The following is a 72,089-nucleotide window of genomic DNA, read 5'->3' as shown; positions in this document are numbered from 1 at the left end:
TAGTACACCTCCTAAGCCGAAGGAAAAGCGAAAGAGGGAGATCCCTCTGTATTTTAAGGCCCGGAGAAGTGTGAGAATCAAAACAGGGAAGCCACAGCCTCCATCCAGCAGCCCAATTACTATAGAGGATGCCCCTACTTCGCCCAGGGAGAGGTCCCCCTCAAAAATATCAGTCACTTATGAGCGGGGGAGCCCGAAGACGACCACTTGGAAGGAGAGGATGGACCGGTTGGCCTCAAAAGCCCGGCTACAGGATGTTGAGGCTGCTCTACAGGAAACCTTAGCCCGGCTTAAGGAGACAGAGAGAATGGAGGGAGAGGCACCCTCATCACCTCCGAGGGAAGACGAAGTAGAGCCGCCAAGAGAAGAAGAGAAAGAGCATATTCCGGAGCCTAGTCCTCAGCCAAGTCTGAGCTCATATTATAACTTCTTAGAAGCTGGGAAAATTATCCCACAAAAATTCACTGTACCGCTTTTCTTTGCATTGGAGGAAGAAAGGGTGAGAACCCACACGTGGATGAAAATAGCCAAATCAAAAGGTGTGGCAGATATAGGCCCCTTGGAGGAACAACTCAAGGAGGCACGAAAAGAATTAGCTATGGCTAAACACGTGGCAAACTGCCAGCGGGTGTTACTACGGGAAGAAAACGAGAAACTTAGACTGCAGCTACAGGAGCTGAAGAAGGAAAAGGGCACACCCTCAGGGGACACTACAACAGAACAGCAAGGCAGGGAAGGACTGCAAGTCGGTTTTGGGGAGCCAACCTCGCATCTACAGGAAGGGGAACTGCAAGCACAAATCAAGATACAAGCTCTCAAACAGCAGTTGCAGCAAAAAGAGGCACAACTGGCTTGCATGGCCAGTTGGGCCATGGATGCTCTACAATGCAGACAACCGGCCAAATCTTATGGCCTGTACCTACGAGACCAGTGGCTGCAATATCAAATAAATGCATTAGCACAAAGGGGTATCTCCCAACTCCAAGACCCGCAACAGTTCACAGCATTATGTAATAGCAGCTCATCAGAGGATAAGGCCAAACTCTCGGAGTTCTATCTCCATAATTTGGCCCTTTCTAACGTGACTACATGGGAACCCAACACAGTTGTAGGGGATATGCAATTGATGGCATTTGCCTCATGGTTGAACCATGAAGAGAAGAGGGCAGCAGAAGTCAAGGAAATCATGGACCGAGAATTGCATGAGCCACTGCTGATCAGAGCAGAGCCAGGGGATCCCACTGCGTTGATAACGACCCACCAACACTTAGCCACCAACCCTCACACTTTATTGAAATATATGGATCAGCAGGCACAGGCCATAGCCCATTTCGAGGATATGGAGCGACTATTAGGGGACAACTGTGTTGATGCATGCACCCGCCGATGGAACTCATTGTCCCACAGCCTTAAAATCAGAGAATACCATACTCCAACTCGAATGAGGGAAGCTCTAGCACGGGTGCCCCTTTACAAGAAATCCATACGGAACCTCCAAGCCAAATGGATTGGCCTCAAGCTAAGCCCACCTCTGCTGTTAGGATTGATGGAAGGCAGCACAGAAAAAGAAGAGAAAAAGCAGTGGGAAGAGGTGGAGAGGAAGGCTGGGTTCCATGCCAGTGAGGAGGAGACCACTTCAGAGGCCTGGGATGTGAGGGTGGCAGTGAAAGCAATGAAGGACGAGGAGCTGGATTAGTTGCTCAAGGATGAGCAATCATTTTAGCTGGGGGTGATGATGAGCCCCAAATTTGGTAACATTTTGGGCTCATTTGGCCTAACTACCCTTGCTCAACCCTTCATTTTTCATAACTTATGCATCATTTTTAGTATATTTATGTCATTTGTACGAATAAGGGCAGTCACTATTCCTAGGTGGCTAACACGTGCTTATTTCAGGTTTTATTGACATTTAATGGAGCAAAACCACGCAGATGAGGGCTAGGAGACAACCAAGATGGGGTTGAGGATTCGTAGGAAGGTTGTCCACAGCATTGAATGACCCTCCTCGTGATCTTCACCCCCAACTCCGAGCTCTGACAGCCACCACCACCAAGTTAGAAGGCAGCCAAACGGATTTTGAAGAAGCAGCAGTTCACTCCTAGTTTGGTCAGCCAAATCCCACTGATTTAGGAGGCCAGCTTGGGGCGTCATAATGTATAAATGATAGGGCTTTAGCCTTCGAAAAGGACTTTTGAAACCTTGTTGCACATTCTGGATTACGAGCTGCTAGCTCTGTTTTGCTCTTTTGTAGCCATTATTGGCAGGTTATTTGACTTATGATTATCATCTTTTAATGGAAAGCAGGCAGATTTGAGTTCAGTTCTGAGTTCTTAAAGGAGCCATAGCTCTCAGGGTTGGGCCCAACCTGAGAGCCTAAGGCCTCCTTCATTTGTATTGTTATCTTTCTTTCAGCATTATGTTTTCTTTCCTTTACATGCATTCAAACACAGTTTGCTGAGTTAGATTTCTTGGTGTGGTTAAGTAGGACATTGGTATAAGACAGAGTTGCTTTAGCTGTTTAGAATAAATTGAAGAAGACTGGGGTTGATAAAAGTTCCAGAAAGGGGTTGCTTGCACACTCATTTTCACCTCTTTCTAGGGGCTGGAATTGTAGACAGTGCCACCCACCAAAAACATCGGTTTACATGTTCATGCAATCTTTGATGCAATATCTTGTTTGTAGAAGTGTCCATGCATTCAGATCTCTTGGAATGTTTCTTTGTTTCAGTACCATGCATGATTCTCCTTAGGAATAACGTTGTTGTTCATTGGTTTTGTTAAACAGTTAGAATAGGTTAATAATATTTTGGTTGTGTGCATGACGTGGATGATTTGTTTCGTTTACACTGTGCAGCGCTACTCTCTCACTCTCTTGTCTTTCTAAGTCGTGCCCAGGCCAACTACTCGTTCCCCAATTAGACCCATTGTCTCTCAATTATTCGATTGCCCTCGTTATTCTACCTTTTTCGGCCTTCCATTCCCTTTGCCCTCTTTAACACAACCTAGCTTTGCACACCCCCTCTTCATCTCATCTTTCTGTCGCTGAGTCATTACAAACTCCCCTCCTACCTCCCTATCCATCCATGTAGCCTCTTCCACTCACCCATCACCCAAAAATCCGATTGTAGAACATCCTGTAGGAATTACTGAACTTCCTGTAGAAATTCTGAACATCCTGTAGAACCCCTACAGACTTCCTGTAGAAGCTCATAAACACGGTTGCTTGGCATCCAAACTTTGTGAAACTCTCTGAAAGGATGTTAGGGACTCCTTAGACCCTCTCTGAGCCTTCCTGACCTCTTCCAAGCATTTCCCTCCTTGATCTACCCCTGCACAGTAAAGATCCAGTTAGAAGCACATGCATAATAATTCCAACAACTTGAACAAAAATACAAAAATATGTTCTCTTCAGATCAAAGTAGTCTAGACACATGCATCTCACCTTCCTAGAAGTAATGGCATCTCTTTCAGTAGCTTTCATTCTCTCCTTTGCATCAATAGGACTAGCTGGTAGAATTAGGGTTTGCTAGGGTTTGTGTTTCTTGTTGGCTTTCAGTTCCTTTCTGTAGTAGGTTAATTTCTTTTGAGTTAGCTTTCGTTCATCGGTTAAAAAGCTTCTTCTAAGAGCTCATAGAAGTTGGCTTGAGCCCTAGCGGACTTGTGCCAGCTGACCAAGTGACAGCTGCGGCAAGAGCTAGTACTTGTGCATACAGCACCGTCGCTTCCAAGTTTGTTACGAACTACCGGGTTGATAAAATTAGAGAAGGAAGCTCCAGGAGTTGTAGAATTATTGCTACAATACTGGAGCCCACCAGTCAGGTCCCTATAATACTAGTGATTCCCCCATTACTATTGTTGTTGTATCCCTTATTGTTATTGTTGTGTCCCCATTGTCCCCATATTATTATTATTGTTCCCCATAGAATCCCACTACTGTTATTTTTGTGCCTTTATATTATTATTGTTAGGTCAATTTTGGTTATACTGTGACCCCTTAGACTCCTATATATAGAAATAAGGTTTTTTCATTTGAATCATCTAAGAATTGTTCATGTGTGTAATGTAAAGGAGGTTGTCCCCTCTAAGAGGCTTATTTCTAAGGTGTTGATCTATATTTTCTATCTTTTTGTGAGCTAGTTTCATAACATTTATGGATTCACCCTCTTGAGTTTAATCCTAGTGCATGTGGGTTAAGATTATTAACCAACAAGATGTTGAAGAATGTAACTAGTGTTAGTCTTCATAATTGTATTTGAGTCATGATGTAATATATTTATCAAATCAAATAAAATAAAATTTTAATATTAAATAAATTGACTTATTAAAGCATGGGTTTCATGCTGGGGTCAATTGTTTATATGTCAAAACCTCCATTGCAGGCTTCTAGGGTTTATGTCAAGTGTCCTTGTCCACATCATAATGTAAATAACCCTTCTTGGGATTTATTTATCAAGAAAGAAATTTATTTTATTGTAAAATAGGTCTTCTAGGCCTCCTCCAACAAGTCAGCCTCAAGGAAGGACAAGTCGTCCTCAACAAGGAAATTCGACCTCACAAACTCACTATACATTGGAGCAACTTGCGTCATTTGGAAACACATCTCACACAAGTTTGAATTGCAGTAGCTAGGAGAAAAATAGCATAAAGTTCAAGAAGGAAGTTGGGATCAAAGTTTTTAGGTCTCTCTCTCTCTCTCCCCCTCTCTCACACACACACACAAACACACATGTGCAATGAAATTATGAAGCTGCATCAAAGTTGGGAAACTGCATTGAAGTTGTGAAGCTGCATTGAAGTTGTAAAGTTTCATTAGGGTCGAAGCTATTGAGATGCATCGAAGCTATGAAGTTGCATCAAGGTCGAAGATGTGAAGCTTATAGGTTGAAGCTACTGAATTTGCTAAGATTGAAACTACAGTCCTGAAGATGGGTCGAAATTTGAAGTTGGGAGTCGAAATTCTGGGTTGAAGCTACATTTGAGAAGCTATCACTTGGTAACCTTGGAAGAGAACATATATAAAAAGGGAGAGCTGACTTGGTGGAGGAGGAAGGTATTTTGGCCTAGGGTCTTGGTCTATCTCAATTTGAATCTACTAAAGGAAGAGTTTGACTGGATTTTCCCCTATAAAGGGGTTTTATCCCTAGCTAAGTCCCTACATCTGGTGTCCATTGATCTTGAGTTTTACTTTCGGTAATTTCTTGATGAAACAAAGAAAAAGGAAGAACATAAAGAATCTAATAATAACATAATACTATCAAAAATAATTATCAACATAAGAAAATATTTCTGCCTTTCCAATTTCCTAACATGGTATTAACATGGTATTAGAGCTAAGGTGAAGAAGAAGGAAAAAGGTAGTTTGAAGTTCTATTGAAGAAAAGGATATTGAAAGAAGGTTGTTAAGGAAAATGACTATATAAAAGGAGAAATCTACTATCTATAGGAACTATGTCAAAATCAATGAAGGGAGAAAACAAACTAGAAGGAGCCTCCAACTATAGGGCTTGTAAATGTTGGAAATAATACTAAGAGGGGGGGTGAATCAGTATTATCAAGTCAATTATTTTCTTTTTCAAATACAGATCATATACGCTACTTCAGTTAGTGAAAACCACGTATATACACAACTATGTATAAAGAAACCTGCATATACTATGCAAACTTATAATTTACTTTATCTTACAGATGTTGATCATTAATATGTGTACCAGAATCAAATAAACAGTAACCAGAAACAATGAAACAGAGCAAAAGACAATCACACACAAGAACACAAGATATAAGGTGGAAACCCAATGTGGGTGAAAACCACCTGCAGCAATTCGTCTCTATCTTCTTTTTAATTAGAAACTTGTTTTTACAATGATTCTATACTAGTGCAGTCCTTTACCAGTACGCAGGCTGCAACCTGCAGAGAGCTACAACCCTCTCTCGTTCTCCAGCTTCTCTTGGAAGGGAGCTACAACCCCCTTAGCTCTTGCACTAGCCAAGATACCAGTACGTAGGTGCTGACCTACAGAAGGCTACAACCTTCTCTTTCTTCCAGGGACCACGTTTCATAAATTTTCAGGCTGGATCCATGAACATCAATCAAACATAAAGTCTTTCTGTATCAAACAATCTCCTTTTCACCAAATAGAACTGAATCAAGTAGACACTTCTCTGACAACAGTACCCAAAACACAGTAACAGTAACCACACACCAAATTCTGAACCCAGAACACTGCACCATTAAACAGAAGTAGCTAGAACACAACTCAAGAGATGTACGCTACTTCAATAACCAGAAACCTGCGTGCATACGCTTCTGTGTTTGGACCAACCTGCGTATACGCCATTTTTACTCACAAAACCAGCGTGTATATGCGCCTTCACTTCACTGAACCTGCGTACAGATCTATAAAGGATAATTTCAAATATTCAGACCTTAATTAACCTAGAACAGATTTATAGATCAAGCATGCGCCACATATAACGGATCAAAATCATACAAACATACTATTATTCAAGTCTTAAGATTATGACCCATCAATAGAACTTATCCTTCTCTTTGCGCTAAGGTTCCTCCTTCATTCAGATCCAGATCTGCACCATAACCCAATCAATATTTCAGATCTAGCACTTTATCAGATATTCAATAATTCAGATCATACTTTGCCAAATGATCTCCATCCTCTTTTGTAGTCTTAGGCCTTCCATAATACCACAGTCCAAAACCATAACAAAAAAATACCATGGACCCAATACTTGGGATCAACACTCTTGAAGAGATACCATCGCCCAAAACCATAGGTTCAATTACCAAGGACTAAATACCGCAGACCAAAAGTAAGTTCTCCAACATGTACGCGCTTTTCCTTGCGTGAAAGTGCGTGTATATGCATACACGCCTTTATATACGCGGGTTAGACGTTATATATCTTTTCCTTCATTCTGAGAGCCTAAACTAAGATATGTCACCAAAGTGAGTTGCCATCAAGGACAACACTTGTGCCATAATGCCAACAATCTCCCCCTTTGGACTTGATGGCAACCCCAATATCCTCAAAGTCATTCTCCCCCTTTTTCATCAAGGGAAAAGGGTTGTGCTCCCCCTGAGTACATGCTGAAATCTCTGCTCTGTTGTGCTAACCATGCTCCCCTGACTGTAGGCAAGATCTGCAAAAAGATGTTCTTCAAGGAGAACCATCACTTATACATCATAAAAGACCTTCCTATCACCAAAAGACTCTATACATACATCCATCCCCCAACCTAAGTGGGGATCATCAGAAATTTACATATGACAACCAAGTACATTACATCATTCATCCCAGGCATAGTGGGGAAACCAAAATAGGTTGTTACATGACCTTGATAAAAATAAGATATACATGACATAGAGACGAAATATCTCAAGAAAGACTATGAAAGTCATCAATAACTACTATTAGCAGCATCTGTCAATCACTATTCAGATCAGCAACCATGTTCTCCTTATTTTCTCCTTCTGAAATCAACAACAGCTGTGAACTTGAAACAAAACCTTCTAAGATAATGCCAACAATGCATTATTAGAAGATTATCTGCTCCCCCTGAACCTATGCTAGATGGTCTCTGTCAGACCCATATCTGACTCTCTTCAACCAGAGTCTGTCCCCACTGATTTCTTTCAAACTACCATATACGCGACTATCTCTGCATAAACCAGCGTATGTACGTGGATCCTCCTCAGGCAACACGCGTACACCCACTTTTCTCTGAAACAGACAAGTTTCAACAGCAAGATGATGCATCAACTACTCCCAGCTTCTGTCTGAGTTATTCAAAAGTTTCTCTTGGCAGTGGTTTGGTGATAATATCAGCAACTTGTTCCTTAGAGGGAACATACTCCAATTTGACCTTTTGTTCCAACACTTGTTCCCGAAGAAAGTGATACTTGATCGGTATGCGTTTAGTCTTTGAGTGCATGACAAGATTCTTTGAGATACTGATAGCACTTGTATTATCACAAAAGATGGAGATAGGTGGAGTACAAGTGATTTGAAAATCCTGCAAAGTTTGCATCATCCAAAGGAGTTGTGTGCAACAAGATGCAGCAGCCACATATTCTGCTTCAGCTGTAGATAAAGCAATCGAACTCTGTTTCTTGCTTAAGCAAGATACTAATCTGGAACCCATAAAGAATGCACCACCACTAGTGCTTTTCTTGTCATCCATGCTTCCGGCCCAATCTGCATCTGTATAAGCATGAAGAGTGAGATTTGTATCTCTAGGATACCATAGGCCATAGTTTTGAGTTCCTTGAAGATACTTGAAAATTATCTTTACTGCCTGAAGATGAGTTTCCTTAGGATTTGCCTAAAATCTTCCAACCATTCCCACTACATGCATGATGTCTGGTTGGGTACCTGTTAAATAGAGAAGACTTCCAATCATGGATCTATAAGTTGGCTGATGCACTGCTGCTAATTCATCATTTGCACTGAGGCTGCATCTTGTAACCATAGGGGTACATACTGGTTTTGAATCTTCCATGCCATACTTCTTCAAAATCTGCTTGAGGTACTTGGTTTGAGATAAAAAGATACCGCCTTCATTTTTTTGGATTTGTAATCCAAGAAAATATGTCAGTTCTCCAATCAAGGACATTTCGAATTCTTTCTGCATTACCAAGGCAAAGTTTTGACTCATAGCTTCTTCATTGCTGCCAAAGTTGATATCATCAACATACACAACAAGTATTAGCAATTTGTTATTTTCAATTTTTATATAAATATTGCTATCTGCTGATCCTTTTGAGAAACCTTGTTGATGAATATATTTGTCCAGATGATAATACCAAGCCCTTAGAGCTTGTTTAAGACCATAGAGAGCCTTCTTAAGTCTGCATACAAGTTTCGGATCATTTCCAAGGATGAATCCATCCGGTTGTTCAATATACACTTCTTCTTCTAAGTCTCCATTCAAAAAAGCTAATTTCACATCCATTTGAAATACTTTGAACTTCTGAAAGCTTGAGAGAGCAAGGAACATTCGGATGGCCTCAAGTCTAGCAACGGGAGAAAAAGTTTCTTCAAAGTCTATTCCTTCTTGTTGATCATACTCTTTACAAACAAGTCTGGCCTTATTTCTAATAACTTCCCCATTTTCATTCAACTTGTTTTTGAATATCCATTTTTTCCTTATGATATTCTTATCTTTTGGTCTAGGAACCAACTCCCAAGTGTTATTCTTCTCAATCTTCTCAAGTTCTTCATCCATTGCCTTGACCCAACATTCATCTTTGCATGCCTCTTTTACATTTTGTGGTTCAGTGGAGGAGAGCAATGCCAAATAGCTTGAAGCTTCTGCAATTGTTCTTCTTGTTTGTATACCTACCTCTTTCTACCCCAAAATTTGAGATTCTGGATGATTCTTCTGAACGTACCTGGATGGAGTCTTATCTTCTATCCTTGTCTGTTCTTCTGGTGCCTCTTGAGCTTCTTCTTCATCATAAGTCTGATTTGATGTTGAAGGATAGTCTTCATCATCTTCGAAATCTTCGGAATTCACTTGCCTAGGAATGTTTCCTTCTTCATCAACCACTACATCAATGCTTTCAACAATTTTTCTAAGCCTTTTATTGTAACACTTGTAAGCTTTGCTGTGGGGAGAGTAACCAAGGAGAATGCCTTCATCTGCTCTAGGTTCAAACTTGCCAAGATTTTCATCAGTATTTTTGATATAGCATTTGCTTCCAAAAATTTTGAAATATTTTATCGAAGGAGTCTCACCATACCAGAGCTCATTAGGAGTTTGAGTGTTGTTCACCCAGACATTTGTCTTGTTGAGAATAACAACTGTGGCAAATGTGGCTTCACCCCAGAAGGTTGCGGGAGTTCCAGACTCATCAAGCATAGCACGAGCCATTTGTTGAACCGTTCTTTTCATCCTTTCCACTACTCCATTTTGCTGAGGAGTCCTAGCTGTAGAGAATTCCCTTCTTATTCCATGTTCTTCACAAAAATAAAAAAATTCATTCGAGGTACATTCTCCTCCTCGATCAAACTTGAGGCATTTGATTCTGTGATCTGATTCGTTCTCCACCAAGGCTTTGAATGATTTGAACTTTTCAAAGGCTTCGTCTTTGTGCTTCATAAGTCCTATCCAACACATCCTGGAATAGTCATCAATGAATAATATAAAGTATTCTTCTCCTCGAGGTGACCTTTTCCTAGATGGACCACATACATCAGTATGGACAAGTTCAAGTGGCCTACTGGCTGATCCTTCCTTCTCAGGGAAGTTAGTTCTGGTTTTCTTACCAAACTGACATGATTTGCATATTGTATTGTCTGGGATTCTGATGTCTGGAAGACCATGAATTGCCTGGTATTTGCATGCTTTCCTTATCTGTGAGAAGCTAAGATGCCCCAATCTTCTGTGTCATAGCCAGTGTTCATCATTCTTGCTTAGATAGCATTGATGTTGTCCCTATTTGAATATGTATAAATTATTTGGAGTTCTTTCGCCTTTGATCACTATTTTTCCTGTATCAAGATCACGAACACTACATCCATTTGATCAAAATATTACCTCAGTTCCTTGATCACACATCTGACTGACACTTAATAAATTATGCTTCAAGCCATCAACATACATGACATTTCCATATTTGACCCTTTCTTTCAACTGAACCGAACCTTTACCTTTTATGAGAGTGGGGGTGTCATTTCCAAAAGAGACCTTCTTATCCTTCTTTAAGGCACTATATGACTGAAGTTTTTCTTTATCACCTGTCATATTTTTCGAACATCCACTATCGATGTACCATTGATTTTCCTGCCCTTCCAGATATAAGGCTATACCACATCTTTCTGGTTGTGGTTCTTTTATTCTCCATGATTTGGAACTTGAGGCTTGCTCCTTCTAAGTTGTCTGCCGAAACCTGCTCCTGCATTCAGAATCTTCATGACCGAAATTGTTACAAATAGAACATTCAATTTCATTTTCAAGAGCAGAGAAGTTATTGTAGGTCCTTTTCATGATCCCAGTCATACTCCTCTGTTTATGAGCTTCTCTAGTCATGATTGTCTTATAGGCAACACATTGAGCTGCTTTGTGACCAAAGTTATGACAAGAAAAACATTGGCCAGTGAAGAAACTCCTGTGATTATCAAATCTCCCAGCCAAATGATTGTAGTTCCTATTGACATCCATTCTTGAGGTAAATTGAGAAGGTTTTACCTGTGGCTGGTTGTAGCTTCTGTTTTCCCTTAAAGTAGATTTCCCCTGATTTACCTGGTAATTTCCATTGGGTCTTTGTTCACTTCTCCTTGCTGCATCAAGATAACTCTTGGAGGTAGATGGTTTCTGCGCTTGAGTTGTTTCTTCATTATATCCTAGACCTGCCTTGATTAGTGGAGAGTGTTGTACTTTGATAATCTCATCTAAAGTGTCAGATCTTTTAACAAATCTAAGATTAAGAGCTTTTGTTTTCTCAATCTCTTTTCTCAATCCCACAATTTCACATTCTAACTTTTCATGATGTTTTTCTTTTTCAGCAAGTTGAAATTGCAGAGTATCTATGATCACATTCTTCTCTTCTAAACAAATTTTGAGTCTAAAAATTTCTTCATAAAGACCTTCTTCATCTATAGCATCCACAAAATCATCATCTTCAAAAGCCATTAAAAGTTTATAATTATAGCCTTGTTCATCTTCATCACTATTTGAAAGTCCATCACTATCTTCATGAGTGTAATAGCTTTTCTTATTTACATTTTGTTTCTTGTTCCATCTAACAGGTTCCTTACCTTTGTCAAGCTTATCTTAATGAGGACACTTGGCAGCATAGTGACCGACTCTTCCACAAGTAAAGCATTTGAAAGGTAACTTACCTCTGAATCTTCCAACACCCCGTTAAAGATTCTTGACAAAATTTGATTCTTCCTCTTCTTCTGACATATGTCCTGAAGCCTTGAAAGCAACTTCTCTCCTGTCTGATGGTCCTCCTTTCCTCATTTCGTAAGCAGTTAGAATTTCGTGCAGCTGTGACATGGTAAGGTTCCGTAGATTCTCCTTTTCTTCTATTGCAGAAACTTTTGATTCAAACTTAGAAGACAAAGATCTTAGAACCTTCTCGACCAAAACAACCTCTTTTATTTCTTCACCCAAGTTTTTCATACAATTAACAATCTCATCTACACGAAGGAAACAATTAGCCACACTTTCATCATTATGCATTCTGAGATTTTCATACTGAATTCTGAGGGTTTGAAGTTTTGCTCTGTTTACCTGTTCATCTCTTTCATAGCTCAGAACAATCTTGTCCCATATTTCTTTTGCGGATTTATACTGCATAACCTTGATGAATTCTAATTGAGATAGACATCCTAATAGAGTATTGACAGCTTTTGCATTTGTTTCATATTGCTTCTTACCAGCCGAATCTGTAGGAGTTGTGGATGGAAAAGTGTACCTTGTATCTATGATATCCCAGACTTTTGTACCAAGAGATTGAAGATAGGTTGTGACTCTTACCTTCCAATAGACGAAGTTGGTCCCATAAAAAATTGGTGGCCTGATAGATGCTTCTCTCTCGTAGTTGCTCATGATGATGGATCTTCCTTCAAGCGATCAAGCTTCTTCAGAAGAACCTGCTCTGATACCAATTGTTGGAAATAATACTGAGAGGAGGGGTGAATCAGTATTATCAAGTCAATTATTTTCTTTTTCAAATCCATATCATATACGCTACTTTAGTTAGTGAAAACCACGTATATACGCAACTATGTATAAGGAAACCCGCGTATACTATGCAAACTTATAATTTACTTTATCTTACAGATGTTGATCATTAATCTGTGTACCAGAATCAAATAAACAGTAACCAAAAACAATGAAACAGAGCAGAAGACAATCACACACAAGAACACAAGATATAAGGTGGAAACCCAATGTGGGTGAAAACCACCTGCTGCAATTCGTCTCTATCTTCTTTTTAATTAGAAACTTCTTTTTACAATGATTTTGTACTGGTGCAGTCCTTTACCAGTACATAGGCTGCAACCTGCAAAGAGCTACAACCCTCTCTCGTTCTCCAGCTTCTCTTGGAAGGGAGCTACAACCCCCTCAGCTCTTGCACTAGCCAAGATACTAGTACGTAGGTGCTAACCTACAGAAGGCTACAACCTTCTCTTTCTTCCAGGGACCACGTTTCATAAATTTTCAGACTGGATCCATGAACATCAATCAAACATCAAGTATTTTTGTATCAAACAATCTCCTTTTCACCAAATAGAACTGAATCAAGTAGACACTTCTCTAACAGCAGTACCCAGAACACAGTAACAGTAACCACACACCAAATTCTGAACCCAGAACACTGCACCATTAAACAGAAGCAGCTAGAACACAACTCAAGAGATGTACGCTACTTCAATAACCAGAAACCTGCGTGCATATGCTTCTGTGTTTGGACCAACCTGCGTATACGCCATTTTTACTCAGAGAACCAGCATGTATACATGCCTTCACTTCACTGAACCTGCGTACAGATCTATAAAGGATAATTTCAAATATTCAGACCTTAATTAACCCAGATTACCAGATTTATAGATCAAGAATGCGCCACATATAACGGATCAAAATCATACAAAGATACTATTATTCAAGCCTTAAGATTATGACCCATCAATAGAACTTATCCTTCTCTTTGTGCTAAGGTGCCTCCTTCATTCAGATCCAGATCTGCACCATAACCCAATCAATATTTCAGATCTAGCACTTTATCAGATATTCAATAATTCAGATCATACTTTGCCAAATGATCTCCTTCCTCTTTAGTAGTCTTAGGCCTTCCACAATACCACGGTCCAAAACCATAACAAAACAATACCATGGACCCAATACTTGGGATCAACACTCTTGACGAGATACCATGGCCCAAAACCATAGGTTCAATTACCAAGGACTAAATACCACGGACCAAAAGTAAGTTCTCCAACATGTACGTACTTTTCCTTGCGTGAAAGTGCGTGTATACACATATGTGCCTTTGTAACGTCTAACCTGCGTGTATACGCGCCTTTGTCTAGGTGAACCTGCGTATATATCTTTTCCTTCATTCTGAGAGCCTGAACTGAGATCTGTCACCAAAGTGAGTTGTCATCAAGGACAACACCTGTGCCATAGCTCCACACCTATGCCATAATGCCAACAGGAAAAACAGGATAGACTTTGTCCTTGAAAAAAGCAAAGTTTTGGATATGGTTCTAGGAAAAATAAAGAAGCCTACAGATGAAGCAAAGAAACCAAAGTATAAGGCTCTATATAAATTATTCACTATCAATAATATTGGTCAAATAGCAAGTCTCAAGAATGAATTAAGAACTATCAAGATGACAAAAGATTCTGGCATCCTACTTTATAAGGATATCTAGAATCAGAGATGAACTCCAAGCAATAAATGAAGTTGTGCCAGAAAAGGAGCTTGTAATTACTACTCTTCTAGGACTACCAAAATATTGGAGTACCTTTGCATTAGGACTTAACAGTTGGAAGGATACACCAACGTTTGAGAAGATGTGGAATGCATGCAGTCAAGAAGAAGTTCAAGTATTGTTAACTAACAACAAGAAAGAGGATGAAGAAGAAAACATCTCAAATGCATATTCTACTCATCACAAGAAGAAGGGAACCTTCAATAAGTTCAAAGGACCATGTTGTCACTCATTGCTTTATCAGTCATCACTTGCCTCAAATTCCAAATAGAAGTGAATTTTGATCTACTTTTTGAGCCACAGAAGCTATAAGAGCTTAATCAGACCCTCTCCATTGCCTAGTGCTTAGAAAGAGCTTTCTAATGGTATATGGAAGTCTAGAAATGGACTCCTGGAGAAGAAGTTAGAGCATGTTGAGGTTACCCATGGAAATCCCAGCAATCAAAGGAAAAACATTGAACGACAAAGGTAAATCGCAATCATGGTCTGGAAGCTAATCTCATCGCATATCAGCCATCTCGCATCCCTCATACTTGAGATCTCGCATTCCTCATAGCAGCGATCCACATCCCGCCTATCATCCACCCTGCGATCTTGCAGTACCGCATCCTGCATGACCACTGCAGTTCCTTATGGACCATCCTTAAATAATTGAGGGAGGGAAGCACACCGATAGTGTTAAAGCGTCGGGGAGGATAGAGGCTGATTTACACTGAAAATCAATGAAAAACAAAGGTCATGCTACCCCATCCTCTCTCCTCCATATGGCAAACTACGTGCAAGTCCTGTATCTCGCAAGCCCCACAAGTCTTGCATCCTACAGGCCCCGCAGTCTTGCACACTCCAAAACCATGTGGGAGGTTGATCTTGAGATATATTGGTAAATCATTGGGGAGGCTGAAAAATCGTTAACAAAGAAAATGCTCAAAAAAACAAAGGTCAGGTCACCCCCTTCTCTCTCCTCCATGTGGCGGTACAGAGGTACAGCATATCAGTGATGGGAAATCCCGCATCCCGCAATCCCACATTATCGATGATCTGTGGGGTTTTCACTATAAAGAATGTGCAGGGGCCGATTCTGCGATATAGTGTAAAAGTTGTGGGGAGTGTTGAAATTCATTAACAAAGGAAATGCACACGAAAATAGGGTCAGGAAGTACTTTTCCCCTCTCTTGCTGGGGGCCAAGTGGTAACATATGATTGGTCCTCAGAGCTGACATGGTAGTTGGCGTCATCAATAACAGGGCAGTATGGAGGACACATGGTAGTATGGATTTTGATGTGGCAGATGACACATGTCACTTAGTTTCAGTGTTTTCAGGGGTGATATGGGGCCATTTATGGGTGATACGTGTCACCACTCAGAGGGTGACACATGGCAACGATGATGTCATCCCACATATCAGTGATCACAGCTTCTTAGGGAAAATCTTAAATAAAAGTGCATCTATCACTAGGATGCGGGATTCTGAGTAACAAAGAAACCCTCCTCGGATGCAATAATTTATTGAGGTGTATTATATAATGGTTTTGTGTCCGGGTTATCGATCAGTGCAATGTAAGGGGCAATCAAAGGGCTTTCCGTGTTATAAAGGAGAAGGCTCCTGGACACTGGTCTAAAGGTCTTAGCACTTGAAGGTTAAGCCCATGGTATTAGCCCTTAGTTACATGAAAAGAATAGCATAAGCAGGATTATCCTAAAGGGGGCTTAAGGGGAGGTCGGAACTCACCTGTTTCACATTATTCTTAAAGGATAAGGTCCCGTGGCCATGGTGCTCAGGTAGTGTTTTACAAATATTTAAATGCAGGAATGGGTCAGTAGCTATGATAGTTAATAGAGCATGGAGCAGTTGTAGAGTAGTATGGGGGACTCAGAAAGATCAATAGACCAGCATGAAACCACACTCCACACAAAAAAGACCTCAGCAACAAGCATTTACAGTAACTTCACTCTGTATTCCATAGAATGAGTCCTCTAGTAATTTAAGAGAGAGGGGACAATAAACAGGCGAAGTAGCATGGGAAGCACACTGTGACAGAGATAGGGCCTGATATGAAGCTTTCACAGGGATAGCAAAGAGACCCCTTCCTCCTTTCTTCCTCCTATTTCTTTTGAATTTCTATATTTTTATATTTCCAAGAAGGGATTCGATCCCAATTGTAATCTTTAGGTAGCAGAGCCTTAAACTAGCCTAGACAGCTAGTCTAGTAGACAACTAGTGCTCTGACTCAGATATTTTTTATTGTAACTCAACCTCTCCCCCTCTTCTTATAAATAGGGGGATAAAATTCATAATAAGGGGTTGTCTGGTTCCAGAATTTGTCACCCAGGGGGTCTGAGTTTTGTGATGCCATTTGGTTCTAATATGTGTATTCATGGGGGCTTCACTAATATCGTGTTGAATGTATGGACTCGTTATTTGGACCCTTTGAGATAAATGATGTTTCCCTATTGATTCCAAGCATGATTAATGTGCAGCAAGTTCCTCTCGGTAAACTCATTTCATTTGTGTTTTTCTTCCTTGGAAATAGTATAATGAATGCAGTTGATTCCTCTTCAATCTGTTAGGGTCCTATAATAATAGAATTCATAATTTTGAATTATCTACGATTATTTTTTTGATATTGTACATACTTTTGCTTTCTATAAAATGTTTTCCCATATTAAAAATAAAAAATGTAAAGAGGGTAAGTCCTAAAAGAAAAATCAAAGGACTAAAAGAAAAGGATCAAAAAAGAAAATAAAATATGAACTCCACCAAAAAGAAATAAAAAATAGTTTCTAAAAGTGATGCAAATTCAAATGCTACTACTTTTTACTTTGCCTTGCAAAATAAGATTGTGTGCATCTTGTCAAAAATGCCACAATCCATGATGGTCAAATCGTTTAATCTTGATTCATTCAAGCTTTAAATTTCATGCTGATAGATAGAGAATAAAAGATCTAGCCAAACTGCTTAATCTTGGCAGATTAGTAGTTAGGTAGAGAATAATAATGAGCTCAACAGTTTAATCTGAGCCATTAGAAGTTATAAGATTAGAATTATAAGTTTTCTTATCAAAGAAAAAGAAATAAAGGGTCAACAAACTCAAATGCACCCAATAAATGAAGAGAAAATGCTAGGGTAAATAAAGAGTAGGTAAAAGAGGTTTTGGAATGCACAAGGTTGCAAGCTCAAATGCACCTTCATTATGATTAATCCTATGTTTCATGTGCAAGAGGAATTATCAAAGAAAAATGACATTCAAAAAAGTCATATATTACTTTGGGTATTTACCCTAAAAGTTCTATATAATTTTGGGCATGAATACTAAAGCTTATTCACTAATTTCCCCTCATTTCACTAAACCCCTACATGTCTAGTTTATTAATTTCCCTTCATTAGTACCCCTTCATTTACTTTTCATTCCCTAATATTTTTCCCCTTGTTAATTCCAAAGGACCCTTCCCTTTTCATTTCCCTTGTAAAAATATCCCTTCCCCTTCATTTTACCTTTTCCCTTATTTTATGTCATTTTCCCTTGTAAACCCACTAAAACCCCCTTATCCTAAGTTAAAAAAAAAAGTTGAAATGTATCGGGCCCCATTGAAAAACCCCCCTAATACCATTTTAACTCAACCCTTATATTATTCTAACCTATAGTCCCGCTTTATATATTTCAAGCCCCCCACTTCATAACTCCTCGACCCTCACAAAACCTTTGTATATATTTAACTCGATGCACCACTTATCCCCAAGACCCGCCAATCAATCCCCAACTCATCCCTCACAACTCTGCCACACAATAACCCTCCGATCACCCACCTCTAGAACTGATGGCCCACATCCCATATCACGTGCTCCAAAATTTGATCTTTAATATCTCAAAATCACGCGAGATTCACGGTTTTGCCTGATCACCTTTTTGCTATGTGGCAACCCCATGTTATAACACGTCCTCTGAAAAAATACCACCCTACACTCAAAAGTGGTGTGATAAGCCATAACACCACCTCCCCGCGTAAGAGGAAACCTCCAACTATTCAAACATTAACCCGCACCCAAAGGTTAACCATTGTTGGTTAAAAAGAAAAAAGTCGGCCTTTCTATCCTTTTCATTGTTATTCTATTGCCAAGAACCTCTGCCGACCATTTCTAAACCCCAGAAACTCTGCTCAACTATTTTAGCCCCTTTTATGACCAGAAGACGCTGCAGAATCTGATTAGAAGCAACATAAAGACCATTCAAGCATCAGAAAGCCTCCGCTACCCCCAGAGAACCTGTCTGCATACCAAATCTGTGATTTTCCAGGTATTCCTGAAAGTACTAGAAATTCCCTCTCCTTAAGCTCTGCACAATATTTATAAAATGTTAATCGACTGAACTAATTAAAAGCCTTTCCAAACTAAAGAAAGCCACTGTGCATCCAAAAAACCCTTTTTTGTAGACTGTATTCACCTTTCGCACTATTCTAGAGGTCCTAACCCTACTCCTTAAGCTAGATAGCAATTAATTCAATAAAATAAACAAAACTATGGCTTCCTAAAGAATTTTGAATGAAAAACCCCTGCAAACTCCTTTCCTGGATATTGACCACCTCCCATTGGCCGACAGAGATTTCCAGATCAAAGACACAGCCTCCCCTAGCCATCTATTGAAACTCCACTACTGGAGTAAAGACAAATTCCTCAACCAGAATGATGACATTCATCTATGGGAATCAAATTTACCCAAATACTTGTTCCCACAAGTATACCAGTTCCCTAAAATCATCCACCTATGCCAACTCTACTATATCCCAAGTCAAAGAGCCATAGTCTCTCCTAACCAACAAATTTTATTCACAATAACTACAGAGTCAATAAATGAAATGTTGCAGATTCATCCAAAGCTTAATGAAACCACATTTTCTATTCAAAACCTACTTGATATGTACTTAAAGTTGGACCTTCCCAAGAGATATCAAATTTTCCAGACTTTCATCCTAGAAGAGGCTCATATTCCTATAGATAGTCCTCCATACTCTGCCACCATTTTCTCTAAGAGGGCCAGACAGATTGTAACCATGATGTCTTGTATTCTAGGATATACCACTGACGAGCATGTAGATGAGCCTATACTTGCTTTCCTTTCTAATTTTGTCCTAGGCAAGCCTCCAACAACAATTTTCAATTTTTCCCAATTCTTAGCAGACAGAATCCATGATCAATTGATCAGATTGCTAGATGAAATAGTATTCAAATACTCTTCAGTATTTTTCCATATGTTCCTATATTTCCAATCAGATAGGTTTCCAGTCAACATCCAAAAGTTAGACACTAAGGGCAATCCTAGATCTATTATCTTTTGGACACCCTTAATCCAAAAATATTCCACTATTTTCAGCTACAAGGAGTTCATTGATTCATTTGTTCACCCAGTGGTTAACATGCTAAGCAGTAGCAATCAACTCAGGATCAGTGATGAGATAAAAAAAGTTTTAGAGTTGTCCAAACATAGTAGAATAGGAGATTGGTATTTATACCAGAACCACACTGAAATAAGGGTGTATGGATGCCATCTCACTCCCTATAAGGTACCCAAATATCTCCCCATGACGATATTTTCATTAGAGTATATCAGTTAGATCATAAATTCAGATGATGTGAATTTTCTATCAGCCAAGAAGAAAGCATAGTTCAAAATAAAAAACCGGCTTGGTCCTTTTATCTGCAGTAATAGGGAAGCTGGAGAAGAAGCACAAAAATGTTTACAGGAAATGAAGTTTAGTAATAGTTTCAAATGGAAGTATGGTCCTTTAGGTGTCATAAACAAACTAAGACTCAAATTTAAATTAAGCCCTTTTATGCATGAGTCCAAGCTAGAGATTGAAAAATACGCCAACCAGTCAGAGTGGTTTGAAAACACCTTAATAGATATGGAGAAACAGATGGATACTAGTTCCATTCTACATACTCCAGCCTTATAGGACATAAATTCAAAAAGGACTAGAGAAGAAGGTTCTTACTCAAACAAGGATACAACAGATGACAAATTTGAAATCATGTACAAAAAGAACCCTAAGCTAAATCCTATAAATGAGCAAGAAGATACATTTGATACAATTGAGATCATTGGTACAGATACAGTGGTCAAAGAGAATACAGCTCCAACAGTTTCAAAGGAAACTCATCATCCTTCAACCTCTAATAATCAGATTATTCAGAAGCAACTTAGCATTGAAATCTCTTCATCCAACAAACCAATGGATAAAGAAAAAGGCATAAATGAGAAATATAAAGAAATCAAGTTGATAAATGAAGCATTGAAAGTTGAAACCTATGCCCAATATTTAAAACAGACTCCTAGTAATCAGAATAGGTTATTTTCAGGTTTTGACATTAAAATAGGGAAAATGCAAATGACCTTTTTGTAGCCCATAGTACAACAGCCTAAGTCATCAGTAGATTACAAAAAGATAGAATTTGAAGTTTTGGCCAAGAATGTTCATCCTATAGATCAAATTGAGTTTCATAAGAAAGCAAGAGAAATCATATACTCAACAATGATCAACAAAGCTATGACTGTCCCCGGATGCGGGTGCTCTGCATAGTCATTAATTTGATGGGATGGAGGACGGCGAGGTGTGAAGGGCACATGTCCAGCATGCGCGCCGGAGGAATACCGGGTGGGAAGATGGGACATTAAGCGAGGCAAGCGTTAAGGCAGATAGAATGAAGGGTCTCGGCATTAAACAGAAGTTTGGCTCCACATGCACTGAGGATTACCCGCCTGCAACCACCCTGATAGCCACAGTAATGGCGGGTGAAGATCGAGGGAGAGGGGCCCATTTATTTAAGAGTTCTGGCAGCAGCGAAATGCTACTATGCCTCATGATATTCAGAATCATTCTGGGTTTTGGTTCTACAAAGGTCTTGGGTGGGTCTGGCTCTGTCTACTGTTTTCGGATTATGGTTGGGGAGAAGGACTCTTTTGCAGTTGAAGGAGGCTGCCGCGGTGGTGTATGCAGATTTAATCTGGCTGATAGTAAAGGTTACCCGGGTTCGCAGGCTGTTAATCAGGGCGGTAGCAGACAGCTCTTTGATGGTAGCGGAATCCCCACTGTTGCGCCTAATCTTCCTTCGGCTGCAAGTAATACTCTCAATGTAACTTGTGGATTTCCACCTGCGGTTGATTATTTTCATCTTGCTGTCTACAATTTCTAGATAGTTATGACGAGACCCTGCCAGCGTTTGTTAAGTCGTAGGGGCTCCGGCCATGGAAACCCCTCTCGCCCTTCTATTGGGATGGGTTCCAAGGAGCAGGTTCCAGACCCTCTGAGATCTGAAAACGTCATGAGACTGGGTCAATTTATCAATCCAAGTTCTCCAGGTTCTATCGGCTTGCCGTCCTTTGGCTTTGCTACTTTCACTTTTAATTGTGCTCTCAGTTGACCCCGAATTACTGCTCATGTCTCTGTGCTTTTCCTGGAAGATACCTAAGATGAAGGTGAGCCTGGTATCACTCTGCCTCACTCCCTGGGCCTTCTCCTGCAATGCACTACGGGATATCACAGCCTGCCAGCGCTGTCAATACTATTTCAACTGATCCAGCTCAAACGGAAGGGATGGAAATTGACGAAGGTGGCTACAGGATTGTTGAAGAGCCCCCTGATGTTTAATCCCATGTCTCAAATCCTCTTCAGTTTTTTGGTCATCTAGACAAGATTCAGTTTTGGCTCTGTTTGTCTGATTAGATGTGTTTGTTCTTGTGTCGGATCAATTGTCATGTTTCATGTTCCAGTGATATGTGTATGTATCAGTGGTATGCTCATGTGTCGATTCTATAGTCAAGTCCCACATGTTTCTTCCTGATTCCCCTACGCGGGATATCTTCTCTCATCTTACAGTTTTGGACTAGACATGCTCATTCGGCCTATCTCTCAGGCACGATGATTATCAGGACCCAAATGATGTAACAGTATTCTCTTTTTGTAAATAATAGATTAATCTTACTTAGCAAAAAAAAACAAAGCTATGACTGTATAAAAACTTCAAAATTCTCTAGAGAACATCACAGCACAGTTTTAAGTAGAGAAGGCATCCTCACAAGCAAAGGATAATAGAATTAAATCACTAGAAGAATTGATTATTGAGATTGGATATAATCCAAATGACATCAAGGCAGCAGAAAAGCTCACAAAAAGGAAGAATGAAGACATTGTTGCATTGAAGAAGCAACTAAAATTTCCTCCTTCTAAACATCCACAGACCAAGGAATTTTTGGAGAATCAAAGCCAAAAATATGAAATGATGGACCTCCTTCTTCAGTTAAATGCTCAATTAAAAGAAATGGAGAATGAGATGGATAAGTTAGTGCAGGAGAAACAAGCTAGTATGGAAGTAGCTACTGTAACTGCTATTCCTACACTTACGACAATAGTTCCTTCTACTTTGGCAGCTTGAGTGGCCACAGCAGCTCCAGTAGCTACAACACTTCCCACTGCATCAGCAACAGGTTCAACAACAGCAGCAACTCATCCTAGTGATGAAGAAAGTAAAATGATCAAAGCCATGGAAGATATGTCCATCCAAACAAATGAAATAAATAGACTTAGAAAGCAAATAAAAATTCTAGAGGATGAAAAGCAACTGGCTCAAATCATGCATAAGAATGAGACACAAAAGTCAAACAGATTGAATGAAAGAATACAAAAGTTAGAGAAAGAATTGACACTGAAAGAGCCACTAGCCCAAGCAAAACAATTTTTATGGCCCAATATCATTGACTCAATCAATGATATTTGGCCATCTATATAGGTGATATTTGAGCAGAACAATTTGGTCAAAGAGGTTGGTGAGGCATTTCAAAGGGTAAGAGCCGAACTTGGGAATAAGCCAGAAGAAGCGTCAAGAATAATCTAGTTCTTTAACTCAAAGAACAAGTATGAATTGCAGGAGCTTGGAATAGCTAACAGAATTGAGACCATACTAGAGGTAAAGAAGGTAATCACCAAGAGGAACCTGATGATACAACTTGAGGAGAAATGCCAAACAATGGAGCTAGAAATATCCAAGTTTATGGTGAAATTTGATGCTTTGAGGCAGAAAGGTCTACCTAATCCATTGGTGATTAATGACAGGTTGATGCCACATGAAGACTGTGATAAGAAAATCAAAGAAGTGGCAAAGGAACAATCCAACAATTCCTCCATGAAAGGGATTCTATAGGAAAAGTGCTTTATCAAACTTTTGAGAACCTCTTTTAACTCCAACATGAGGTAAAACATCTCTTCATAAACAAGCCTACTGTTGCAAAATACATATAAACTGATGAAATCTATAGAATAATGGTAAATATTAAATTACTATATGTAGAGTCTTGGAAAAAGTTGAATGATTTACTATGAAGATTAAAACTAAAACAGGTAAAAGAGAAATCAAGGTTAAACCGGAAATAGAGTAGTAATAGATTTTAAAGATGAAAGAGTATCAGTAAGAGGCAGTGTAAGAGATAGTCAACGAGAAATAAAACAACACGAGAGAAAAAGAGGCATAATATCAAAGAAAATCCAACAACAAACAATAAAAGAGGGACAACTTGCATCAGTTACATATTTGTCTCTATCTTCTTGCATGAAGATATTTCTTTTTTCCTTGAATAATGCCTAAAACGCTTTAGGATATTTTGTAATAGTTTCCTGTATAAATAATTCACAACTCGAAGTATTGAGTGTGGATTACTGAACATTTCTATAGTTACATTGATCTAAAGCATAAGGGTTTATTGTAACATTTTCAAGTCAGCAAACTGGACTAAGTAATAAATGCATTGCATTATAGGATTTATGTGTTGGGCCACTTTAGTGAAGTATCTTTCATTTGTTAAATTTTTATTTTCTTACGTATTTCACATACATACATGTTTTCCAATTTGAATGAAATAACGGGATTGTTACTTTAGAATTTGTTTAAGTACACTTTGTCTTGAACAATTATTCATTTTGATGTTTTCTTCTGATATCCAGAGTAGGGAATTCTTCATTGCTCCCTAGTTTCGATTGACCTCTTTCATTTCCCTCATTATCCAGTTTGAGGAATCCTTAATTTCTCCTTGACCTTGATTGAAAAACCACTTCACCATCTAGCCTAAAAGATTTGAATTTATCAGCTACCTTGCCATGTGAACACTATCTTTAGAACTTGATTCAGTCCTGTTTTCTGGGCATTTGGACTCCATGGCCCAATGGTAAAAATACACTTATCTATCCATATAAATCAGTGATTTCACTACCAAATCAAATCAAAAACCAACCAAGCTTAAATAACTAGCCTAAAATCAATTAACTCTATAAAGTTAAATCATAAAGAGAGAGTCCTCTCTAAGCATTCGGAAGGCCAGATCCTGATCTCAAAAGTAGGTTTGTGGTTACCTCTATTATTTCTTTATACAAAAAATGACAACCCTATGGAAATTTTAGAGTGATAGCACAATCTATAGATCTATCCTAGCTTCTCATAAAAGATAGTACCTATGCTTATCACAGACCTATATGTGTTATTCATTAGCATTGTAGTACCTGTAAAATTACAAAATTACTTGTGTATTTGATTAACCTGTAGGACATGTATTAGTCCATATCTATGTTAGCTCTTGGAAAAGAATGATACCCATGTCATGTTTGATCTGAAACCCTCTTTTGCACTCCTCTATTTCTATCATTTCACTGGAAAACCATGGTTTAGGATTTTGTGTTGTTTACAGCCCTATCCATCGAATTCCACTTTCTACTGGAACATTGTTGCCTAGGATTTTGTTTGTTAAAACCCTTTGCATCTATTTCCCTCCTTCCTCTCCTTCTCTCCACCATTACTACAACTTTAGTTTTAAGCTATCTCATTTTTGTGTGTCATCCACTAGAAGAAGTCATTTCTCTTTGAGATTGCCCCAATATACCACTAGAATTTGGATCCATGAGTTGGCCTGAATCTACCTCATGAAGGCTTATTGAACCAAGTCCCTCCTTTTACCTTTTTATGTGACAATTGGAGTGCTAAAAACCCCTTACGGATAATCTCTTAAGCACTCCTCTATTTAAGATGTCCTAGGCATGTGTCTACAATCAACCCAGAGGTTATCTCTAGGGGGATTTCTTTGTCTCCTACTTCACTTGTGCTGTAGGTGCAAGATTTAGCCACAACATACCATATAAGAATGTTGACCTATCCAAGATAACATGTTATAATGGGGCATTATAAAATCCATTATCTGAATAATCCAAGGAATAAAATAAGAGATAGGGATCAAGAAAATATTTTCGATGAAGCACCACTTAAGAAGAGAAAGATTGAATAATCAGAAGTCAAGGACTTATACTACTAAGTCCTCTCTCTCATATCCCTCTTAGTCTTATGTTGAAGTTTTGAATTGTTTTCCTATATGTTTTTTATTTCTAGAACTTGTAGGTCTAACATGTCTTGTTAGAACAACTTTTATTTTGATAAGTTGTGGGTTTCCCTAAAGATTGGATTAAGAGGGAGCCTTCGCCATTTTACCAAAAGTATAAGTATTTCGTTCTTTCTTGTTCATAGTTTCATGTTTGGTTTCCTTCTCACAATTTGTTTGTATTGTATGCTAATAACCTTTCTCTTTATACTTTCCTTGGTTAGGAAAAACTTGTTGAATTCTCAAAGGATATGGAGGAAACTTCAAAGGATAGAATTGAAGGTGAGAGAAGATCTATTACAAAGGAATTCCTTCAAAATTGATGTCCTACAAAGTTTTTTAAAGAACAACTCAAAGGTATATCTTAAACTATAAACTTTGCTATAAGGTTCTCTTCATAAAATATATGTTCATTCTATTTTAAATTTTCTTTACATTATTAACATCGTTATGTCTATGGTTTTGAATCACAAAGATTATTGTTATGGTGATTAATTATTATATTGAATATGCCCTCATTATATTATCATTCTTGTAGAACCCTAAAAAGGTTCCCTAACCTAAGGGTATGTCAATGCTAATATTGAAACCCTAGTCTACTTAGGGTTGTTGATGAATTCTAGAATTCCTATTCTTTTGATGTTTTGGAATTGTTATAGAAACCTTGACCTTCTAGGGTTTGTTGTTAATATCTAAGCCATGTATTGAAACCATAGATATTTAGGTTTTGTTAATTTAGGGTTAATGAACTAAACTTGTATTATATCTATAGCAAGGTCTTATGAATGAATCCCTAGGTATTTGTTCGGCTATCTAATCAAAACCCTAGCCTGATCAAAATTGTTATATGTCTAACTCTGATGTATTGATTTTTGTAGATATTGGTGTGTATTTCTACTGCATGAACTACTAAATATAGATATGTATTTGCAAGTATGTTGACCTAATTATTGATGCTCATAAATTGTGAATTCTAGGGTTTGTAACAAATCTCTAGTAATTGATATTCTAGGATATGATAATATTATTTTTCGATATGATCTAGTTTTGACGATAAAATATAGGGTTTGCGAAAAAACCCTAGTAGTGTCTAACATTTTTGAAATCTTAGATGCATGGTAGGATTGTTATTAACTACTAATATCTAAGGCTTTGTGTCTCAAAGTTGGAATCTAGGGTTTGTTGTAAATCATAGTAGATCTTGACATATCTCTTAAAGTAATATTGATGTCCTAGATAGAATGAGACTGATTTATTGATTGATTTGCTTTATATTGTAGTCAAATGGTTTATGACAATAACCCTAGAAATAAGTATGTGTTTCTTGTTTATCATGAACCTAACTAGGTGTTTTATGTCTAAAGTATAATTGCTTCCATTATAGTGACATGATTCTAATATAGTTAACTTCATGCTTTTGCATTTGGTTGTACTTGATGTTTAAGTTGTGTAGGTACATAATCTTCAAGATGTTGGAGATGTTCGTAAGAAAAATTGACTTGATAATATTGGTGAGCATGATAAAGGAAGTTATGATGATAACCATCATATTGTAAGAAGGAATGAATCCATGATAGGTTCTCCAATGTTATAGAAGAAGTGGTTGATCTTCCCAATTTAAGAGGGAGCATGGTTAAAAGAAAAGAGTACATATCCCCAATTTAGAGGGAGGCATATTATGATGATCATGATTGATACCTTGAAGAAGAAATTAGAAAATAAATGAACGTACTACTACAATGTATTAAGGATGTCTTGATGCTACTTAAGAAACGAAAGAAGAAAAGCTTCTGACTGGTTGCATATGAATAAGTGGCATCTAGATGATTGAGGACCCCGAAGATTTGTGTTTACTTGTATATGTATATTTGAAGGTTTATTGTTGATTACAGTTTTTGTTTGAATAGGTAAATCTCTCCATGAAGAAGGATGAACACTTGGAAGGATGCTTGGAAAAATGGATATATCTAGTTTATTAGGGAGAGATGAAGCATCTAAAGGTAGATGCTTGGGAGGACATATGGCCGAACTATGTGTGTTTTATGTCTAGATATCAAAGTGGGAGGGTGGTGTTGGTATTGGAGCTCTAACCTTGGATATGCACCTAGATCCATGGGTTGATCATTAGTTAGTAAGACTGATGGTACCTAGACAAGCTGAAATCTTTAGTTCATCTCAGCCCCACCCAGATAGATTACCCTGGTCAGGTATCTAATCTGCAACACTGAGTGTGTTATAACTCTTTGTAGTTCATTTTGGAAATCTTCCATGTACCTCTATATATTTGTAATTATGAATACCTCCCTAGTTAAGAGGAAGTGTTGAAGAATGTAACTAGTGTCAGTCTTCATAATTGTATTTGAGTCATGATGTAATATATTTATCAAAAGAAAGAAAACAAATTTTATTATTAAAGAAAGTAACTTATTAAATCATGGGTTTCATGCTTGGGTCAATTGTTTATAGGAAAAAACCTCCATTGTAGGCTTCTAGGGTTTATGTCAAGTGTCCTTGTCCATGTCATAATGTAAATAACCCTTCTTGGGATTTATTTGTAAAGAAATAAATTTATTTTATTGTAAAATAGGTCTTCTAGGGCTCAAGAAAGGACAAGTTAGTCTCAATAAGGGAATTCAACCTCAAAAACTCACTATATATTGGAGAAACTTGACTTATTTGGAAACACATCTCACACAAGTTTGAATTGCAGTAGATGGGAGAAGAAAAATTGTGAATTTCAAGAAGGAAGATGGAATTGAAATTTTTGGGTCTCTCTCTCTCTATCTCTCTCTCATATGCAATGAAATTTTGAAGCTACATCGAAGTTGGGAAACTACATTGAAGCTGTGAACCTGCATTGAAGTCGTGAAGCTACATCAAAGCTGGGAAACTACATTGAAGTTGTGAACCTGCATTGAAGTTGTGAAGCTACATCAAACTTGTGAGGATACATCAAGGTCAAAGTTATGAAGCTACATCGAAGTTGTGAAGCTGCATCAAGGTCAAAGCTGTGAAGTTGTTAGGACGAAGCTACTGAAGTCGCTAAGATCAAAACTGTAGTCCTAAATCTAGGTCAAATTTTTGAAGCTGGGGGTCGAAATTCTGGGTTGAAGTTGTATTTGAGAAGCTAGCACTTGGTAACTTTGGAAGATATCATCTATCATAAGAAAGAGTTGACTTAGTGGAGGAGGAAGGTATCTTGGTCTATAGTATTTCTCTATCTCAATTTGAATCTATTGAAAGAAGAGCTTTGACTAGGTTTTCCCTTATAAAGGGGATTTAGCCCTAGCTGAGTCCGTACATCTAGTGTCCATTGAGCTTCGTGTTGTTTTTAGTAATGGCTTGATGAAACAAAGAAAACAAGAAGAAAATAAAGAAGCTAATAAGAAGATAATAATATCAAAAGTAATTAGCAACATAAGAAAATATTATTGCCTTTCTAGTTTTCTAACATAAGAATGAATGTCATAGGTTGAGGGAGGTAGGGTTTCAATGACCACATCTATGGATGATATTGGTGCTTAAAAGCGACATTCAACTTACACAGGTAAGCTCAATTATCTCAGGAATATAGCTTTTCCTTTCCTTATCTTTCTTATATGTTTATTTGGTTAATTTTTTAGTGTAATGAGTATATTCTTTGTTTGGGCACTAAGGGAATAAAATGCCTCAGGTAGGAATGCCCATATTTATAGCTCATGTACTTTTCTTTATCGATGAAATTATACATTTCTTATCAACATATTATGTTTTCCAATTTCTGGAACTTGGTTGTAGGTAAGGGTTCTTCCATGGTTTAAAGAACATATATTCACTACGGTTTTTCTCTGATTTTTCTCTGTGAGAGCTAAGGTAGTCACTCATGACTCTGACCTTCCGACTTATTGCAAGTTCTTTTTAAACTTCCACATTCCATATTTTCCTTGTCGAGGGAAATTTCCATCTCTGGGACACTAATCCTATATTTTGTAGAGTTAGAATAATTCTAGGGTTCGTAGGGACCCTTAGTATCGTGGACTAATTCTTATTGAGATAGTGCTCTCAGTCACACCCCATTTTGTAAATTTTAAAAAATTTGTTGTGAATTTACCTTGGTTACAAGGGTAATATTTGATATAGGGAACACCGAGAGGGTATTTAGCGGTAACAACTCTTTCTGTGAACAATTTTTGGAAATTTTTAATATAATTTGGTTTTTAATGCAACTACCTTTCATTTGCTAAATGTTCTGATTTTGTTACTTAGTATTTTTAGAAGCATATCTTAGAAATTATGTTCATTTCTTCTCAAGAAATGGTATGGTTGTGGAGTTTGGTTCATGTATAGATATTTTTAAGTTTCACATGATTATTATGTATGATATGTTAATTTTCCGATTACCCATTGTTCCACAGGAATTTTTTTGGGTAAGGGTTTTAATTGTTACCTTGGACCAGGACTATTTAGGGGTTGTTGGGTAATCGACTGGGCCCATAGTCCAACCTGGTACTGGTGTTGATTTATTTTAGTAATAATGTTTACATTATTTGGTTCTATATTCAATAAGTTTGGACTACTACAAGACCCACCTATCCATCATGTTTTTTTCCTTTCTATTGTTTTGCCACTGTAATTTTATCGACATTTATCCTGTTTTTTTAATACCACTAAAATTTTTATTATAAACCCTCAGAACGATACTATATAGTTTTTGTTCCCTCGGGAACGTCTATTTGTGTACAATGGTTAACTACCAAATTAAATTAGTTCCCAAATATTATAGGTCATTTTGTTACATCAACCCAAAATACCTGCAAACCATATCAATTAATATCCTTCAACATTTTTTCATAATCCCTTCACAAATCCCTAAGCATCACTTCTCCAAAAGTTTGATTTTAAGGGACAAATTGCTCAAAAGCATTTTTTTTAGCCCCAACACGCATTGCATGTATGACCACATGTTTTCAATGCATGTTGTATACCTAAGCACCAGCACTACTTAGCACATGTTTCTCCTTTTTGTAGGTGCTCTGTGTTATAGACATTTTTGTGCCTTACAGCTATAAGCATGAAATGTCCATAAATCAAGGAATCCTAAGTCCCTAAAGATGTTGTTCCAGCTCCTAAAGAAACAAGGTCAACCAATGACAGCTTCTCCCAGAAGTTCTCCACCAAAAACTACTCAGAACTAGTCAAATCAAGATCAATTCAGATGCTCCACTAGCTGCCTGCGTTGCAAAGCACCCAAATACACTGTATAGGTGCATTGCAACGCACTTGAATGCACTACCCAGGTGCGTTGAGCGGGAAATGACAAGTGGTAGAGTCATTCAACGAGGTGGAGGGACAATGGAAGCTTCCAGAATCTTCTCCAATGACACTTGCCTCACTGAATTCGACCAGTGATGAGTAAGAGGCTCTCAGTCTCCAAGTGGAAGCAAGAACTGACAGAGAGAAGCCACAAGTCAAAACATAAGCTGACTCATCCTCTCTGCTTACATCTATATATGGATCCCTCATCCCAGAGATCCAGAGGCTGGAATTTTGTACTTTGCAGAGAATTGCTGTTGGTTTGAGATTGAGACTAGTGCATTGGGTGATTTATGCTTTGTTGGAGGTGAGGAAGGGATTCCTTTGCTGGGAGGTAGATGCTGGATCGGGACTCACTTGGTTGTATCTCCTCTTGGACTTTCTTATCATATCAATAAAACTATTTGAGTTTCTCCTACATGCTGTGTATCAATGATGTTTTGTTATATTTGCATGTTTAGCTTAATCTGATCCTAAGCTTTTTATGAATGTAAATCTATATCTTCGTGTAGTTTCTCTCTTTTGTGATCTTGCAGGAATTTGGTGAAGCTGGGCCAATAAGGGAGCAGGGAGCTGGGAGCTATTGAAGAGGGGATCGATTGGATCAACAAACTAGCGCAAGACACAGGTTAGTTTATCCTTCCTCTTCGTTTACATTTCATAAAGAAGAATACTCAAGTAGTTTTCCTTGTTTGTTGCTAAGGCACTGTCACACCTTAGAGTGGGATAGGGGCGTTCTGAATAGATACTTTTCCCAACAACAAAATGGCGACTCCACTGGGGATCGTATCTAGTTAGTTTATTTGTGTTTCTATTGTTGTTCTTCTCATAAACTTAGGAGTGGCGAATCGAACTGCATTTGCCATTTACAAATGCAAAGTAGAGATCTGCTACTCTAGTCCATTCACTGGGCCTGTTTATGATCTAAACAGCTGATCCACAAATGCTCTAATTGCCCTTTGTGATAGCTCTTAGTCCTCCTTTAAATCATCCCTCTAATTGTACCTTACTAATAGCTTTTATCCGGCCAAAAACCATAGATTAAACTGCAAACCGTGACCCAGAACCCAGAGAAAATTCTCGTTTCTGCTTTAGCGCAGGCTCTGTGAAGAGGTTCTGCATTTCAACGCAGGTCCCGAGAGGGCTACCTGCGCTGCAATTCAGTTTCTCTGTGCAACAGGTGCGCTGATCAGCCTTTGCCCTGTGCAGCTGTGGTTCTTTGCTTCATTTTGTTCAGTTTTATCTCTGATTTTTGCAGCCTGTTATCAGTGTGTGTACCTATCTGAAAACCCCTTTTCTTTGCCTTAATTCCGCCTCAGTTGTATAAAAGAAACTGTATACTTTTTTGTGTATTTGTTACATCATTTACAGTTTCCCATTACAAAAGTAAACTAGTCATACTGTCGCCCTTAGATCTAGACCTGTCGTAAGTGTCGTTTTGATCTTAGGAGAAAGTTTGTTTGCTGTTGACAGTTGATTGCGCTTTTACTTTTGTCTTTTGGTTTGAATTTGTGAATTTCTAGTGTCGAAACAAGTGTTTACTTCAAAATCATAAAGTGTTGTAATCGTCTTTTTTATTTCAAAAAGAAAATTGTTTGTGTTTTCACTTGAAATCAAATTCAAATTTGTACAACAACTTTCTTTTTAGGCATCAATATTAAGAAAGTGAAAACAAATACATGCACAAGTGCATTTGCATTTTGACAGTTTGTATGGTTTGATTTAGGAAAAGTGCATTTACAGTGTGCTCTTTGCTCTTTGAGAAAAGATTGTGTCTTTCTTTTCCCCTTGTAGCTAGGATTTTCATTGTTGAAAAGAGATAAAAGCTTGCTTATCATCTTTAGACTGCATTTAGGAATTATATCTACATCTCGTGGTGATCCAAAAAGGCAAACTTCTAAGAAAGATCAACCTAAAATAAATTGAATGAACTTAACAACGCTTTGTAACTTAACGCACAACATAGTGGTCTAGGCTAGAGACGTGTTCCGGCGTCGTAAAGCCTGGTAACTGTTGTCCTCACTGTTGGTTGGGTGATTCCTCCACTGTGAGACGATAAGTGCCAGTACAGATTGTGCTCCCACGTACCGTCGAGTATATATTGGGAGACCCCTATAGGCATAAAACCTTTATCCATAGGAAGCCGTGTCGGCCGCCCTACTGATCGCAATGCACTGAACACAGCATTTGGGAAGATTGACCACCCGTACCCTAAAAAGTATTCTGCGGTTTTGCGATTGGTTTGGCACACCCTCTACCTAGAACTCCGTAGCAGTCCCTTTCATTCCTTTTCAGACTCCTTAACGGAAAAGGTCCATCTGAGCACTTGTCACTTCAGGCTCATTAAAAATCGAAGGAGACTAGAGTCATCTTTTGCTTTTTCTCGACTCTTTAAAATTGAAAAAGCAAGTTGTGTCCAAGCGTCGTTAAAATTTATTTTAAACGGAATATTCATACCCTTTTTCCTGCGTTGATCTTTAGGTTGAGAAAATGGAGCCTACCAACCAAGGAATTCCCCTTGGTGGAAATCCTAGTCCCTTCTCCTCTTGGGGAGATGTTGGTGCGCCCCATATGGCCACATTGTCGCTTCCAGGACTGACAATTGGCTTGACAGTCTGGCTCTTCTCAACCAATGTCGTTCAGAACACCACTATTCCTGAACAATCAAATCAGCAATTAGACGAGTTCAGAGTTTCCCACCAACCTTCTACTTCCTCTAATTCTTCCTCTCTTCCTTCCTCTTCGCTTGACGGGACTGGTAAAGCTCAAAACCAAGTTCCTAAGGAGAAGAAGGAAAAGAAGAAGAAAGAGAAAAAGAAGAAGGAGCCAAAGGCAAATAAGGGAAAACAAGTGTCGTCTAAAGAAAATCCACACACAGCACTGACTAGGCCTAAATCGCCATGTGTCATTTGTAGAGGAGATCACTTTCACAGAGATTGTCCTTGCATCCCTCGGATACTAAGGGACTGGTCTCCTCGTTTGCACAATCCGGTGTCGTCAACCTCTGATAGCCATGTTGAAAGCACACCGTCAACTAGCGGAAGTGAAGTCCCAGGACAAACAGGGAGGGCTAGACCTCCCTGTAGACTGTGCGAAGGCAACCATGCCCTCCACCGTTGTCCCTTCTTAGACGAAGCTAAAAGAGTTTTGGATGATCGTCCGGTTTCACCGTTACGACTTCCTCCTGGATATAAAAAACTCTTGCCGAGTCCTTCGTTAGTTGAGAATCTAGCTGGCCCGCTCAAGTGGTCGGCTGAAGCATCTATCATTGAAGATAAACCAACTGAATCCATACCAGACGAAAGTCAAAAGGTCGAGGCGGCAGTTGACCCGGTTTTGCCTTCAGAGGTTTTATCTTCGAATGATACAGTCACTGAAGAGGATAAGGATGACACCGTCCAAATTCTCTTCATCAACAGAGACTCCGACGAACACGGGGGCAATCCACCCATTCCTTTATCGCAGGAAGGAAGTTCGTCAGAGCCATACCCGGCCATCTACTCGGTCCCACCACCAAGCAACCTAGTTGTATCCTTCGACTGGAACCAACTAGGCAGACCCCTTTTGCCAGCAAGCGTACCATTCCGAATTATTGTTCAAATATACAGAATGGTCATGGCTGGCACCATCATTGATGAGGGGGCATCTGTGAGTATCCTTTCCTCTATTGCTTGGAAAGCGCTTGGTTCGCCATCGCTTTTGCCTGAAATGAGAAATCTGACAGGCTTCGATAAAGGAACCAGTCGACCTTTAGGGATCCTCCCCAATGTGCCCATAACATTGAAAGGGAAGACCGTTCAAATGAACGTGATGGTCGTTCAAGGACCCTTGGATTATAACCTACTCCTTAGACGAGACTATATATATTGCATGGGAGCCATCGTCTCCTCACTCTTTAGAGTAATGTGCTTTTCGCACGAAGGAAGAGTGGTCAAGCTCGTAGACCAGCTTTCATTTCCCGGATCATGCATCGCAAATAGTCATATACCATCCCTAAATGGTCTCTTCACGCAAGAAATGTCTCAACCCACGGTCCGTCCTCCCGATGAGCGCGAGTAATTCGGAGGGATATGACTGGAACCCAGGGGGCATGCGTCCTGGTCTGCTTCGGCAGGAAAACTTTGGGTATAGGGTAGGTTTCCGCGGGAGAAAATGACTAGTCCGTACCCCGTCCGTAATTGGAAGAGGGGTTGTTCTAGAAGAAGATTCTTTTGTAAAAGTTATGTGTTTGGCACTTTTTGTCACTCACCTTTGTCTATCTCGGTAGACATCGCCGAAGAAGTGTTTTGTTTGCTGCACAAATGAGACAATCTTTGGGTAACATGAAAGAGGTAGGACTTTCCTGGTAGAACAAATGTTTTATCTGCAAATTGAGGGGTAACCTTGAAATCGTACTTTATACCTGGGGGCATGCAAACCTTTTGGAGTGCAAGCAAGGGGCGGCTATTTATTTTTTAAATTTTTAGGACCTCTAACCCTTTAAACTCGTAGGTTTAGTCGTTTCCGAACTTGCATAAAGAAAGGATGCGGGGCATAGCTTTGTAAGGCACAAGCTCCATAAAAAATGGCATCTTATATGAGACATTCTTATCATATGACTGGATTATCGAGCAGTTTTAGCACATAGTTCATGCTCGTTAAAAAATAAACATAAGATCGAGCAAGTGTTTCAATCCGCATTTAAGCTCGTTAAAAAATGAACTAGCCTCCGGTAAATAACCACCGTGAATGTAACATTATCAGCCATTAAAGCCGTGGTCGTGTTTGCACCGTCACCTCCACTTTTCCATTGGCCGATCATTCACCTCCATTTGATTGTTTACCCATTTTGAGGAACAGTTGCGAAGAGTGATTTCACTAGCCATCCTTGTGACACTGCCGTGATTGGAAAATTCCAACCCTTACCTGGAATCAGCTGCTACCCGTTTTATCACTCGTTCCTCAAAAGACGAGTCTTCTTTAAGCTCTTTTCATCTGACTCGTAAAATATGAACAGATTGCCGAGTTTTGGCCTTCCAGCTCGTTAAAGCGACCGGAAGTGCTATCCCTCCTCTAGATTTTAATCTTTTTGGACCTGAGGGATTATTGCACAAAAAGATCGAGCGGTTGTTTTGTTCGGCTCGTTAAAACTATCGAAATTTCATCCCTTCTGTATTGTTTTATACTTTTTCAGACTTAAGGGATTAGATGACGAAAAAGGACTTTCGGAGTTACCTTTCCGTTCCTTTTCAGACTCCCTAAAAAGGAAAAGGATCGAGTTATCTTTGTCGTTAGACTCGTTAAAAACATTAATAGCGACAAACTTGTCTTTAGACGAGAACGAGTTTCACTATCGCTAGGCTCGTTAAAACATAGCGATGGGTTTGCCCGAAGGGAAAATTATAGAACAAGCATATGTTATCCTCCTCAAGCTTGACAAAAATAAAGAGGTACTGGTCAGCAATGACTGGGGAAAATTTGGGAAGAAACTCAAAGAACCTTTATTGGTAGCAAGTCGCTCTTGAACATGACACTTCCACTCCGTGCCTGAGTTGGGTTGGGTTGTTTCATTCACCGGTCACATCACCATGGTCTCGCCATACCATCCACCTTTGGGGTAAATGCTACCAATCCATCATATAAGTGTCACCGATATGTTCAAGAGAAGTCATCCAGAGAAGTCACCCGTGTCCCATCCACTACCATACATTATACTTCATTCTTTCATGACCGCCACCCTGAACCATATATCATCAGATCGTTTTCACCTCCATCAAAATCATTTGCTCCGTTCCGTGTCATTGATGTGGGATACATCAAGGCCCTCCTTTGACAGATCGCTTCTTGTCGACATCAGCTCATTATCCAAGAAGTTGATCTAGGAACACCCCCTTCAGTACTTTGAAGCTTGCATGCCTCAATGGCAAGTTTCTCACTTCCAGCGACAGGTATACATCAATGACCTTCGACCAAAAGATTTTGCGTGGTGTTCGACGCCAAGTCCTTTATTCACACCACGTGAATTGTACTGCAGTACCTTGAGGGTCATTATCATTATCGGTGATTCCTCTCGCGCTTGTTAACAGTTTACATCATTGACTGGTAATCAAGCGATGTCTTTCCATGTTTGACTTCAAAACATTTCTCACATGGATCGACTTGTACTTCGAGTGAAGATCGGACGAGATTGAAGACCCCGGATCTAGTTTCATCAATCCGGGCTGCGATATATATTCAGGAAAAATAAAGACATTGACATGTACAGCACTGCAGCACAGATGATCATCCTACCAAAAGGATGATGACTTCATCAGAATCATCAGTCTACCATCAGACGATTGTCTGTCCTATGTACATAAAAATGAATTTATGAAGCTGAGCATGGGAATGCCCGCCTCCGCTAGATCATGAAAACAGTATGAAAATAATGTATTGTATTGTATCTTATTACAGGTCTCCTCCCAGCATTGAAAGAACTTCGGATCCTCCTAATAAAGCATTTCACCCGATAAACGGCCTCATACTTTAGGGGGCAACTGTTATAGACATTTTTGTGCCTTACAGCTATAAGCATGAAATGTCCATAAATCAAGGGATCCTAAGTCCCTAAATATGTTGTTCCAGCTCCTAAAGAAACAAGGTCAACCAATGACAGCTTCTCCCAGAAGTTCTCCACCAAAAACTACTCAGAACTAGTCAAATCAAGATCAATTCAGATGCTCCACTAGCTGCCTGCATTGCAAAGCACCCAAATACACTATCTAGGTGCGTTGAAACGCACTTGAATGCACTACCCAGGTGCGTTGAGCGGGAAATGACAAGTGGCATAGTCATTCAACGAGGTGGAGGGACAATGGAAGCTTCCAGAATCTTCTCCAATGACACTTGCCTCACTGAATTTGACCAGTGATGAGTAAGAGGCTCTCAGTCTCCAAGTGGAAGCAAGAACTGACAGAGAGAAGCCACAAGTCAAAACATAAGCTGACTCATCCTCTCTGCTTACATCTATATATGGATCCCTCATCCCAGAGATCCAGAGGCTGGAATTTTGTACTTTGCAGAGAATTGTTGTTGGTTTGAGATTGAGACTAGTGCATTGGGTGATTTATGCTTTGTTGGAGGTGAGGAAGGGATTCCTTTGCTGGGAGGTAGATGCTGGATCGGGACTCACTTGGTTGTATCTCCTCTTGGACTTTCTTATCATATCAATAAAACTATTTGAGTTTCTCCTACATGCTGTGTATCAATGATGTTTTGTTATATTTGCATGTTTAGCTTAATCTGATCCTAAGCTTTTTATGAATGTAAATCTATATCTTCATGTAGTTTCTCTCTTCTGTGATCTTGCAGGAATTTGGTGACGCTGGGCCGGTAAGGGAGCAGGGAGCTGGGAGCTATTGAAGAGGGGAGCGATTGGATCAACAAACTAGCGCAAGACACAGGTTAGTTTATCCTTCCTCTTCGTTTACATTTCATAAAGAAGAATACTCAAGTAGTTTTCCTTGTTTGTTACTAAGGCACTGTCACACCTTAGAGTGGGATAGGGGCGTTCTGAATAGATACTTTTCCCAACAACACTCTGATTCTAGAAATTTGAGAAAATAAAAAATATATCTGAAGCTTCCTCTTCTAGAAGATTTTAAGGTATCTTTAACTATTTACCACGGATAGAGAGCTTGAGTTCCTATCTGATCCTATATTGGAGACGTTATCTCTTATCCCTTGAGCTCATCCCCCCATCATATGTGGATCTCAAGCCTATAATAGTAAATCCTAAACTTCCACTCTTACCCTATATATTTACTGCCTTCCATAGCCTTTGAGTTGTCTTTTGTAGATTGATAGTACCTTCATGCTACTGCTTTGAGCCTAGAGAGTCATCACATTCATGCATGAATTGATGTTGAGGTGTGCTTTGTGGCAAGGAAGGACAATTCAACTTGGGGAAACATCGACAAAGTCATAATTCTATATATGGTTGCAACGCTCTCCTATATTTTTTATACAAAGAGCATCATGTTTTCCTATATTTGTTGTGTTATGTTTGCACTCATGTATTTCAATGCATGTTGTCTCATTAAATAGAAATTCTAGATTACACTACGTGGATTGTGGTTCCTATTCTTGTTTTAGTTGTGTGTGCAGGTTCTACTTATAACACTTGGAGCTAGGGTTGGAGCTTGCAAGAAAGGAGGAAGGAGGAAAGTAAGTCTTGCCATAGATTCCAGGTAGGCTTATTTCTCATTTTATAATTTCTCTAAGTAAAAATCAAATCTATTTTTCTTCTATTCTTCTAGATCATACTATTAGATCTAGGGAATTCGCCTTTGTCCACAATCATGAAAATTTTGCATAACAAATTGGCGACTCCGTTGGGGATCGAACCTAGAATCTCTGGTCCTATCTCATTATCTAGCACGAGAAGGGGCGATGAGACTCTCAAATATTACATATTTTCACACTGTATACTAAGAGTATGTGCACCAAGCTTGAAACTTTGTGCCTGAATATCCCATGCCCTGACTAGATTTTCCAATAATTCTAGTTGTGCTCTCATGCTAGGAAGCCAAAATAACTTGAGAAGTCCACAATTTCTCAAAGCCTAAATACTTGTTGGATCATTGGTAGCATCCCATTCATGGTTCTCATGTTCTCTTTCTTTCCAAATTAAAGTGATTTTTTCTCTAATAGATACCCGCAATACAACAAGAAGAATATTTAGAATAAACCCCATGCAAAACGTTGAGGAAAATTTGAGTGGAAATCATAAAATCATTTTTTAAAATGTTCCCAACGCACCTTGAATTAAGAAGAAAAAGTGTTGTATCACACCCTCTCTTCTTTCAAAGGTGCACTAAAGCACTCTTCCTAGTGATAATCCATCTAGCCCAGTGCACCTTTCGGCATTGAAAGGGTGCACTAAAGCTAGGGAGAAAATCTAAATACCAAATGCACTTAAAAACAAAATTTTTTGCATGAAATAAAAAAATGGAAACCATGAAAAGAAAGATAAAGGTAATATCTCCTACATGGAACTTACGACACTCGAAATGGTCCACCGAATTGACCGCAACCAAATATTGAAGTTTGGGGGAAAAAAAACTCAGAGTTCACTCTCAAGAGGTAAAAATGAATTTAATTTTTTCGTATTTATGGTAAATTTTATTGTATTTTAATTTATTGACCTATTTATATCATAATTTCATATATTTTTAATCTTTTGATGGCGTTCTAAACATGATAAAAGTTGAATGAAGGATTTAATGAAATTTTTGAGTTGAAAAAAGGTCATTTTGATAAAAGAGAATACTTTTATTTCTTTTTCAGTCTCTGTAAATTCACAAAAAAGGAACCCCCTGGAGTCCTCTTTCATCTCTTTTCAAACTCTTTAAATATGAAAATATTTTCAAGCACTTGTCTTTTTGAACTCATTAAAGTAAATGAAAATATGTCCACTCAGGATAAGTTTACCCCTTTTTCAAACCAAGATAAACTATTTACAAGAAAGGAATATCTTAGTTGAACATGGCTAAGATGTTCTCCTGAGGATCATTTTCTTCCTTTTTGGACTCAAGAGAAAATTCACGAAAATGAACCTTTGGAGTTTTCTTTTTTGTCTCTTTTTAAAACTCTCTAAACATGAAAAAGGAGTCGAGTTACACCTTCGTTGTACAAGTAAAAGCATCAAACAATGATGGAGTTGTCAATCATGATGGGACCAAACCACTCCTTCTCAGCATTCATTAAAAATTCTCATAGGGATTCATCCAAAGGATGAACTTATAGATCAGGCATATGTTATCCTCCTCAAGCTTGTCAAGAATAAAGAAGTACTGACCAGAAATGATTGGGGAAACTGGGAAAACAATGTACTTCACCTATTAATGGTAGCGAGTTTCTCTTGAATATGCCACTCTTTCACCTCATCTCCATGGTTTTTGGGTTTGGAAATCATATTTCCTATTTGGTTCATCACACCATATTAAAATCCTCAGTATTCAGTTTTGATTCAATGCCTTTAACTCCATAAAGTGTCACCAATATGTTCAAGAGAAGTATTTCAATTGATATATGCTACGATAATCTTAAGCCTTCATTCATGTCTATCATTTTGGAACTAGCTCTACATCAACATCATTTTATCTCAAATATTGATACCTATTTCATGTTGTTGATGGGGGATAATCAAGGCCCTCCTGTGACAGGTTACTTCCCGTAGACATCGACACATTATCTGGGAAGTTGACTTAGAAGCTCCCTTTGGTACCTTGAAGCTTTCATACATCAATGGCAATTTTCCTTGCTTTTGGTGACAAGTATTCATCATTGCATTCAACCAAAAGATTCTGTGTGGTGTTCAACTTTAGCTCGTTTATTCACACCATATGGATTGTACTATGGTTCCTTGAGAGACATTAAAATCATCAGTGGTTTCTCTCACATCTATTATTGACTTACATCATTGGCTGGTAATTAGATGTTGTTTACCATGTTCGACCCCAACTCATTTAATCACATGGTTAGACTCGTACTATCAAACAATCAAGTAGATGAGATAGAAGACCCGAGATCTAGTTTCATCCATCTAAGATATGATTTCAGGATTAATACAAGATCGCAAAAGTATGGTGTCTATGATCATATAGAAGATTATCCAAGCATGGGTCCACACTTTTGCATCAGTGGAAGAGACTTATTGATCATTGCACAAGTAATATGGAATATATGCTAAGCATGGATATGCCTCCCTCAACAATGATATCGTGATGATAATATGTATTGTAACAAATGATCATCTCAACCAATTTGTTCTTGATCTAAACTTGTCACAAGGTAAAGCACTTCATTCCGCAACCATTGCATCTGACTTTGTACTTTAGGGGGCAATCTGCTACTTTGTCACATCAACCCAAAAGGCTTGCAAACTAGATCAATCAATATCCTTGAACATTTTTTCATGATTCCTTCACAAAGCCATAATCATCACTTCTCCAAAAAGTTTTAGTTTCTGGGACGCTAAAAAACATTGTTTTTAACCCTAACGCACATTGCATGTATGTCCACCTACGTTTAGCACATGTTTCATATCTAAGCACCAGTGTTGGTTAGCACATGCTTCTCCTTTATGCAAGTGCATTGGTTCTAGAAATTCGAGAAAATAAAAAAATATCTCTGAAGCTTCCTCTTCCATAAGATTCTAAGGTAGTTTTAACTATTTACCATGAATGGGAGCTCAAATTCCTATTTGATCCTATCTTGGATAACTTAGCTCCTATACCTTGAGTTCATCCCCCCATCATATGTGGATCTCATGCCAAGAATGGAAAATCCTAAACTACCACTCTTGCCCAATATATTTATTTCCTTCCATAGCTTCAGGGTTGGATTTTGGATATTGATAGTAACCTCATGTTTTTGCTCTGATCCTAGAGATTCATCAAATTCATGCAATAGGGTTGATGTTGAGGTGTGATTTGTGGCAAGGAAGGACAAGTCAACTTGGGGAGACATCTACAAAGTCAGACTTCCATTTATGGCTATAAATCTCTCCTATTTTTGTTAATACAAAGAGCATATTTTTTTCCTATATTTGTTGTGTTATGTTTGCACTGATGTATTTCAATGCCATGCTGACTCATTGAATAGAGATTTTATATTACACTACGTGGGTTGTGGTTCCTTTTCTTATTTTATTTGTGTGTGCAGGTTCTAATTATAGCACTTGTAGCTAGAGTTGGAGCTTACAAGCAAGGAGGAAAGGAAAGCTTGCTACAGATTCTAGGTAGGCTTCTTTCTCATTTTCTAATTTCTCCAAGGAAAATTTGAATCTCTTTGTCTTTTGTTGTTCTAGATCAGACCACTAGATCTAGGGAATTAAACTTTGTCCACAATCATGAAAATTCGATAACACCAAATAACCTCAAGTCCTTGTAGGGGTTTCACTACCATGTGCGTACTCCCTTGTAGCTCACTGAAAATTTTATTCTAGGGTTCACTTCACCCTGATATCAACCAATGTGTTTTACTTACAATAGTTTGTTATAGCTCCAAATATTACTCTTGATATTTGTGATGCTGCATTTATGGCCTAGGGCAACCCCTCCTTCCAGAATTGGTCCAAATACTTAAAAAACAGTGTTTTACTCCTTGTACGTGACATTTCCCTGAGCTAAATGCGTGTATACGTGGGTTAGTGTATACCCAACCCACGTATATGTCTTAAAACACTTAAAAAAAAAAATCTCCTTAACTTCAGGCGGAGATCACAGGTTTTACCTGTTGATTACCTATTAGTGTCCATGGCCCAACTGTTCCCAACGAATTCCCAACTAAAAAACTACTTTGGGAGAAGTATAAAAAGGCTTCAATGGGAAGGCCTAAGGGAGGAGAGAAGAGAGAGAATTACTCTGCTGAGATTATCCCTGATCAAGTCTAAAGATCCCTATGCTTCCAGCACTTCCCCCACTACAGGAAATCCTTGTTTCTTTGAGTTATGATGTCATTTCACTAGTTGAGATATCCTTGTGTTAGTCATGGAAGGAGCCTTTTGAAGACTTGGGATTGGACGGACCTGGAGGACGGTTCCGCTTGGAGCCAGCAAGAGGAAGATTTAGGTGATATCATTCCTTACTTTGTTTTAGTTATCTGCAATAAAGAAACATTTTTCTTGTTCCCAAAATCAATCTTCTTTATGCATATGATGTTATTGTTATGGCTTACATATGAATAATTATTTCAATGTATAACTAACAATCTTTCAATAAGTTATGAAGTTGATTTCTATATAATGCTTTGCCCATATATTGCTATGCTTCACTGAATTGGTTGTTTTGCAGGTTCAAGAATCGAGAGGAACTCCAAGAGGTTTTGGACCCTAGCTGGATCTACCTGAACGAAGGACCCCCAGGTGCACCTCTCTTCACGTAGTTTGCTTATTTAAGTATCATGTCTACGTGGAATGCTTGTCTTTTACTATAGATAACCCCTCACTCTGCTAGGGTGTTGACCCAAATCCCTAGGGGACTTAGTCCCTCAACAGAATTGGCAACTCCACTGGGGACAACAGTATTGTTGTTCCTAGTTTGGGTTAATTTAAGCTGATTAGGGCTCGACTATTTTTTTCTTGCTGTAACTGATTTTTCTGTTCCTATGGGAACTCAGACCTTAAGTCTAAGCAGTTTCTTCAGACCTCTTTTTTGTTTTTTCTTGTAAACTATTATATACGCAATTTTGTCAGGTTATAGAGGCATATGTACGCAAGTTTCCCCATATGAACCCGCGTATACGCAGGTTTCTTTGGGCTGAATCACGTATACACGCAACTGTGTATTAACACAATCGCGTATACCCTATCTTCCAAGAATTTTTCAAGTCTTTCTGTCTGAGAAGATTTGTTTGCTAGTCTGAGTGTTTCCTGAGTAGCAAGTTTTGGTATCAGCCTTTGGTTTTGCAACAAGTTTACGGTTTCGAATTCTCTTCTGTGGTGGAAAGTTTTGGTCTTGTTTTGTTTTGTTGCAAGTGTCATCATTTGTGTTTGAGCACATGAGATTTCTTTCTGGGAATCTTGGTTGTTTTGGTCTTCCCGAGCAAAAGGATTGGTTTCAATATTTGTGACAAACTTTATCTTTGTGATCTTCTTGTGTTGTGTCAAAACTGCATCTTGTGGCCATTTGCTTTTCTCACTTTTTGATAGTTGTTGATTGACGAATTTGAAAGTTGTCCTTCTTGTCTTTTGATCATTGTCTCCAAGCTTTTTTTGCTGCTTTTTTGTCATTCAAGGCATCTTGAAACACCTATTTTGTTGAGTTCTCACCCATTTGGAGTTGATAACTTGCAAAGTGTTTTGTTGCCTATTTTTTGGTCTCAAAATCTTCAATAGTATTTGGAGCACTTTTGAAAAGTTTTTTTTGCTTTTATGAAAAATAAAACTTCTTGAAAAAAATGGTTTTTGCTTTCTTTTGCCTTATTTTGATTTTGTTTCTTTTTGCGAGTGAAAGTGAATTTTGTTTGTCTTAAGATTTGCTTTTAGTGGTTGGATGAAAATGAGCATTAGGAACTTATATTCTATCTAAACATCAAAGTGGCTAATTACAAGCAATAAACAATTTGCTCTCATTCTTTGCTTCAAAGTAATCTTAAGTTTTTTTACATTAGCATATACTCATTGCATTAGGATAGTTCGTGCATCTTTTAGGGCATCCAATAGTTTTTGTTAGTTTTTGTGAGTGTGAAGCTTGTGTAAAGAAAAGAAAGAGAAATTTATTGCTTTCTTAGAAGTTCCTTAGAACCTGGTAGAAATTTCTTTTCATCGAAGAACGAAACAAGTTCATTTGCATATAGTTTGGTTTTTATTAATTTCTTTTGTGTCCATAAACACCACAAGTTTCACTTCTATTTATCCGTTGACTTAAGAATAACCCATTTAGAAAGAAGCGCTAAATAAAATATACTATAACTTTTTTATATTGTCAATTTAGACACACTGACAAGTTTTAGGATATTTAGGGCCTTGGATTAGGTGAGTGGAGAGAAAACTCTCCAAGGCCACTTTAAACTGTCAAACATAGAAGTTTGAATAACGAGTGCAAATTCAATAGCATTAGGGAGACCAGGAAAGCTCTGGATCTGGGAGTTAAGCATGAGGGTTTTTGAAGATAAGGAAAAGAGATACCCCCTCTCCTACTTATCAGATATTACCTCAAGAATGTTCCGCTTGGCTTCTGACACAATTTGGTAACCTTAGTTGCTTATCCTAGAGATCTACAGAGGTGGCTATGGAGGGGAATCCCGTGGCACCTGAGGTCGAAATTGTATCACTCTTAGTAGTACTTTTGGATGGCACCCTTGTGAAGCTCGGGGGCTTGCACTAGCATAGGCTATTGTTTGGAGGTCAGTGTAACTTCCTCTAATACCTTCGTTGGTAGGTCTAGGCCGTCATTATCCAAGACTATCTTCGAAAGGCCCCTACTTCACTTCCTTGTATTTTGGTATCTGATCCTCATCACTCGAAGAGGAAATACTTGAAAGTTGTTTGAATGGTTGATATCTTTTAGGGACATTTTTTAGTGTGTTCTTTGTGCTCTTAGTTGGCCTAGATTTCATTTTTTCTTGAGTCTTTAATTAGATCTTAATAAAAAATTCAAAGTGGCTGACCGATCGCCTAGATGGTCTCAAAGACTTCGTGGTATTTCACCACCAAGTTCAGAGCCTTCTCTTAGAAGGCACAGAGGCAATACTATCAGTGGTTTTCACCTCGTGGTAGCCGACGCATCAGAGATTGATCCTCCACTCAGGGGCATTAGTGTTTAGGATAGGCTTGGTACTTTCGCAAAACTAGAGAGGAACACCCCAGTTCTTTCTTGAGTTCTTTTTCAGTTGGAAGATAACATTGAGGTAGAAGAACTTTCAGAGTCGTTAGTGGCTCCGAATTCTCCTCTACCTTCTGATCATCTAGATGTATTATTATATGTTGGGACTCCAACACATAGACCGTCAAGTCGAGGTTATTACATGCACATCCCTTCGATGACCACTACTGGGAACATGGCATCCACCACGAGTGCTACAAGTATGCAGACTCCTATATCAGTACAAGGGGGAGGAACCATCTCCATCCCCTCTGCATTGTTATCTGGGTCTATTGCTAGCACATCATTAGTTGGGTCTACCTCCATTCCATCTACGAGTGGAAATTCCAAAGCCAATGCATCGAGTTCTGGGTTTCTCCTGTTTGGCACCCATTCACGGGGTATTCTGTCAGTTCTATTTAGTGCCTCCACATCAATGATGAGTGGATCGGCTTCGTTTCAGGGTTTTCCTTTTGGAAGTGGTCATATACCACATTCCAACCCAACAATAGGATCTATGCCTTTCTCTTCTACAGGTCAAGGCAGTAATCCCTTTCAAGGTTGGACTAACCCTGGGGTTAGTGGCATAGGAATTGGGAATCCGTTTTTCAACCAACAAGGGAGTAGGCCGTACTCCACAGTTAGTTCATTCTGAAGTATTCCACCCTTGGCTACTGCATGGAATCTGTATCAAGGGTTATCAGCTCCTTATAATTCTTTAGGAGGGAACTTCACTGGTTATGGATGTTTTTAGGCTGGAGTTGGTCAAACTCTGAGTTTTTCTGGACCCAAGGGTCACCTTTTGGTTCAGCAGGTTCTACTAGTTATTTTGAGCAGCCTGGTGCCTTTCAAAATCCAGGGCAATCTTTTCAAAACTTTGGGAACTCCACTCAATCTGGGTGGAATCCCCAAGGTCCTCCTAGGTTTCCTTTTCTAGCAACTCAGAATTTGTCAGATTCACAAAATTGACAAATGATCCAATCAGATACAATCCGGCCTGGCCTTTGGTCCCAACCAAACTTCCATTGGATATTCCAAAATTCAAGGGTAAGGGTGGTGAAGACCCGGGTGACCATGTGACTACATTCCATTTGTGGTGCTCATCAAACTCCATTGTCGATGACTCGATTAGGTTGAGACTTTTTCAACGCACCTTAACTGGAAATGTGGCTAAGTGGTACATAGAGTTCCCAGGGGGTAGCTTTACATCTTTCATAGATATGGCCAACACTTTTCTAAACCACTTCCAGTTTCCCATCCGTTATGATGCCAAAACTGAACTTCTGGCCAATTTCCGTTAGGATATGGCAACTCACATTTCTGATCATATTCAAGAATGGAGATGAAGAAAGAGGCTCATTAAAGCCAAAATTCCTCCTAATTACCTTCTGGAATGGTTCTTGAAATCATTACAACCTGATATCTCCAAGGATGTCTCTCTGTCCGGAGTCTACTCTGAAGAGCAAGCTATTTTTCGGGCCAGCAGTTAGAAATGATTTACTCTTAGTTTGGGACTCTTTAGGAAATCTTGCCTGATGCTCCTAGGACTAAGGTTGATATAGCTAAATCGAAGCCAGGTCCCCATGCAGATGGTATTGTTGAATCCATAGACACTAATGTGGTGAACCTATTGAGCCAATCATAGCAGTTGTCTTTACAAACTACTTCTACCAATCAGATCACATCGTCTAACCCTTCGCCCTCTCAACCTCCTTCCATAAATGTTGTTTAAGCTTCTAACCCCAAAGGAAATCAGAATTTCGATGGGAAGAAGAAGGGATGAGGTAAAAAGAAGAATCAGGATGGGAAGGGTAATACGAACAATCCCAGCAATGGTGCCGGTGAGGGTGGAAATGAGTCTAGGAAGAAAGTTAAGTTTCCATGCAAGTTATGTAGTGGAGACCATGTGACTCATCTTTGCCCGAAAATTCAAGATGCTCAGTGCTTGTTAGGGCAGCAAGGGTCTTCTAGCTCCCAGGCTATCTTAACTAACCCTTTCTGCCAAGGGCAACAGTTGCTTGCTGGCGCAAACTCAAACCCTAGTACCTCTGCGGGGGGCAACCAGGAGGGGGACTATTCCTCAAATGTTTTCATGATGGGTTCTCACGTCAATGTGGCCACACGGTCATGTGATTATGGTGAAGCTGAAACATCCAAGGATAAATCTTTTCCCAAACTATGGACCCACTTCATATTAAGCGACCCTCTGTCAAGTCTATACCTCGGATACCGAAAGGTTTTGCCAAATGCGCTACTATTAACCCTAATGTTATGACTGCCCAGAACTACTCTATTATAGAAGATCTTGCTCAGAGTCCATGCGTGAAGTTTGCTTTAGAGGTACTCCAGTCATGTCCTGCTCAAAGAAGTGCCTTGCTTTCAGCAATGGGGGCAGTGGATCCTAATAATTCTTTAGCTCTCACTTTTGATATGCATAATGTCAAGAAGAGACTTCCTCATCATATGGTTTTCTAGATAAAGTCTACTTACTAGAAAACCAATATTTTTCAGACAGTTATAGATGAGGGAGCTTCCACGTGTGTCATGTCTATGTCATGTTGGAAGGCAATTGGATCGCCTTCAGTTGTTCCTTCACCCACCCTCCTGAGAGCATTTCACGGTCATTCTCATAGGCTACACGGGATTATCCTAGCCTTTCCTATATGTGTTGGAAGAAAGGTCGTTAATGTCGAAGTAGAAATCGTTGATGCCAACCTCGATTACAATCTCCTTTTAGGGCGGAACTGGATTTATGAAATGGAAGCCGTAGTTTCGACTGTGTTTCACGTCCTTTGTTTTCCTCATGAAGGGATAATTGTTAAAGTTGATCAATTGGATTATTCTCCAGGTGATCCTTAGGTAGCTTCGGATTCTACCGTTCCCTTGGTAGATAATCCTCGTCAACCTATCGAGAATATAGGAGTCAGGATGTACTCTTCCTTGATGGGTGTATTTGATCTTCCCCCTCCTATAGCTAGAATAGATACAATTTCATCCTCCAAGGAGCCTTTACAGAAAGAGTTTGTTCGAACTAACTACTTTCTGGATCTTGGGACCTTACCTTCATCTGCGACCACATCAGATGAAGGGAAGTTGGGTGGAATAGAATCTCCTATGTCTGTAACAGAGCTTAGATATGAATCTATCAATAACTCTACAGATGACCTTCCTACTCCTTCTTTAGAAAATGAGTTAGATGGTGATGTGGCCCCTACTTCGACCCTTGATTCCACTTCTACTTGGGATTGCTTAGAAACAATTTTTCCATCTGACGAAGCAATATTTGAAGCCATGACAGTTGTAGATAGACCATTGGAAGATTTACATCATCGTTCATTTTTTCGTCCTCCTTTGCATGAAGTCAAGTCTAGGTCCCACAGTCTGCCTACTAGCGATGTTTCTACGGTTCCTTTGGCTCCAACACAGTTTTCTACCGAAGGTAATATATTGATTGGCTCAATGACTATACCTATAAACATCTCTAGGAGAGTTCGTTCATGCCTCTTGCGTGGTGAACTTATACAAAGTTATCATATGCTGCCACAAAGTCATCATTTGAGTCATGCTTTTGTTCAAGGGAAGTAAGCCTGAGTCAGCCTCTTTGTGGTGTCTCTTGACTCATTTTCCAGTCGGCCATCCCTAGTTGTCAATGTCTTGTCTATCATCACATCAGTTATATTGGTCCTTTATTCATGCCTGTTTGAGAAGGTCTCCATTGACTTCTTGCTGGCGGGTCTTCTCCTTATCGACGACAACATCTTTCTTTGAGGATAGGCCTAGAGCCGCACCCTGGCCCTATTTTCATTATTGATAGGTCACCTTGTGTTCAGCATTGATCAGTATCATAGGTCTTTGACTGAGTGGTTTCCCTTGTGTTCGATGTTAGCTTACATTATCACACATTGGGATTCATGCAGTACCTTGGTTTCCATTTGACCCTATTGGTGGATACCTCGCCTCTGTGTCAGCTTTCATTATTGGTTGGTTCAAAGGGTTTGTATCTTGCACTAGCCACATCTTGTGCACACTGGAAATGTGCTTCGGTCAGGTTACTACATCTTTTTCGTCCATTTCCTTCCACATTATTGGCATACGGGTTACACTCACGCTAGATTGATGAAGGATGCCTTAATGCCTTCCTTCTAGCAGATCTTTCCCTATTGACTATGACTCATTGCTCTAGGGCAAAGGTCTAGAGTCCATTTGGCAGTACCTTGGGGTTTGCAGTCATTAGTGGCAGATCCTTCGCTATCGACAGTGGGAAACCATCATTGTCCTCCTGATCGATAGATTCTTCCAGGTGTTCGACTTCAGATCATTTATTCGCACTTGTTAGATTGTACTGGGGTACCTGGACTCTCATTATCATCATTGGTGAGTAGTCTCATGTTTGTTAACGGTATACATCAATGATTGGTAATCAAACGATTTCTCACATGGTCGACTTCAACTCATTCCTTGCCATTGTGTATAAATGTACCATGGTGGTCGGTGAAGACCTCAAGTTGCATCAGCATTCATTGGTTCACTTGACAGTTTCTCCTATTGTTGCTGGTTGATACCATTCCACCTTATATGTTGCAGTCATTCATGGTGACATTCTATATGCTGGCACCCGAGTTTGCAGAGTAGTACCATCTTATTCCATCATGTTCACTTGGTACTATTGGGATCCGTTTTTGGCATCAGTTATCAACTTCATTGATCTTATTATATGTGATATTCATACATGTACTTGTTCAATCGTGATCAGATGATCTATTATGTATTCCCAGTCTTCTATACTTGTATACTTAGTGGATCCACTTGTACTTGATATGCGAACATGCTTTACTTTCTCTGAGCATGGGTATGCCCGCCTCAGTTAGTGTTTCTTTCTGATCTCCTTTTGTGGCTTGGCAGGCTGAAATCTGGTGAAGTCCTTCTCAGTTTTTTGACAGGTATCCTTTCCATGTACTTAATACATTTTGGCCATCATGTACCCCTTCTGACCTCACATATTAGGGGGCATATGTTATAGCTCCAAATCTCACTCTTAATATTTGTGATGCTGCATTTATGGCCTAGGGCAACCCCTCCTTCCAGACTTGGTCAAAATACTTAAAAAACAGTGTTTTACTCCCTGTACACGACATTGCCCTGAGCTAAACGTGTGTATACACAGGTTAGTGTATACCCAACCCATGTATATGTCTTAAAACACTTTAAAAAATTAAATCTCCTTAATTTCAGGTGGAGATCATGGGTTTTACCCATTGATTACCTATTAGTTATGATGTCATTTCACTAGTTGAGATATCCTTGTGTGAGTCATGGAAGAAGCCTTTTGAAGACTTGGGATTGGACAGACCCAGAGGATGATTCCGCTTGGAGCCAGTAAGAGGAAGATTCAAGTGATATCATTCCTTGCTTTGTTTTAGTTATCTGCAATAAAGAAACATTTGTCTTGTTCCCGAAATCAATCTTCTTTATGCATATGATGTTATTGTTATGGTTTACATATGAATAATTATTTCAATGTATAACTAACCATCTTTCAATAAGTTATGAAGTTGATTTCTATATGATGCTTTGTCCATATATTGCTATGCTTCTTTGAATTGGTTGTTTTGTAGGTTCAAGGATCGAGAGGAACTCTAAGAGGGTTTGGACCCTGGTTAGATCTACCCGAACGAAGGACCCCCAAGTGCACCTCTCTTCACATAGTTTGCTTATTTAAGTATCATGTCTGCATGGAATGCTTGTCTTTTACTGTAGATAACCCCTCGCTCTGCTAGGGTGTTGACCCAAAGCCCTAGGGGAGTTAGTCCCTCAATATAGTTCTCACTCAACTATGCTCTATATGAATAGGTACTTTGGAAGGAATTTTGTAACAAAAATTTCCCTGTGAGTACACGACTCTCTACTTATTTAGCATTTCTATGTTATTCATTAATTGTAGAAGAAAATGGAGAAGACTCAATTCCACACAATTACATTATTTCAATGCTTATTTGCTATAATATCATTGACATTACTACTCTAGAAATCATTACCATGTTACAAAATAAGAATTAACATAAAACCTGAGTTTGACTATACTCATCTAGTAATTCAATCAGTCAGGAAATTATTTGGGGGTGAATACTCCTTCAACCAACCAATGATTTTGGAAATGACATCCAAAACTCCCCCTAAGCCTCTTGATTTCTAGAGTAGCTTGTAGACAACAGTTTTTTTTTAGGCCTCAAGACTCCTGGTTCAGTTGAGAAATTTTAAAACTCTAGGGTTTCCACTGGATCTTTCCAGCTCAAGAATTCCTTTTAGAAATGTCCTGCTTCACTTTAGCAACATCTTTCTCAACGTATATTTTCTCCTTTCAGTTGCCTTCATTTCCTCTCTCTCCTTTCTTTTCCCAAACTAAGATGTTTTTAATCTCTATGGGAAGAGAGAATAACTATATCAACTGCTTGGAAACAAAGATATTATTTTAGTTTCCTCTCCTGTAATTCCATGACTTTTCATAACAAGGTCGTTAAAAGAAATAAAATGAAACAAAATTTACTCATTCATGTTTCTTTTACTAGACTTTCACCTGGTTTAGAATTTACCAAGTCTTGCACTATAAAAGTAAATGGCAACTACTTGCACGATCAAGGGGTGTTTCATCTCCCCCCCATTGTGTGAAACAACATCTTCGATGTTCATTATTCCCCTTGGAACAGGTCTGGATATAATTCTCGCATTAAGCTTTCATCCTCCTAGGTGCCATCTTCCATACTAAAGTGTCTCCAATGCACATTAACTTGGGTGATAGCTCACCTCGGTAGCATTGTTTCTCTTCAATCGAGAATACGCAGAGGTTCTACTAATAACTCTATGTCTGGTTCGACCTATTTCACATCATAAAACTATCATTATTTTACACTAATTTTCAACAAATACTTTTAAATAATAAAAGAATTAATTATTACATCTTTACCTGCACATCCCGCCAGTTAATTATATGTCTAGAGACACATTATTATGGACTCGTATATGGCTAGGTAATGCAAGCTAATATGCAACAGGCCCACTACTTTCTAGGATTTGGAAGGGGCCACCGTATCGAATGGATAAATTTTCACATCAACCCCACTATAGAGTTCTTTTCTTGGGTTTCACCCAGACATGTACATGGTCTCCTACTTGAAATTTTTTATAAGTTATTTTGGTATCTGCATACACTTTCTATCTATCTTGGGAAACTTTCAAGCTTTGTCAAACTTTTCTCACGGTTTTCTCCATTTCTGCTAGCACTTCAGGTCCTAGTAATAATTTGTCTTCAGGGTTGTTCTAGTTAATCATTGTTCTACACCTCCTTCCATATAATACTTTGAAAGTACTGATATTTAGTGATTCGTGATAGTTATTATTATATGTGAATTCAACTAGGTGAATGTATTCTTCCCACTTAGTCGGTTGCTGCATTACGTAGATTAACATATCCTCCAATACCTAGTTTACCCATCCTTTTGCCCATTTGTTTGTGGGTGATATGAGGTGCTAAATTGAATTTGAGTACCTAATCCAGTAAAAAGAGTTTTCTAGAATGCTGATGTAAAATTCACATCTCTTTCGAAAATCATCACCTTCGACATACCATGTAATCTAAAAATTTCTCGCATAAATATATTTGCAATTTTCACCGTCTTGTATGTAGATTGAAAAGGTATTAAATTGGCTAACTTACTCAATTTATCAACTATCACCATGATCAAGTCATTTTTATTCTTGGTTTTAGGCAAACTTGTTATAAAATCTACTGTAATAACTTCCCATTTCCACTCTCAAATAGGTAGTGGGTGTAGAAAACTAACTAGATGTTGGTGTTCCACTTTAACTTGTTGATAGTCCAAGCACTTGGATAAGTATTCAATGATTTACTTCCTCATTCTAGGCCAAAAATGATTATTTTATATAGCAGAAAATAATTTCTGATCTTTGGGATGGGAAACATAACGACTTCTATGAAATTAATCTCATATTAATTATCTGACATATATCTGATTAGGGACATATACCCTTCCTTTAAAAGTAAAAAATTATCTTTATTTATGCCATAATCAGATTGATTACTAGAGTTTATTTCTTCTTTAGCTTACTTCCACAAAAAACTCATATTCTGGATCTTTAAGTGTAACATCCTTAATCTGATTTGAAAAATTGAATTCCACTTGACTATAAGAGATTTCATATATATGATGTAATTTCCTACTTAATACATTGCGACTCGGTTTTATTTTCCTTTTAAATGTTTAACATCAAAGTCAAATTCACTTAGAAAATTTTTCCATCTAGCTTGTCATGCATTGAGGTTAGGTTGCTTAAATAAAATGGTTATACTACTATGGTCATTCATTAACAAATTTTTTTACCCAATAGGTAATTCCTCCATTTCTTAAAGGCGTGTACCACTATAGTTAACTCTAGATCATAGGAAGAGTATCGTTTCTCATGTTCTTTTAATTTTCAAGATTCATAGGTGATCACCTTGTCTTCTTGCATAAGCACTCCTCCCACTCCTTCCTGACACACGTCGGTGCAAAAAAGAAACTCTTTTCCACGTCTACAACCTTTAATATAGAGGTTGTGGTTAGTAAATGTTTCAATTGTTCAAAACTATGTTGACAATCGGTTGTCCATTTGAAATATTTTCCTTTATTCTACAGCGAGATTATAGGATAATCAATTCTAGAAAATCCCTCAACAAAATGACAGTAATAGCCTGCTCAACCCATACAAGATTGTATGTGAGCAACATTATTAGGAATAGGCCATTCCATAATAGTCTTTATTTTCTCAGGGTCAAAATTTATTCCTTCCGTAGAAATTATTGTTGAAAATAGCAAAAGGAAATGCTAAATATAGAAGTGATAAATTTAGCACTACTATAAATAGCATTTCAGGATACTTTCCTATTTTAGTTAGTCCCTAAACTAAAATAGAGAAGTAAAAATTTGAATTTGATCTTAGCAGCTGTTTGTAAACTAATTAATTAATTCATCTTGAGTTAATTAGTTGTAGAAAATCAAACATGAAGTCTATGTATGGACATGCAACAGTTTCTCCATTGTTTGAGGAATTTATCCATCAGTTAAAGAGATAAGGATGAGTTGTAATTAGTTGGCTCAGTTAACAGAGTCAAGCCCAATTAGATTAGTTCAAATATTTTGTTGACCTAATTGCGAGTTTAGTTAGTTAATGCATGCATGCATGTAACTGATGCACTTCAAATAACTGAATATTCTCTCATAATTAACTCATGCATGTAATCTCAGACAGAGACCTAGTTGAGATCAGATGGAGGGACAATGTACTATCAGTTGTAGGAATATTCCATTGTGAATATCTCTTGCATGCAGAAGGAATTCATTCGTTAGAGATTGCGCAGTTACTTCTTCAGTTTAGTGAGTGTGTGATGAGGCCAATCACACAGGTGGCAACATTGGACCCCAATAAAAAATGCGCAAATAGGAGGCTTGGAGGGCTGAGGGAAGGCATATCTAGTGCCTATTCAGTTTGTGAGTTGTATTGTTTTTTGATTGCAGAGAGAGCAGGATAGCTTGTGAGATGATTCTTTTTGTAATATTGAACATATTTCCACTTGTGTGATAATATAGAGATTGGGGTTTTGGGCTGAGGCTTTGCCCGGATTATTCTTCTATGTTCATGTGTGATTGAATTCTCTTCATCTGTTATATGTGTTCTAATTGATCTTACTCATATTCGATTAAGCTTCTGCAACATTTGATGTAGAAGTAGATCTTGTATTTTGCTTTAGTATATTGCATAATCTGTTGATCTACAGTGGGAAATTATATATGGTATCGGAGCAAAGGTGATCCAAGCGAAGAATAGTATACAAGAAGGAAGAAGTTCAAAGTTTGAGGTTCCTGAATATAAAAATCGAGTTCTTATCACATCTCAATTTCACCAATGGCATTCAACGGTTTAAGACTCGAGTATGCCCTTGATGGTAGCTCGAATTATATAGCTTGGAAGGATTGCATGGAAGCAGTATTAGAGGATAATGGTCTAAAGGACTTCATTGATCAAGAAGTCCCCAAGCCGACTGATGCTACAAAATTGGCAAAATGGAAGAAATGTGTGGCTAGAGCAAGGAGAATCCTCCTGGAGGGAGTTCAAGACCAAATTTTCTTGAGCCTCCATGGGAAGGAGACATGTTTTCGATGTGGAAAACATTGAAAGATATATATCAGAACAACAGTGATTAGAGGAAGCTGGCGCTGAAAGACAAGCTTCGGAAAATCAAGTGTGAAAAGGGCGAAACGATCTCTACATATCTGAACAATCTCACCACCTGCAGGGATGAGCTTGGAAGTGTAGGGATCATGATGACCGATGATGACATGGTGAGTCTTGCACTCCTCGGTCTTCCTAAGAGCTGGCATAGCTACCAAGACTCAGTTAATGGAAGAGAAAAACTGCCAGATTGGGAATGACTTTGGTCGAATCTAATGCAGGAGGAGATAAGAAGAAGCACCAGAGATGGATCCTCACCAAAGCAAAATGATGAGGAAAATCTAGCCTTAGTGAGTAAGGTGAGGAAGGGGAAAGGGAAGGCATCCCATTCCAAATCTAGTTCTTCCCATGGTGGGAAGAAGTTTGACAAATCGAAAGTGCGATGCTTTCATTGTCCTGAAGTGGGCCATTATGCTACGAATTGTCCACAGAAGAAATCCAAGAAGGGCTCCTCGAAGGGATTTGATGCTGAGGCACTGGCCTCATAGTTTGAGTTGAATTTCTCTCTTATCACATGCATGGTTTCATCCATGGTTGGATGTGTGTGGTACCTAGACAGTGGAGCTTCATTCCACATGTCCGGTGACAAGAATCTTTTCAGTACCTTGGAGGAGAAGGATCTCCAGATGCGGATCGAGATGGGCGATGATGGAAAGTACCATGTTTTAAGTGAAGGTACGGTTGTGTTTCAGAGGGAGAATGGAGTTCCTCTCACCCTAACTGATGTAAAGTATGTACCAGGTCTGAAGAAGAATCTTGTGTCTATCGCTATGCTAGAAGATAAAGGCTATGATGTATTCTTTAGTAAAGGAAAGGTATTCCTGAGGCATATCGATACTGGACAAACAAAGCGAATCAGGATTCGAGTAAAGAATCTCTACAAGATGGAGGTAGATGACTATGTTGCATTGAGTTCCAAAGCTGAGATGGTGCAAAGCTGAGATGTTGGCAAGCTATGGCATGGAATATTGGGCCACTTGCACCATGGAGCCCTGAAGATCATGCAATAGATTTCTACTGGGCTACCCAAGGGAAAACTGGAGCAGACGAATACATGAAAAGGTTGTACCTTGGGTAAGTATGCGAAATATTCCTTTTTGGATCGAGACAATAGAGCTAGAGCAATCCTGGAGTGAGTTCACTTAGATGTTTGTGGACCATTCTCTATAGCCTCCACTGCTAAACAAAGGCACTATGTTATTTTTATTGATGATTTTTCTCGTAGATGTTGGATCTACTTTATCCAAAAGAAGGATCAGACCTTCTTGAGGTTTTGTGAGTTTAAAGCCTTGGCAGAGAAAGAATCTGGAAAGAAAATAAAAGCCTTGCGTAGTGACAATGGTGGAGAATATGTCTCCCAACAGTTTAAGGAGTTCTACGCTGTAGAAGGAATTAAACGGGAGTTGACGACACCCCATAACCCATAGCAGAATGGGGTGGCCGAAAGGAAGAATAGATTGATTGTGGGAGCAGCTCGAGTGATGTTGCATGACCAAAGCCTACCACTGCATTTGTGGGCTGAGGCATGCAATACAGCATTATACTTGCAGAACAAAATCATGCACTGTATACTGGGAATGAAGACACCTATGGAGGCCTTTTCTGGGAAGCAACCAGATGTGAGTCACTTCCGAATCTTTGGATCATCATTTTATTGTCATGTGACCAAATATGCTCGAAAGAAGCTAGATCCAATAGTTGAGTTGGGAATACTTGTGGGGTACATGGATACACCCCACAACTATCGGGTGTACCAGCCTACCAGTTAGAGGACAATGGTATGTAGTGATCTAAAGTTCGACAAGTAGAAAGCCATGCGCGTATCACTTGAGAGGGAGCTCAAGTTGCATGCAGAGGAGGAACTTTCAGTTCCTAAGGAGGAGGAGCCTTAAATTGATGCGGAGCAGCCGCATGCAGAGGATCTGAGAGTGGAGACATCCACTCATGTTGAGACTCCCAAAGGTGGGCAGAAATGCTCAAGGGAAGCTGACAGGTTGATGCTGAAGGCACAGGAGAATGTGAGACAGCCATCTTCTCAACGTAGATAGAGGAGGTCGCCTGAGCAGTACACTGGGTACATGGCCCTAGTTGGGGAGTGTGTAGATATTGAAGCTTCTTTATTCGAGGAGGTAGTGCAGCAAATAGTCTGGGTTGACGCAATGGTAGAGGAGTATGACTCTATCATTCCGAACAGTGTGTGGGATGTTGTCCCAAGACCTCAGGGCAAGTCAGTGGTGAGTTCTAGATGGCTTTACAAGGTAAAGCAGGTAGTTGATGGTAGTGTTGAGAAACATAAGGCAAGGTTTGTTGCCCATGGTTTCTCGCAGGCCGAGGGGATTGACTACGATTAGGCCTTTGCTCCTGTAGCAAGGTACTCATCTATCAGATAGATGTTGACACTATCAGCTCAGATGGGTTGGAAGATCCATCAGATGGACGTGAAGACAACATTCCTCAATGGGAAGATTGAGGAGGAGGTGTACATTGAGAAGCCAAAGGGTTTCGATACCTTCGATCGTGAGTCGCATGTGTGTCGACTTAAGAGGGCTTTGTATGGGCTGAAGCAAGCACCCCATGCTTGGTACACCAGGATCGACAACTATTTCACCGATTTGGGCTTCACCAAGAGTGAAGCAGATGTGAACCTTTACCACATCATGGTAGAAGGTAAGCCATTGATCATTGTTCTTTATGTTGATGATCTGATTTTGACAGGTGATGATCAGATGATCCAATCTTACAAGGAGGACCTTGCAAGAGGGTTCGAAATGAAAGACATGGGTCTTATGCACTACTTTCTAGGCATGGAGGTGTAGCAGAAAGATGGTGAAGTCTTTGTGTCTCAAGGAAAGTATGCTAATGAGATACTTAGGTGCTTTCACATGGAGAAGTGCAAGCCCATGTAGACTCCTCTAGCTAGGAACTGGAGGAAAGGGAATGCTACTTTAGGTGAGGTAGTAGTTGCTACTATTTATCGGCAGCTGGTGGGTTCACTTATGTATCTAGTGAACACTCAACCCGGCTTATGCTTTGTGGTGAACCAGCTGAGTCAAGCTATGGTTCAGCCTACCAAGCTGTTTTGGAAGGCAGCGTAGCATGTGCTAAGATACCTCAGAGGCACATATCAGTTTGGAATGTGGTATAGATGGATAGAGGGAGTGAAGCTTCAGGGCTTCACAGATGCAAATTAGGCAGGGAGTCCATCAGACCGAAAGAGAACTTCTGGAGGAATCTTCAACCTTGGTTCAGCTGCAGTTTCCTGGTATAGCAGGAAACAAAGATCAGTTGTACTTAGCTCAGCAGAGGTTGAATACATGGCTGCTAGTCAGGTTGCATGTGATGCCATTTGGATGCAGAAGATTCTAGTGGGATTGTTTGGTCAGAGGATGGATCCAAACGTGATCTACTATGATATTCAGAGTTGTATCAAACTCTCTGAGAATCCAGTTTTTCATGACAGGTCCAAGCACATTGATATCCGGTATCACCATCTTTGAGACTGTGTGGTAAAGAGGATCATGTTGTTGCTGTATGTTTCAACCGAGGAACAAGATGCAGATATTTTGACTAAGGCATTGTCAAAATGCAAGTTCAAGTTCCACAGGGATAGGATTGGGGTTACTGATAATCCTTTTCTTGTTGAGAGGGAGTGTTGAAAATAGCAACAAGAAATGCTAAATATAGAAGTGCTAAATTTAGCACTGCTATAAATAGCATTTCGGGATACCTTCCTATTTTAGTTAGTCCCTGAACTAAAATAGAGAAGTAAAAGTTCAAATTTGATCTTAGCAACTGTTTGTAAAATAATTAATTAATTCATCATGATTTAATTAGTTGTAGAAAATCAAACATGAAGTTTATGTGGGGACATGCAACCGTTTCTCCATTGATTGAGGAATTTATCCATCAGTTAAAGAGATAAGGATGAGTTGTAATATTGAGTTGTAATTAGTTGGCTCAGTTAACTGAGTCAAGTCCAATTAGATTAGTTCAAATAGTTTGTTGAACTAATTATGAGTTTAGTTAGTTAATGCATGCATGCATGTAACTGATGCACTTCAGATAACTAAATATTCTCTCATAAATAACTCATGCATGTCAGTTCAAACAGAGACCTAGTTGAGATCAGATGTAGGGACAGTGTACTATCAATTGCAGGAATATTCCATTATGAATATCTCTTGCACGCAGAAGGAATTCATTCCTTAGAGATTGCGCAGTTACTTCTTCAGTTTAGTGAGTGTGTGATGAGGCCAATCACACAGGTGGCATCATTGGACCCCAATAAAATCTACGCAAGGAAATAGGAGGCTTGCAGGGCTAAGGGAAGGCATATCTAGTGTCTATTCAGTCTGTGAGCTGTATTGTTTTTTGATTGCAGAGAGAGCAGGATAGCTTGTGAGCTGATTCTTTTTGTAATACTTAACATATTTCCACTTGTATGATAATACAGAGATTGTGGTTTTAGGCTGAGGCTTTCCCTGGGTTATTCTTCTGTGTTCATGTGTGATTGATTTCTCTTCATCTATTATATGTGTTCTAATTGATCTTGCTCATATTCGATTAAGCTTCCACAAAGTTTGTTGTAGAAGTAGATCTTGTATTTTGCTTTAGTATATAGCATAATCTATTGATCTATAGTGGAAAATTCTACAATTATGTGTCCCAAATATTGTATCTCATCCTTATAGAAATCACACTTACTATATTTGGCGTACAATTGATGTTACTGTAGGGTTTGCAAGAATATCTGCAGATGTTTCCTATGTTATTCCAAATTCCTAGAATATATCAGAATAGCATCAATAAAAATTAAGAAAAATTTATCAAGATAAGGGTGGAAAATACCATTCATAACACTCATGAATGTTTTATGGGTGTTAGTAAGCCCAAAGGGTAAAACCACAAACTCGTAATGACCATAACGAGTTCTAAAAGTTGTTTTTGGGTTGTCTTCTTCCTTTATCCTTATTTGATGGTATCCTGATCATAAATCAATCTTAGAGAATATTATAATACTCTTAACTTGATTAAAAAAATCATCAATTCTTGGCAATGGGTATTTTTTCTTAATGGTCAACATGTTTAATTGTCTATAGTCAATGCAAGGTCTCATAGTACCATCCTTCTTTCGAACAAACAACATAGGGGCTCCCCAAGGAGATATACTTGGGAATATATATCCCTTATAGAGTATTTCATGTAGCTACATCTTTATGTTAGTTAGTTCATGTATGTTCATTTGATAAGGGGTTTTTGAGACAAGGGAGGTTCCTGGAATTAACTCTATGGTGAAATTTATGTCCCATTTGGGAGGTAACCCTAGGATTTCTTCTAGATACACATCAACAAAATCTTGAATGACTGGAAAGTTTTCTAAGGTGACTGCCTTCTCTTTAGAGTTGGTATATTCCACTTGAACAACATAGATTTGGAAACCTTTCCTAATACATTTTCCTAGTTGGGAAGTTGTGATTGGCTTTAGATTATCAGGTCTCCTTACTCCTTGAATCTCTTGTTTGACATCCTCTTTGGTAAGGTAACTAATGGGTTTGTCTTTGCAATTCACCAAGGACCAATGCCCTCCCAACCAGTCCATACCAATTAATACATCATAAGACCCTAAAGGTAACACATTAAAGTTTAAAAATATTTGTTGGCCTACTATTTCAAGAGGACAATTATCTACTTCCACTAACACTCTTATTTTTTCCCCTGTGGCCAGCTACACCAACCATGGGTTCTTAAATTTATGGGTCTAAAAATGACACATTTATGTTACCTTAGGACTGATATAACTTAAGCTTGCCCCCAGATCTATCAAAATAGATATAGCATGGTTATACAACTTACCTTAAAACTCGATCATGGTAGGTGTGTATTTTTCTTGATGTTCTTCCAAGGCAGCATTAATTTTAGGTACACTTCTAGTGACCTCAATAACTATAGAATCCTCCTGAATACAATCAGTTTATTCTGCTTGGTTGCGGTGGGGGTTATTTTTACAATAATGAGGCTCCCTGCAACCCCAACACTGTAATGGATGTTTTTGTGGTTGATTGGTCTCCAATTTACTTGAAACTTCTACTTGTTTAGATTCATTTTGTACTTTGAACTTTAGCTGATTCTTTCTAGGGGGTATGTTTTGCTGGTTCTTGTGTGGATTTTTTGTGTTTCTAGTTTTTGTATTTTAATACCCTGAAAGTTTTTTATCGCTTCTTACTTAACCAACTCTTAACCCCCTCCCACTTTTGCTTCATCTGCTAGAAGAAAATCCGTGGTGTCCAGTTGACTTCATCCATATTCTTAGGATTAACAAATTCTAAGCATTCCTTCATATACACTGGTAAACTGCTCATAAAATGTTGCACCTTGGATTTCTCTTCACATATGTAAGCCACATACCTTAGTAGAGATGTGAATTTAGTCATGAACTCATCCATAGAAAGTTTCCCCAATCAAAGTTCATGGAATTCCCTTTCATTATCATCGTAAAACCACTTAGTTAAATACTTCTCCTTGAAATACTTTCGAAAAATTTCCCAAGTCACTCCATGCTCATCAATTAGATGAACAATTTTGACTTCTTCCCACCACAAGGTATTTTTTCCCTAAAGCTGATAAATTGCTAATCTGGCCTTCAAGTTATTGTCATACTCATAAATTTGGAAATATTTATTCATGTTGATGAGCCAGGCTTCAACAAATTATTCTAATTCTCCGTCAAAGGTTGGGAGTTTAATTTTATAAAATTCCCCTTATAATTTTTTCTTCTGCTTCTTGTTTTTCCTATGCCTTGAAGCATTACTAGATTCCTCCTCATTTTCACCCTTATCCCCTACTAGTATTTGCAAATAGATCCCTATAGGCATGTTTTCACCTCTCAACCTCTGCTCCTCATTCTGGTCTTCAATACCTGGGCTTGGTATAGAATTCCTATGATTTCTCTAATCAAATAGGCATTTCAAGGTTCGCTCTTGGTATCACATTAATATTTCATTATTAGACCGCAAAAGAGCCATATCAACATTTAGCCGTTGAATTGTTTCCAAAAAAATAACATTGGTATTTTGGTGTTCTCCTCCTAGTTGAGCCCAAATTTCCATATTAGCTCCTGAAATTGGTATAAGGTCAGATTCTACCGATGGCCTCAATGGTGGTCCACTTCCAGCTACTCTCCTCATTGTGCTTCCTCTATGGACATAATGCACACTTGTTATTCAGTTTCCCAAATAGTGCATAGTATTGCAACGTAGCTCTGTTACCACTTGTAACGTCCACTTAGACCAAACATAGGCCACATAAAACAAAAATATTATTACTTTTACTAACACCCTTCAACACATGCCAATCTAGTCAAGAAATCAAGTTAGGGTTCTAATGCATGATTTACACATACACTAATGTCATTTGTTTTTAGAATTAAACTCAATTAGGGGCATTCATGAAGGTCCCTTTCCCATCTAGATTTATGGCGTAGTGTAATATTTACAAGGTAAAGAAAGGGTAAGTTTGTTGTATAATTTTCTTAAGTTTTTCTACCCCTTGGAACACACCTTGATTCACGACGAGGAAGATCCTCCAGAGTATTCTTATAAGTCAAAGTTGGTTAACCTATTGACAGATGGCATCCGATATGCCCCTAGGAACCCTATGATCTACGGTCGAGGTGATATAAAGTGGTTTTGGGGTAACTACCTCATACCCTTTGGCAGCCTTTACTCTCATTTAAACCCTCTGGATCTAGCAAAGGGTCTTAACAAGTCAACAAACCCTAGCCTATTCTGCAACAAGGTGGTGATTATGTCCATCCTTCGACAAATAACTTCACTTTGCCAATTTTAATCTTGGTGCATGTAAGTTAAGATTATTGACTAGTAGGAATGATTGTCATAGGTTGAGGGAGGCATGGTTTCAATGACTGCATTTGTGAATGAGATTAGCACTTCAAAGAAGCCTTCAAATTACACAAGTGAGCTCAATATTCTCAGGAACAAAGCTTTTTCTTTCCTTATATTTCTTAGATATTTCCTTGGTTAATTTGTTAGTATAATACAGGCTCTGAGGGAATAAAAGGCCTCAGATAGGAATGCCCATATTTCTAGCTCATGTAATTTTCTTTATCAATGAAATTATACATTTCTTATCAACATATTAAGTTTTCCATTTTCTAGAACTTGGTTGCGGGTAAGGGTTGTTCCCTGGTTCAAAGAATGAATATTCACTATAGTTTTTCTCTGAATTTTCTTTGTGAGTGTTAAGGAATTCATTCACAACTCCAACCTTCTAACTAGTTGTAGGTTCTTTTTAAAATTCTATTGTTCCATATGTTCCTTATCGAGGGAACTTTCCATCTCTGGAATGCTCCTATATTTTTAAGAGTTAGAATAATTCCTGGGTTTGATGGGGCCCCCAGTATCTTGGACTAATTATTATTGAGATGGTGCTTCGAGCCACACCTCATTTTATAAAGTTTAAACAATTTTTTGTGAATTTACCTTAGTCACAAGGGTAAAATTTAATATAAGGAACCCCAAGAGGGCATTAAGTGGTAGAAACTCTTTATGTGAACAATTTTTGGAAATTTTTAATATAATTTTGTTTTTAATGTAACCTTCATTCTTTTGTTAAAATTTCTGGTTCTGTTACTTGGAATTTGTAGAACAAGATCTTAGAAATTATGTTCATTTCTTCTCATAAAATGGTATAGCTAATGGAGTTTCGTTCTTGTATAGTTATTTTTAAGTTTCACATGATTATTATGTATGATATGTTAATTTACTGATTAACCATTATTCCAGGAGGATTTTTCTAGGTAAGAGTTTTAATTGTTACCTTGGACTAGGACTTTTCAGGGGTTGTTTGGTAACTCGTTGGGCCCGCTATCGAACCTGGTAGCAGTATTGATTTATTTTATGAATAATGTTTACATTTTATGGTTCTATACTCAATACGTTTGGACTACTACAAGACTCACCTGTCTATCGTGTTTTTTTCTTTCTATTGTTATGCCACTATATTGTTTTTGACATTTATCCTGTTTGTTTTACTACCACTAAATCTTTTATTATAAACCCTTACAACAGTACTAGGTAGATCTTGTTCCCTTAGGAATGTCTATTGGCATACAATGGTTAAGTACTGGTTGTGCTATTCAACAACCCCCTATTTATTGATTTAATCGTTAATATTCTATTAATAAATGGGGACCCTTTAATAAAAACCCTCCAAGAAAAATTTAGCACTTAGGTGCTTTCTTTTAAATTTTTAGAAATAAATCAAGATATCAAATCAAAACCCCTTAAGACTAGCAATTTTCACTTTTCTCGCATATCACTGGACCAAGTGTGTCAAAGGTTAATTAACAACCAAAATCCACAAATTTTGATGGAAGGGATCACCGCATTTAACTTAGGATATTATTAGACTTTTCATTCAAAACTAAGACTTAAGGTATTCATTATAAAAAGAAGTGCTTATCACAATTGCATATCGGCTTTCAGAAAGGATGCAACTCACAAAGCATTTCATAATAGGAAAAATGCAATATTACGGTAAAGCGAGTCAATACTTATCACATCATGACTCTTTACTTAAAAGCCACTCTTATGAACTGGGAGAGTTTGCGAAGTGCGATAGAACCTGGGCCCGATAAAAACAAATATTATAAACTATAAGTTAAGTCCAGTACTTAGTAAAAAGCACTTTATGAAGTAATTTTTCATTTAGGAAAAGTACACTCTAAATGATTAGGAATATGCTGCTCATATTGCATCCTATGGAATTATAAACAACTCTGGAAAAACGCACAACCGAAAATGCGATAGTGCGATTTTGTGATATTGTGATAATCTTATCGTAATCGCATAATCGCCATTTTCGCAGTTTAAACTCGTCAGCTTAAAGTTTTTCCTTCCTGTTTTCAATGCGTTAGTTTAATGAGTAATAAAGGCAATGATAAGAGGCCTTAGTGGCTATTTAATAAGTTTAATGACATTTATGTTAAAAAGCGGCTCGACGTGATACAATATCTTTTCATCTGTGTTTTGAATAAAAGCTCCTTTCTTGTCACCTTTTGAGGTTAACTGTATCATTTAATTCTCATTGTCATTCTCACTTGTGTTTATCAATAACTTCCATTTTCTCCATTTCAGGAAACCTTTGCAGAAAACCTCATTAGAAAGAATGGTGAAGAAGGGAAAGGCGACTACATCTGAGAAATCAGACATGGTACCACTTTTATCTAATACCACATGCAGCAAGGATGGAGGAACCACGACATGGGAGGCCATGTATAACTTGTTAGAAGAAGAGAAACCCAGGCCACTAGTAACAAAGGCCACGGATGATGCTCAGGAGTCATTTGACACCTCCTATTTCGAAACATCATGTTCATTATTACATCGAATAACTGAAAGACCAAATATAATACCATATATGGATATGGTCAAATGCGTAATTGATGAGGTAGACATCTCAGACAAAAGCTTCAAGAATACAAGGCAACAGGTCATGCGGTTTTTCTCACCAGAAAGCCTACGACTAATGTACCAGTTACCAGAGCCTCAAAATCTCTACAACAAAAAGTTCCTTGAGAAATTCGCCAAAGAAAACAAGGACCCGTCAGACGTTACAAAGACCTGGAGATCAAGTGGAGGAAAACTCAAATGGGATAAAACTAGTGTGTACTCAATGGCATCCATTTCTCCCCTCATAGTTTCGCAACATCAATGATATGTAGGTTATTCGGTAAACCCTATAGCACCAAATTTTCCATAGAATGGCTCCCATTAATAGATGCAATGGTTAATGCAACGATTATGAACTAGGCTCAAATTTTATGAGACAATTTGGCAAAGACCATTATGGAATATAGAAGGAAAAGAAGTCACTCTTTAATGATTTTTACCCCTTTCTTTATGAGTTCTTTTGTCATGGATGCAATTTGTTTTAGTTGTTAGTTTCCGAATATGGGATGGAAATGGACTGTACAAAACCTGCTTCCCATCCACATATACCATAAAATTTCGTGGGAATCCCAATTCCACCCCCATTTTGATAAAATTTGTCAAGGTGTTATGTTTCCTATTCATAAAGCAGTTTTTGATAAAATAACCCCTAGGTTTTCTGAAGAGGCTGAAGTAGATATCTTTCTAGTAGCTAGATGGTTTATGAAAGATACATTCACCCAAATTAGAGTTTTTGGGAGCACTGCTTCCCCACATGTCCTCCCATATTATGTCCCCAACAAACTTTTGGCCAGAGAAAGAGCCTACTAGACTGTATGGGAAGGTGGCTTAACTAGAGGACTGAAAGAGCAGAAGAAAGCCATTTAGCCAACCTTCCCATTACAATGTGGTGCTTTTTCACTACACGATATGGACATGCATTAAAGGAAGAAGATATTTTTATGTCTCTGAAATTGGCTACTGTTCCAGGAAGGCAATACGACCCAAATGGAACTGTTAAGGAATTTACTACTATGGTAAAATTCAAACAATTCACCCATGAAGAGGATGCCTTTGATGACCTCTTCCTACAAGTAGGAACATTTTCACAAGTTTTGCATATGGCATCACTACTGTTGACCTCGGAAGATATTAATGCTTTCCATGTGTACAGAAATAAGAGAAAGTCAAAGGTCCCATTGGACCTACTGCAGATTGAACCAACAAGAGAGCCAACTCCTAGCGTAAGATTGGAGGGAAGCTCCAAAGAAAATTCTGAAGAAGAGACCCAAGATATTTGTCGACTCATGATTCAGAGAACTCAGAGCGACAATCTCAAAATGGGGGAGGAAACACAAATAAAGAGTCTGAGAAAGACATAGTTGAAAGTACATAGGAGATGGACGAGAAGGCCTTGGAAAAGAAAATGGAAGAGGTTGCTTCTACTTCAACTTAGTCAGGAAAAGCTCCAATCATTGACTTGGAATAGGAATGGGATCAATTCAATAAAAATCTCTGTACAGACACAAACCCTGAGCAAACATCTAAACTGCAAACTCCCAAGAAAACCCAGCATAAAGCAAATCTAGAAACATCAGGGGAAGGAGCTACAGGTACCTAGGACATTGAGGTTATTCCTACTATTCTTACTTCCAAAATTGTCTTAAGAATTGAGGAAATACCTCTATTAGATATATTCTACAGTCCCACCCACAATGCTGTAGTGAAAATAAAAAGGAAGAAAAGGAAACTGGACACCACTATTGTTACGACTCTGGAAAATGAACCAATGGATATTGTATGGAAGGACACGCCTATCGACCCATCAAAGAATCTCACAAATCTATCGTAGTTTGCAGGAGATTATGCCACAGCCACCATCGACAAGGCAACTGAAGTTCGAATGTTGTTGAAGGAAAAGGAACATAAAATTCTGCTACTAGAACAACAATTAGCCCAAGAAAAAACTAATCAACAGGTATAATTACAGGTAGCCCAACTTCAAAGAGAATTCAAGTAGATGAGGATGCAGCACCAGGCCAGCTTAGTAGAAAAGGATTCACAAATACAAGCCATGATAGATAAATTCAAAGACAACCTGCAAATTGACGAATTCATTAAAGAAGCAGTCAGCCTCAATTCCCTATTAATGCAACAAGAGGAAGTATTCTACCAAAATATTTCGCAAATAAATCCTTATTGCGAAACCAGTGATAAATTGACGAACCAAATAATTGATATGAGGCTTGAGTACGAAGAAATCCATAAAAGTGTTTATGAATTTATCACCTGGCAAGAATTAGAGGATGGAAGAAAGGTTGACCTACAAAATCTGGAGGAGTCTCATAAATATATTTTGTTTACAAATTGGGATTCTCGGTTGAAACTGGAAGAAAGGGCAACAACGATAGCAGCAGGAGTAGGAAGCAACATAATAGAGGTAGTAAATGAAAACCTTCACGGTGCCAATCTTGTCAAAGAGTGTGTACCAGGGTTTCTACCAAATGTCAAGTAACTAGGGAAGCAATGGAAATAGACAACACAGAAAAAGGAAGATGCTATTAAATAGCTAACCTACTTGAATTCGTAGGCATACTGCGAGTTTCTAGTAAAACCACACAACCAGTGGATGAGTCTGAGGTGTTTAACAAACTCTACACAAAAAATGATGCCAGCATTGACAGATGCCATATTTGTCGGGCAGTTAAAATATACAATCAGCCAGCCACCTTAGCTCAAGCCAATGACTAATATTTGCAACCTTAGAGATCAAGTTCAAAGGAGGTAGTAATTAATTTATTTTACTTTTAGTTTTATTTTTGCTCATTCTGAGGAAGGTTGTTTGAAACCTTCTCAACTATTTTTGTAATAATATATTTTGAGACATATATTTTAGTATTTAAAACCCTCTCATGCATTTAGAGAGGGGTCTAGAAATTTTATCAAAAACACTTTTCAAGACATTACACTTATGTACTTTTGAGGAGGTTTTGATGAAATGAATGGAACAGGATCTATTTTTCTTTAAATATCTAGCATGTTCTACTAAAATGCACTTTTGTACTCTTAAAATGTGTTGGATTGAACGAGATTGGGTCAATATTGCTGAAGCACATGAGCAGGACTTATCATATATGGTACTTTTATCATATGATTATGTTTTATTTATGTATTAAGCAATACTTCTTCTTTCAATTGTTTTATGTATGAAAGTCAGAATTATAGTTTTTCATTATTTCACTTATGTATGATGTTAGCTTTGATTCCATTTTGAATACATGAACAATTTTTATATGCAATATATTTCTCTTAGTTGTTTTGTCTAACTATTTATCCAAAACAATTATCATTAAGCGATTTCATTTCTTTTGGCGGTTGAATGATCTTTATTACCAATTGTTGTAAGACATCATTGTAGATCGCATATCGTATTTTATTCCTAGGTATATTTATAGTTAGATAATGTTATATTAAGATATATGCATGTGTTTGGTAGTTAGATTAGATTACACTTAGATGACTCATTTCCCGTTACATCCTATATCATCCCATCAACATTATCAAATCAACCCTTTCTAGGAAACTAATTCCATTATCCCTAGTTGGAGCCACTATACCAAACGGAAAAGGAGATGCTTTCAAAGGTTCAGACCGGGTGGTTTTCCCCCATGTTGTCGCAACGATTTTCGAGGCTTCAACAATACCCAATTCAATTAGTTCCCAAATAACTTCAGGTTCCTACAAGGGTTTCACTACCTCGTACATACTTCCTTACAATTCACTAAAAGGTTTATTCTAGGGTTGACTTCACCCTGATATCAACCAAAATATTTTATTTACAATAATTCTCACTCAACTGTGCTCTAGATGAATATGTACTCTAGCAAGATTTTGTAACAAAACTTTCCCCGTGAGTACACCATTCTCTACTTATTTATCATTTCTGCGTTATTCATTAATTATAGAAAACAGAGAAGACTCAATTCCACACAGTTACATTATTTCAAGGCTTCTTTGTTCTGATATCATTCATATTAATACTCTAGAAATCATTACCCTGTTACAAAAACAGAGTTAACATAAAATCTGAGTTTGACTATACTCATCTGGTAATTCAATCAATCAGGGAATTATTTCGAAATGAAGACTTCTCCACCCAACGAATGGGTTTGGCAATGACATCCAAAACTCCCCCCACGAGCCTCTTGATATCTAAATAGCTTGCTGATAGTAGTTTGTTCTTAGGCCTCAAGACCTTTGGTCTAAACGAGAACTTTTAAATTTCAGGGTTTCCACTAGCTCTTATCCATCTCAAGAATTCCCTTTAGCAGCGTCCTGCTTTACCTTGGTAGCATCTCGCTCAAGGTATCTTTTCTCCTTGTAGTTACCTTCCTTTCCTCTCTCTCCTTTCTTTTCTCAAACTAATATGTTTTTAATTTCTATGGGAAGAGAGAATAATTGTCTTAACTACCTAAAAATCAAGATTTCCTTTTAGGGTCCTCTCTCGTAATTCCATGACCTTTCATAACAAAATTGTTAAAAGAAATAAAATGAAAAAAACTTTACTCTTTCAAGTTTATTTTACTAGACTTTCACCTAGTCTAGAATTTACTAAATCTTTCAATGTAAAAGTAAATGAAAACTATTTACACAATTAGGGGGTGTTACACACAAATAAATTATTTATCGATTTATCACATAATTTACAAATAAATTCATTAGAGCCCATTTGATTCCTTTTCTTCCCATTGTTCCCTATAACTAATTTATTTTAAAATTCCAAATCACATTTTAATTCTACTTTTTAATGGACAAAATATCTTCCATACAAGTCTCCACCACCAAACACTATCCCCATTCCATTCATC

Source organism: Pinus tabuliformis, chromosome 5_1 (genome assembly GCF_031772625.1).
Source record: "Pinus tabuliformis cultivar Carrire ecotype Pingquan chromosome 5_1, CPIR1, whole genome shotgun sequence".
Lineage (NCBI taxonomy): Eukaryota > Viridiplantae > Streptophyta > Pinopsida > Pinales > Pinaceae > Pinus > Pinus tabuliformis.
The sequence above is the reverse complement of the archived record's forward strand: the minus strand, read 5'-3'. Positions refer to the sequence as shown.